Consider the following 72,089-nt stretch of genomic DNA (forward strand, 5'->3'; position numbering starts at 1 on the left):
GGTTTGTAAAACATTTGTAGTAAAGCATCATCCGATCATACCATTTCATAAAACATATCACGTGTCTGAAAACCCAAAACATGAAAGTAATAATAATTTCAGAGTACAATCCCAGAACATCTCATAATGAGGAAAACCAATGTGTGTGTATGATGTGCCGCTACCACGCCAGCTCCTTCCCCTTCGCTGAAGAGGTACCTGAAACCAAAACTGAAAACTGTAAGCACGAAGCTTAGTGAGTTCCCCCATCGTACCACATACCATACAATCATATCACATACATACTGCCAGGCATTTCTGGGGTGTCGACCTACCCGTACGACCATTCTGGGGTGCCGACCTACCCGTACGGCCATTCTGGGGTGCCGACCTTCCTGTGTCAAGCCATTCTGGGGCGCTAACCTACCCATATCGAGCCATTCTGGGGTGCTAACTACCCTTCGATCCTAACAATCAAACCTCGGGGACTATGTCACACCCTACTACTACTATCACATATAACCTAACACAAACATATTATCAGACATATCTGGGGTGCCTGAACTACCCTTCAATCCTAACAACCGAACTCAGGGACTGGTCCCCTCCTACTACCTCTATTGCATATAACATAACAGCCAGCATGCAAACATATCATCACATACTGTCAGACATATCTGCGGTGTCTGACTACCCTTCGGTCCTAACAACCGAACTCTACTACTATCACATACAACATATCATGCTAGCATATAACATATCAGGTAGTAGCAAGCCTAGATGATATCACAAATACAATCATCTATCATACGTCTCCTACTGGTAGGCCGGCATTGTGGCCTTAGACCCACCGCTACTGGAAGGTAACTCACCTCGTAGTAGCTGTTGAACTGTGCAGGAATCCTCTAGCTGCTGCCGCTGCTACTGCTCCGGAAATCCTCCGGCTATAATTCCCACAAAACACTTAGTCAGAAACTGACATCTACTCTTAGGGTAAAATGACCATTTTACCCCTGAGCAAGTCAAAGTCAAATTCAACTTCTAGTTGACCTGACTCGCCGAGTTGGCTCGCCAACTCGCCGATTCCCTATCCTTCCATTAGACCTCAAACCCGTCTCTACTCTGCGAGTTAGGCGATGACTCGACGAGTTTTCCTTCTAAATGAACATCGACTGAATCCTCAACCGACTCGCTGAGTTGTATGAACAACTCGTCGAGTTCATCATCAACTGATGCTCAGGTCCTGCCCTTGACCCGCCGAGTTGTATGAACAACTCGTCGAGTCCATCTTCATCCCCAAGAAGATTGCCTTGGACTTGCCGAGTCTGTTCATGCACTCGCCGAGTACCATGAATTTCCAGAACAATGGCTTAGTCCAGAACGTTGGGTCACCCCTTGGGACCCCTTAAAACCTTTCCACACTTAACTAGGTCCTTATGACCCTCAACTGATATGGGACAGAACCTTGGACTCGCTGAGTCTAAGAACAGACTCGTCGAGTTGGTCACAACCACTCATTGAATCTTAGTTTTCTGATGTACAACACTTGATCAAAATGTAGATCTATGCTTCAACAATCGATCTAGCACGTAAAGTTACAACCTTTACGTGCTTGCATGGGACTTTAAGTTCAAAAGGTCCAAAAACAAGCTCTCACAATGCATGGGGCCTTCCTTGAGTGCAAAAGCCACTCCTTTCTGCCTTATAACCCCTCAAAGGACCTAGATCTGAAACATCGCCCTCAAACCATGCTTGCAATCATGGTTGGTGACTAAAATGGCTTAGAAAAGCCCTAAAACTCCCCAAAATGGGGTCTATCAAAAGAGCAAGCAAGGTATAGACTTTATACCTTCTGAAGTCAGAAAATGATGCTCAAAACCGAATCCTTCTAGCCTCCTCTTAATCCTTCATGCTTTTCCTTCCTTCCTTGGATCACAAAAACACCAAAATCACTCCAAAGGCCTTGGATTGCTTCAAAAACGGCTAGGGTTTGCTATGGGGGTCTTCTGGGAGCAAATGGGACTAAGGAGGCCGAGTTAAGGTGTTTAAATAGGGTGAACACCCTCGGATTAGGGTTTTTGCCCAAACAGGGTCTACTCGCTGAGTCCGGGACTCGACTCGCCGAGTCCACAACTTAAACTCCATGCCTCATCCCGCTTCTACTCGGCGAGTTGGTCCTTCAACTCACCGAGTCCAAGGCTAAAAATGTAACATAAATGAAAATTTAATAGCAGAATACGTACCAAGAACCAGGTGCTACAAGAAAGCTGACTATACTCCCACTAGCCTTGACATAGACACAAGATTCATCTTCACTTCTTGAAAAGCCAAATTCTTTGACTTTCTCATCAAAGCAAAGATTTCATCTGTGAGGTGCCTGTTTCAATCCATAAATGGATTATCGAGCTTACACGCTCTATTGGGTTATTCTGTATTGACAAAACCCTCTGGTTGAACCATGTAAACATCTTTAGCCAACTTTCCATTAAGGAAAGCGGTTTTGACATCCATTTGCCATATTTCATAGTCATGAAATGCAGCAATGGCTAACAAGACCCTAATAGACTTAATCTTGGCCACTAGTGAAAAGGTCTCATCATAATCAACTCCTGGAGTTTGAGAGTAACCCTTTGCAACCAGTCGTGCCTTATAAGTGTGTACATTACCATCCATGTCGGTCTTCTTCTTGAAGATCCATTTGCACCCAACTATCTTACGATCAGGTACATTGTCAACCAAGTTTCAAAATTGATTGTCATACATGGACTGTATCTCGCTATCCATAGCCTCTTTCCATTTAGCAGCCTCAGGGCCTATCATGGGTTCTGTGTAGCTGTTAGGCTCATCCAGATTTACCACTGTGTTATCACTGATAAGTGTCTCACCTTCTGCAGTAATATGGAAACCATAGTAATGCTCAAGTGCATTCCTAACTCTGGTGGAACGCCTCAGAGGTATAGATTCTTCAGTCGTCTCAACAGGAGTTTCCTCCTCAAGTTGAGGGCTAGGGTTTGAGGTTCCTTCACCACTTGACTCTTGAATTTCCTCAAGGTCAATTTGCCTCCCACTGCCGCCTTGCCTCATGAATTCTCTCTCTCTCTCGAAAGTATCCTATTCTTGCTACAAATACCACATTATCATTGGGTCTGTAGAAGATGTAGCCAAAGGATTTTTGTGGGTAGCCGATGAAAATACACCTTTCGCTTCGGGGTTTGAGCTTATCATGAGTCTCACGTCTCACGAAAGCCTCACAACCCCAAATCTTGATGTGGTCTAGATTGGGAACTTTTCCAGTCCACATCTCGTGAGGTGTTTTGGCAACCTTCTTTATAGGGACTAGATTAAGGATATGGGTGGCAGTCTCTAAGGAATACCTCCAAAATGATATTGGTAGCGAAGCTCGACTCATCATGGAACGAACCATGTCCAACAAGGTATGATTGCGCCTCTAAGCTACACCATTCAACTGTGGTGTCCTAGGAGGTGTCAATTGTGAGACAATCCCACATTCCTTAAGATAGTCAAGGAACTTAGTACTAAGATACTCACCACCATGATCGGATCAAAGCATCTTAATGTTCCTGCCCAACTGATTCTCCACTTCTTGCTTGAACTCTTTGAATTTCTCAAAGGTTTCTGACTTATGCTTGATTAAGTAGACATATCCATATCTACTAAAATCATCAGTAAAAGTCACATAGAAGCGATTAGAATCTCTTGTGGCGGTTCTGAAGGGTCCACACACATCCATGTGTATGAGGTCTAACAAACCTTCACTCCTACACAAGTGCCAGTAAAAGGTGACTTTGTCATTTTACCAAGCAAACAAGATTCACAACTATCATCTGACTTTAGGTCAAATGACTCCAACACTCCATCTTTTTGGAGTTGGCCTATGCGTTTCTTGCTTACATGTCCAAGACGATAATGCCATAAAGATGCTTTATCTAAGCTAGTGGAAGAGTCAATACACAATACATTATTTCCAAGATTATCTACAACATACACAGTTTGATACATGCCATCACAAGGTAATGCTTTAAAATAAAGAACATTATTAAAGAAAGCATCAATACTACCATTATTATTATCAAAATAAAAGGTAAAACCTTGTTTATACAATGCATGAAAGGAAATAACATTTCTTGCCATTTCTGGAAAATAACAACACTTATTCAAATCTAATGTAAACCTACTATTTAGCACTAAGGAATAAACTCCTATCTTGGTGACAGGTAAAGCTTTCCTGTTTCCCATGATCAAGTTTGTTTTTCCCTACTCCACATTCCCACTTCTTCTTAGTCCCTACAAATCACAACATATATGAATACCACAACCTATGTCAAGGACCCAAGACTTAGAATGAGGTGAGTTATTAGACAATATAGTGTATATAGCTGCATGGTTGGGTTTTACTTTCCCATCCTTCAAATTGTGTTGGTACTTTGGGCAGTTTCGCTTCCACTGCGACTTTTCATGGCAATAGAAGCATTCAGCCTCATTAGGGTTAGCAGAAGGAGTGACAAAACCTTTCTTGGTTTTTCTTGAAGAGGAGCCTTCAAGGGTCTTACCCTTGGTACCCTTAGAAGGGTTCTTTCTCTTCTTCCCTTTGCCATGCCCGATTGCCAAAACAATTGGCTGTGATTGGAGTAGGAGTAGGAGTAGTAACAGCTGACTTACCCTTTAGACCACTTTCAGCGGTCTTCAAGAGTCCTTGAAGTTTGTTGAGGGTGACTTCTTCCTTGTTCATGTGATATGTCATGCGGAATTGATCATAACATGATGGTAAGGAGTGCAAAATGATGTCTATTTCTAACTCCTCGGGGAAGTTCACATTCAGCTTCAGTAAACGGTCCACATACCTTTGCATTTTCTGCATGTGGCCCGTGATGGGTTCACCATCTTTCATTCGGGTTGTTATCATGGAGGAGATTATTTCATATCGCTCTTGACGAGCACTTTGATGGTAGCGGTCCATCCAGTCCTGGTGCATCTCAAAAGGATAATAGTCCTCATAGTACTTTTGGAACTCGGCTGTCATGGTGGCCATCATGATGCATGCCACTTTTGTAGCATCTCTTTCATGTACCTCATATTCAGCAAGCTCTTCAGGAGTAGCAGTCGGCTCGGGTACCTTCAGCTCCTTGTCGAGAACATATTCTTTGTTCTCATACCGAGTGACCATCCTGATGTTTCTGATCCAATCTGTAAAGTTGGACCCATCAAAGATGACTCTCCCACAAAGATTCATGAAAGAGAAGGAGCTAGTAGGGTTTGAGCCAGAAGCATTGTTATTGGAAGACATCTGAAAAGAAGAGGGAATAGATTAGATTAGATTTAGATATAGTCCTTAATAAAACACCCAAATGTAGTATTAAGGCTAGGACCCAACACAATATTTTATAACTTAGAAGAGGGATGTCGTAATCTAAGTTATAAGATATCTGAAGGTAGGTGAATGACGATTCACCAATTTCCACCATGAAAACGAAATATTTAATTAGGTTTTAATTGGTTTAGAAACTCCTAGATTCTTTGAGATTCATTGAACTTTCTTCAATGGCATGTTTCAATCTCGAGTGTGTCCTTCAAGTTTTGTGACTGGGATGTCGAGGATCACAAAACAAGGTGTGACGTAACCATGCAAATTACTTGGTACCCTTAATATATTACTCCTCAATCGATGTGCCGGTTAACCACACACGCTCCATCGATACTATGATAAACATTAAGTCACCCTTTACCTACCTTGTTAAGTTCAAGTTAGTGTGTCGGTTAACCACACACGCTCCACTAACGACTTAAACAAAGTGTAAAGTGTAATTTCATGGATTAGCACCTTATTCACATTTTCCTAAAATAACTAAGATTGGGAATTCAATAAAGTTTAGTTACTTTAGTATTATCATTATACTTTTAAAGAGAATTTGTAAGTCCTTGTCCTACCCGTTCGGCTAACGACCCTCCACCGATCAAGGAAGCGGTGGGTGAGAGTGGACACCCATTAAGTTGCCATTTTATAGGCAACAACCTTATACCCCCGTTATAGACCAGCTTCGTGAATGAGGCGTACTAGCGGAACTTTTAAAATTCTAAGGGTTGGAACTAAAGTTTTAATCATGACTTTACTTGTTCCAAAACTTGAGGGAAAGTTTTGTAAACTTTCAAAACTTTTCATTTCTTATAACTTATGAATTTAATTGAGTATTAAAATGAAGAATTTTCATTTTTCTAACTCTTGTGTTCTTTTAATGGATTTTATTAAAGTGTGACCTTTGGTTTTCCATAACATGAGGAAAAGTTGTGGACTCCATTAAAACACATAATGACCATGAATTAAACTACCAAGTAGGTTACAAACAATTCCTATGATCATCTAATCTTCATAAGTTCAAGAACAAGAATATAAACATTTCAAGAATCATAAATTACTCATAAAACTTGTAATTTTTTATTATAGCCATTGTAAATGGATTAGCATAAACATTACACCATCTAAAAAAAGTTTTATAACACCAAAACAGTTTAGGGTAATGTTTCTAGTCTATTTCCAGCAGCAAAAGTCGAAAATCTGCATTCTGAGGCTTCTACTCGTCGAGTGCACGAACCTACTCGACGAGTAGGATGAATTTAGTCATGAACTCGGCGAGTCCCCTCATGGACTTGGCGAGTTCATCATGCAGACAGCAAGAAAATCGACTTTTTTTTCACAATTTTGCATCAAGTATCAAACAAACAAGCCTAGGCTCTGATACCACTGATGGGTTTTGAGCATTCTAACACTCCTATGGTGTACATGCAACCCTAGAAACCTTGGATCTATGTTTGACTAAGATACATGAAAATAATTCTTTTTCCAAGGTTCTTATCCTATCTAGCATGGCATGGGGAACTTGAATCAAATAAAGCTAGTAGAATTACTTACCTTGTAGTTGTATTTGATTGCTTGGAGTTTTAGAGCCTAACACCAATAGTGTGGATGCCTCAAATGGAAATCACAAATCACCACAAACTTTGGAACCTTGAGAGAATAGTCACAACTATCTTGAAATCGGCCCTCTTACTTTACTCACCCCAACTAGTGTGATTTCAAGAACCAAAGCCTCCTTTATATAGTGTGGTGGATTAGGGTTACATCCATGTAAACCCTAATACCCATGTCTTTTCATTTCCATGAGATCCATGGGTTAAAGCTCCATGGAGTATCCATGGACTTTCCAAGCAAGCCTAGCTCATTCCAAATAAGCAGTAGCCCACACTATATAAATATAAGAGCCCATATTTAATTAGTAATACTTTTGATCTTTAAATTAATCCTAGATTAATTATAGATCAATACTAATTAAATAATATGATTTTATATTAATATCTTAGAACTTATAATATATTAATAAATTATAACCTATACTATTCTCAAAAAATTATCCATAAATTGTTCGGGTGAAGTGCAACCCAAATGGACCATGCCGGGTCGGGTCAAGTACATACCAAATATAGTAATGGACTTAGACACTATATCCATTAAGTTTGTCGTACTAGGCTGGGAGCAGGCTGCTACAAGTGTGGCAAGACGGGGCACTTTGGCAGAGATTGTACTACCCCCACCCCCACAGTTCAGACATCAGACCTGATTTGCTTTCATTGCAATAAGAGGGGCCATAAAAAGGCTAACTGCCCTAGATTGACAGTAGCAGCAGCAGCAGCACCAGTGGCGGTGCTGACTCCAGCGAAAGCTTGGGTTACGGATGGCTAGAAGGTCAGGTCAGAGGCTCCAGTTGTAAGGAGTTGAGCTTATTAGCTGACAGCCGAGGAGGCATGAGCCGTACCCGATGTGATAACGGGTATGATTTCTTCTCTCTAACTTTTATTATATGTCGCTTGTGATATTGATGTGTTATGTCCTATGTTTGTTTAGGATCGTTTCATGTGAACGGTAACCCAGTTCAGGTGTTGTTTGATTCGGGTGCTACCCGATCATTTGTCTCTCTTGCGCTTATCAAGAGGTTCCCTGAGTCTTCGAGCATGTTAGATTGCCCTCTAGAGTTCGAGATTACGGACGACCGGTCAGTGCGAGTATCAGAGGTTTTCAAGGATTTTGTTTTGAGGTTGTTCAAAGAACGCTACTAGGTAGACTTGGTTCCCATACGATTGCGGGGGAACAAGGTTATTATAGGCATGGATTGGTTGAGCCCCAATGGGGCAGTGATCGACTACGCACAACAGTTGGTTCGGATAAGGACCCCCAAGTGGGGGAGAGCTGGTGATTCAGGGCGAGAGGCCACAACGCAGTCCAGCTTTATGTTCAGCAGTGAGGGCTAGGCACTACCTCCAGTAGTGGTGTGTAGGGTATGTCGCCTATGTCTTGGATACCTGAGAGGCGGGTAAGGCGATGGTGAGTGATGTACCGGTGGTACGAGAGTACGTGGACGTATTTCCAGAGGAGCTGCTTGGGATACCTCTGGAGAGGCAGGTAGAGTTCATGATCGACCTAGTCCCTGGTGTGGCTCCGATAGCCAAGTCACAATATCGACTAGCTCCTCTTGAGATGCAGGAGTTGTCTACACAGCTGCAGGAGCTGTTAGACAAGGGATTCATTAGACCAAGCAGTTCACCCTGGGGAGCCCCGATACTATTTGTGAAAAAGAAGGACGGGTCGCATCGGATGTGTATAGATTACCAGGAGCTCAATAAGGTAACGGTTAGGAACCGTTACCCACTCCCGAGGATTGATGATCTCTTTGACCAACTTCAGGGAGCATCTTGGTTCTCCAATATCAATCTACGTTCGGGTTATCATCAGACGAGGGTCAGAGAGGAGGATGTGCAGAAGACTTCTTTTCAAACGCGGTATGGTCACTATAAGTTCATGGTGATGCCTTTTAGGCTCACGAATGCCACAGCGGTGTTCATGGATCTCATGAACCGCGTGTGTAAACTAATTTTGGATCGGTCTGTGTTAGTTTTCATTGATGACATCTTGGTTTATTCCAAGACTCGGGAGCAGCATGAGGAGCACTTGCGAGAGGTGTTGGATACTCTTAGGATGGAGAGGTGTTGGATACTCTTAGGATGGAGGTGCAGTTTCTTGGGCACCTTGTCAACTAAAATGGGATTTCAGTCGACCCGGCCAAGGTGGAGGCCATGATGAGGTGGGAGGTTCCGAGGTCTCCATCAGAGATTCGGAGCTTCCTTGGACTGGCAGGATACTATCGGAGATTCATTCAAGGCTTCTCCAAGATAGTCGTGCCCTTGAACCAGTTAACAAGGAAAATTGTGGTCTTTCGCTAGGGGCCTGAGCAGCAGGCCGCATTTGAGACATTGAGACAGAGATTGTGCGAGGCACCAATCTTAGCCCTGTAGAGGGTGTGGAGGATTTTGTAGTGTGTTGTGATGCGTTCATCTCGGGACTGGGCGCGATATTGATGCAGAGGGGGCATGTTATCGCCTACGCATTGAGACAGCTGAAGCCTCATGAGGCAAAATATCTGACGCATGATTTAGAGCTGGGGGCAGTTGTCTTTGCCTTCAAGATTTGGCGTCATTACCTTTATGGGTCCTTTGTACCATTTACACGGACCATAAGAGTTTGAGGTACCTTGTGGATCAGCCGAATCTGAACATGAGGCAGCGTCGATGGCTTGATGTGGTACAGGATTACGATTGTGAGATCGTCTACCACCTGGGGAAGGCCAATGCCGTGGCCGATGCGCTTAGCCGCAAGGTAGCGCCTATCAAAGATATTTGCATGAGGATGATTGTGGTGACTCCGTTATTGGAGCGGATTTGAGAGGCCCAGCAAGAGGCCATGAAGGAGGAATATCGTAAGAGTGCGTATTGTGGGTCAGGTTTCCTCCTTAGATTATGACAACCATGGATTTTTGACTCTACGCTATAGGGAGTGGGTTCCATATCATGGAGGTGTGCGCTGGGTATTGATGGAAGAGGCGCACAAGTCCAGGTTTTCCATTCATCCTGGGGTGACGAAGATGTATAGAGATCTTCGTCCTGATTATTGGTGGCCCTGCATTAAGCGTGATGTAGCTTGACTGTGACATCCCCATTTTCACGGCCAGAAAAGACCGATTTTTTTTATGCTTTATAAAAATCAGAGTACCACTTTTAATAAAAATGTTGCAGAATTTGTACCCAGTAAAACATCATAAATACGTTATCAAAGCATTTCCGAAGAGAAGTATTTTTATTCATTTAAAAAATTTGGGATGTCAGCGTCAATACAGAAACATAAGCATAAACAGAACTTACATTCATTATCACTATTGATTTATATCTCCTTAATCTCTCAGTGTAATGTGACTTCATATCAACACCTGTGATATAAATAAGCTGAGTGGGTCAGGTTGGGAAACCTGGTGAGTACATAGGGTTTTCAACCCACAATAATATAATTATTATGTTTAATCATCAAACAGTTAACCCAATTACCCATCCCATTATCTTCTTTACTCTTAAGTGTCTACCCTAAGAATCAACTATTTCTCATTCATTCATTCCTAAGGATTATCCTAAGGAATAGGTATGAAGTCCGTCGTTGTCAATGATACAGTTGTCAAGCACAACTGCTAGTTATATCACTTAGGCGCAGCTTCCAGAATCGTGACATTCTATATGAGGCGCAGCTGCCAGTATCATCCTTGGAACACAGCTGCTAGGGTTATCTCATTTATTGACAATATCGTTTGCGAGAGCCCACTGGCAATACATGTCAATGAGTTTTTAGAGTACACCAGTGAACACATCGTTCACAACACCTATAGGTTGCAAGCCGGCTAGTGTTCCACTAGACTGTCTAGAATAGTCTGTGGTTGTCATCCATACTCTACTAGATGACGGGGCCAACTTTTGGGGACAAGGCTTCTCACATCATCCAACTCTCACCCTTACCTCATGGTCTATATCACCTCTCAACTCATCATCCAACTCATATTTCATCTACCCATGTTTTACCCAACATATTATGTAGATATAAATACATATACAATTTAAATCATATAAAACTTGTATAAAATTGTTCATCCAACATAGATAGCAAGTATACATATAATATGCACACATAGCACGTAGTTTATATAAAATACTTCATATCTATGTGTAAGATGAAAGGGACCATGCTCTCACAACACGTAATTTATATTAAATACTTCATATCTATTTGTAAGATGAAAGTAACTATGCACTCACTTGAAGAGGTGGTGATTCCAAACTCAGACAGCGCTTCGCTTCTTAAAAATAATTTCCTTCGACGAAACCTAGTATTATTACCACTAGAGTTTAGTCTATTATTTGCCGAGACTAATTAATAGTCTAGCTATTATTACTATTATATAAGCGTTAAAAAATACTTATATAACTCGTAATAATAGCCCAAGTACTTATTATAAGTTCCTAATAACATTACTAAAATTAAATAAAAGCTATATTAAAAAATAGCGTAGGCGTAGCTCACTTACAACGGGTTTTATTGAAAACCGGTCTTTGCTTGGAGCAGCGTTCCCAAGCCGAAAAGCTCTTCTTCTCGGAGCCGTCGAGCACTATAGGGCTTCTGCATCGTGCTAGGGAGGTTCCCTAGGCTTTTCGGGGGGTTTCGGGGCTAGAGAGAGGATCTAGAGAGAGAATAAAGAGAAGAAAGAACAGGAAAAATGTGAAGAAAATGAGGGTGGAAGGGGTTGTATTTATAGGGTGAAATATGGCTAAAATTGGTGCCACATGTCACCATCTATTGGCAAGCCTCGGGGAGAAAGCAATGGCCAAGATTGTGTCGCGTCACCTATTTTGCATCAGCACACTGCCGACTTCTAAACCCTGTAACTTTCGCATACAAGCTCCGTTTTCGATGTTCTTTATATCCACTCGCAGGTAAAAATAAGATCTACAACTTTCATTTTGACTCCGTCGGCTAATTCTCGACCAATCTTAAATTTAACAATATGATGAGATTATACTGTTAAATGTCCACGTAAAATTCATAACTTCTACATACGAACTCCGTTTTCGTATGTCTTTTTACCGTTGAGTTCCTATTAATGAGATATTAACTTCTCATTTAGGCCGCGTAGGCCAGAAACTGCTTGATCTAAAATTCGCGTTTCAGGTTGTGCATTGTTATGCCAAATCTTAGAAAATTCATAACTTCCTCATATGGAGTCACATTTAGGCGTTATTTTTTTGTATGTTCTCGGTTTAACTTACACTACAACTTTTGTTTATATTTATAAGGATAAAATGTCCTCCATCGTAAATTCATTATTTACGTCTCCTGGTGCAGTGTCGGTTTTACCGAAAAACTTCGACGGGTCATAACTTCTTCGTTATAACTCGGATTTCGGCGTGCTTTATATGTACGAAAACCTTGTAACATATAATACCACTTGGAAAAGATTAATCCTTATAAATAATCATCCATCAAAAACTCATTTTTGATGCTTATTGTCTCTAAATTGACTAGCCCGAATCTGCAGGTGTTACAGGTATGTTAAGAGATGTCTGACCTACAGGAAGGTCAAGGCCGAGCACCAGAGGCCTCATGGAAAGACCTAGCCGTTGAATATCTCGATGTGTAAATGGGAAGATATCCCAATGGATTTCATCATGAAGCTTCCCAAGACCGTGCGGGGAGTGGATTCGATTTGGGTCATAGTTGATCGATTGACCAAGAGTGCCCATTTCATTCCGATTCAGGAGAGCATTTCGGCTGAAAAGTTGGCCGACATCTACATTAGAGAGGTAGTGGCTCGACACGGGGTGTCAGTTTCGGTGATTTCCGAAAGAGATGTGTGGTTCACTTCCAGATTTTGGAAGAAGTTTCACGAAGACCTGGGTACTCATCTGCACTTTAGCACTGCTTTTCACCTGCAGACGGATGGTCAAAGTGAGCGAACTATCCACACTCTGGAGGATATGCTGCGGGTATTTGTTTTAGAATTTGGAGGTAGTTGGGATACTTGTCTTCCTTTAGTAGAGTGTTTCTATAATAACAGCTATCATGCGAGTATCGACCGTCCTCCTTTTGAGATGTTGTACGGAAGGAAGTGCAGGACCGCGATATGTTGGGTTGAGGTTAGACAGAGGGTCATGGGGAGTACCGAAGTGGTACTCAAGACTACATAGAGGATCCAAGAGGTGCGGAGCAGGCTTCAGATTGCTTAGAGTCGACAAAAAAGTTATGTCGAAAAGCGTCGTTCGGACCTGAAATTCCAGGTCGGGGATATGGTGCTCCAGAAGGTGTCCCCTTGGAAAGGTGTCATTCATTTCATGAAGCGGGGCAAGTTGGGACCCAGGTACATTGGACCTTTCAGGGTTGCGGCCCAAGTGGGCAAGGTGACATATAGGCTGGATCTGCCAGCCGAACTCAGTCAGATTCACATTACCTTTGAGTGTATTTTTATTTTTATTTCTATTTCTTAGTTATTTCTATTGTGTGCTAAGTTTATTTTTATTTTTATATTTTTATCTCAAAGTTTCGTTTGTCTTAAAAAGCGAATTCAAAAAGTAGATGAGACTCATGGAGACTGTATCGGAATTTTCTGAGTAAAAAGAAGAAACCTGGAAAGGAGTTGATGGTTATTATTCTTCACTCCATTTTAACAAGGAATTAAAGGATTGAAACTGTACAAATTGTCAATTAGGCGGTATCTTTCTAAGAACTGTCGTATTTAAGGAATTAAAGGTCTGAAACTGTACAGATGTCAGGGCACCAGGGCGATGCACCTCGCAAGGCACGGTTATCGCTGAACGTCTCGCCAAGGGCCAAGTTAACTTGTTTAACTTGAAAAACTGTATTGAGATCATTGATCTAGAATATACAAGGTCTAACATCAAAAAGGTAATGAGTAGTTATCCGATACTCAACAAATCGCAGTGCGTTCCTCCGTGTTCACACATATACTGCGAGTAGTCTCCTTCTGAGCCAAGGTTGGGTCCTTGAACAACTGTGGTGAGAAGGGTCTTTATGATTCTGTGATCCACAAGGACTTTTTAGTCATGATTACTTTTCTAGGTGAAACGGTGATCGTTAAATAATACTTATTCAAAGGAACAAGAAGTGTAGATTATTTTTCAATACTCAAATTTTCAACCCCAGAAGCAAGGTGAAGTTGTACTTGAAGTTATATGATAGATTGCATTGAAGCCTCCTCAATCAATTTGCTGCAATCTATGAACTTGCTGAAGTGATCCAAAAGAATCGGTATCTCTGTTACTATCTTTGATGTATTTCAAAGCTGAAAGTGATGATTTTTAAGAACCTTTACAAGAAGCCTCTACACCCAATGTGCGTTCAAAGTCAAATTCTTAGAAGGAATTCCAACTACTCAAGGTGAAGTCATTCATGCATAAATTCATATGTTCATCTTAAATTTGTGAAGATGTAACACCCGGTTCCTGGTACGTATTTTAATTAAAGTAAACTTAAGTTTTGCTTTGGGACTTGGTGAGTTGGAGGCCTAACTCGTCGAGTAGATTCAACTTTGGATCAGCAAGATAAGTGACCTATTCGACGAGTCGGGAGACCGACTCGACGAGTAGGACTGTCTAGATGAAACCCTAATAATTGGGATTGCACCCTATTTAAACAACTTATAATGCCCCAAACCTACCTCCATTGTTCCTCCCAACCCAAAGAAAGCCCTAACTCGAATCCTAAGCTTTCTTTTAGTGTTCTTGAGCTTGTTGGTGACTTTTGTGTGCATGTGAAGTTGGAAGAGAAGAAGGAAGCTTGGGAGTTCAAGTGGAAGCTAGTGGATCCAGAGGTTTTGCTTCATTCTTAGTTCATTCAAGGTAAAAACCTTGAACCTTGACCATCTATCTCTTAGATATTGTTTTGGGGCTATTTTCTACCCCTTTTATGAGTATGTGAAGTTATAATCGGATTTTGTGAGGGAGTTACACTTCAGATTTGGAACCATTGAGGGTTCCCAAGGCATAAAGGTGCCATCTTTATAGCCATGGGAGACCCATGCATCATATAAACCTCTTTTTATGGATTTTTTAGCCAAAAACCCCATGTATGGACGTTAAGATTGGAACTTTACATATAAAATGGACCTTAGGAGGTTAGATCTATGATTTTTATGCATAAAGACCCATTATAATTGACTATATAGTTTTGGACAAAGATGGACTTGGCGATTCGTTCATGGGACTCGGCGAGTCGGGACGTATTTTCCATCAAATCGTTTCCGTTGATGGACCAGACGCTAAGATTGAAGGTCCCTCGGTTGTTTGGACTCATTAGGGACCTGGAAGTCATAGAACTCGGCGAGTGTATAAGTCGACTCGACGACTTCAATGCAATGTCCCAAACACATGAAGATGGACTCGACGAGTTCTGGGAGAACTCAACAAGTGATAGACCAAATACCTTCAACGGATGAAGATGGGCTCGATGAGTTCAAGGAGGAAATCAGTGAGTCGATTGAAGAAGGACCAATGTGTTGTTGAAGGAGAACTCTTCGAGCTCTTGCTAGACTCGACGAGTAGGGACGAGGTTATAGCTTTTCATGGATGAGGGGACTTGACGACTTGGTGAACCAACTCGGCGAGTCTGGTCAACCAGATGTTGTCTTTGACCAAGGTTTTGACCTTGACTTTGACTTGGACTTGAGTTGGCCCTTGTAAGGGTTATGAGCTTGAAATGGTAATTTAGAAAGGATGTTGTGTAAGGATTGAGGAGTCGGGAAGAGTCGATTTTCACACCGAGGATAGTGCAGACACTAGACGACATCGAGGTGAGTTACCTTCCAATAGAAATGGGTCTAAGGCGCCAAGGTCGGCCCATTAGCAGTGGTACATACTAAAGATGATTGTCTTTGTGATAATCATATGGCATGTTGAGTCTGTTATTATGTGCTAGGATGCTATGATATATGTGTAGTGTTGATAGGGATGGGATAGTCCCCGGTTACCGGTTGAAAGATATCGAAGGGGTGGAAAGTACCCATGCATGCATAGTCGTATTGTCATGTTACATTATTATGCGATAGCGGTAGAGGATGAAATAGTCCCCGGTTACCATTTGAAAGATACCGAGGGGGAGGTTAGTTCCCGGTTATCGGTTGAAAGATACCGAATGAGAGGTTAGCTCTCGGTTACCGATTGAAAGATACCGAAGGGGAGGTTAGTTCCCGGGTATCGGTTAAAAGATACCGAGGAATAGGCACTATTATGTGGTATGTGGTATGATGGGGGAACTCACTAAGCTTTGTGCTTACGGTTTTCAGTTTTGGTTTCAGGTACCTCTTCGTCTAAGGGGAAGGAGCCGACGAGGTAGCACCGCATCACACACACATGATTCCGCATTTGGGATTTCTGGGATTATACTCTGACATTATTAGTATTGGATTATATGGTTTTGAGACATGTAACTATGGTTTTTGAATTCATATGATACCAGTAACGTTTTTCTTAAACAATTTTACATGTAATATAATTAAAAACGAAAAAAAATTGGACTCGATTTTTGGGATGTTACATCAGAAATCGAAGATTGGAGCTGAAAGTCAAAGATCAAGGAAGACTGAAGAGAAAGAAAGCAAGATACCAAGGGGGAGATTGTTAGGACTAAATTATGGTTTATTCTAAGTGAAAAGAAAGCTATAAGCAAATGGGGAGATTGTTAGGTCATAAATTGTGGTTTATACTTTGCTATTCAAAAGCTTTTAGAGTTCTCGGTCTAGGACCAAAAACACCATGTTTTGGTGTTCTTTGGACCAAAATCACATGTGATTTTGGTTAGGCTTAATATTGTTTAGTTTGGGTTTTGGGCTTGGGCTTGGTTATTAGTTCTATGTATAAATAGTGTCATTTGAGCATTGTAAAGGGTGTTGGACGTTCTTGGGGGCTACCATATGCTAAGGATATGATCTAGAGAGAAACAGAGAAAAAACAGTTTTTAATCAGAATCTTATGTACCGAACGATTAATCAATATTGAAGATTCATGTTGTGTTCATATTCATCTTATATCTTGCATTATAAACTTTGATTGGGATTCCACACCATCAAAGTGAATCTGATTGATAAGTAGGAGAGTTCAGGACTTACAGGTTTGGTCATAGATCCTAATTGGGTTAATTGTGGGTTTTGGCTCAATGTTAGTGGTCGGTATGCAGCAACAACATTTATAGGAGTTGTTCATCATCTGAGGTGATTCTTCTCACTATACTTACCTTGAGTGGTAATTTTGTGTGACCGGAGGGTCTTGTGTGCTTATATTGAGTATTTTGATATCCTGCATTATGTCTTTGTGATTTATGTTGTGTATTATTCTGAGCTTACTGAGTTAGGACCAAAGGGTCCACCCGAGCTGTGGGACCGGAGGGTTCCATTAAGACTCATTGACCAGAGGGTCTTATTCGAGATATAGTCGTGAGAGGCTAATGAGTTATATGTGGTATTTTGGGGAACTCACTAAGCTTCGTGCTTACCGTGTTATGTGATATGTGTTTCAGGTACTTCTCAGGATCACGGGAAGACGCCAGCTTGATTGTACACACGAGATGGAGTTATGTTTTTGAGGATCCTGGATATTTATTCAACAATCATGGATATGTGTTTTGATAAATTGACAGTTTAGGTTTTTGTTATATGTCTTTATGAGAATTATATAATTTTTAAAATGTAAAATTTGTTTGAAAGTTTACAGTGTTACATCGCTGCTGCGTAGAAGAAAAAAAATCATTTGTGTAGAGCCCAGATTCGCCAAAATCGCAGAGAGAATAAAGCAATATTTGATGAGAGAGATTGAAGATGGAGAGCAAGGATCAAACCAGGACTTTTGTGAAAGGAGAGTGATGCAGCAGTTGTAAGAAATCTGGAAGATTGGAAAAAAAAATATCGAATTAGGAGGGAAACACAACTAAAATGATTAGCATGGATGGAACAAACTTTGGTTTACCTGAAGTTGTCGGAGAAGATGACCATAAATTTCTGATTCCCAATTCTTCCATAGCGAGAATTGACCTTTGCAGAGAAAGAGAGAATCGATTCGGATAATATATGGAGACGACTGAAGTTTAGTAAATAACTAGGTGTGAGACCCGTATATTATACGGGTTAATTTAAAAAAAATTAAACATTAAAATACAAGCAGTAAGTATTTTTAATGTAAAACTTTAAAATAAGAAACAAAGAAAAATATTCAGTGCAATTTAAAAATTGAAACAAATCAGAAATTAACAAGTGGATAATATTATTTTTCAAAAATACCACAAAATGACAAGTGTCAAAACTCATGATGATTGACAAGTGACAAAAAAAACCTTTATTTATTAGAGAGGATGTTCAAATTTTAAAATGATTTTGCTTCTTGTTTTCTTGCTATTTGATAGTTGTTTAATTGATTTATCTACTATAATAAATGAATGTTTTTTTGTCACATGTCCTCTTCTTATTCATTTGGACACATGACATTTTGTAGAATTTTTAAATTTTCTATTTTCCACTTGTCATTTTATTGTATTTTTCATTTTATTAAATTAAAATTTCACATTTAACATGTAAGGTAATATATATATATATATATATATATATATATATATATATATATATATATATATATATATATATATATATATATATATGTAAGGTATTTATTAAAAATGATGTATATATGTAATGTATTCAATACATTAAAGCCTCATTAATTTTAATAATTCAAAATTTTTCTCATTTTTCTTACAAATTCAAACTTATAAAATTGTTAAAATTTCATATATTTTTTTTAAATAACCCATGTAATACATGGGTCTCACACCTAGTTGATAATAAAACGGAGATTATTCAAAATTTAATTTATATATTTAACCAATATAATAGAAGAAACTGTTATTAAAAAGTAGATAAATTGCGTTAATCACTTGGAATATTCAATTAAGTATAAATGAATATTGGTTATTGACTTTCCATTTTATAAAACCTTGCAGGAAATAAGAGCACAATAGCATAACGAAATTAAGTAACAAACTTGCAACATTTTCAAGTAATTAAGTAACAAACTTGCAACATTTTCAAATTCAACCGAAATTGATGAAAAAATGGAATGCAATAACAATTTGGGGAATTCAGATTCATCATATGAGCGGGAAATTTCGATTGGGGGTAGGGGGTCTTAGAGAATGTCACGTGGCAATATATGTACTTATTTATTAGGATGAAAAATTAGGTGTATGTATGTGGCGGTTTGGTTCGGTTATTGGACAAACCGATCCATAACCATTATTAATGGTTAATGCATTTTGTATCCATTAGGTATGGTTAATATTAGTTATGGTTATTGTTTTTGTTGGTTATGGTTATGGTTTTGGTTTTGGTTAATGGTTAGTAATGGTTAACCGAGATGTTCAAAAATTATATAAAGAGTGAAGATTGAATTGATTCATAATAACATTTAGGAACCGTAGAATTAGCCTATTTGAAATTAGCCTATTTGGAATTACCGAATTAATCAATTGTTTAAGTCCAATGCATGATTGGATGAATGGTTGTATCTGTGTGATTAAGCTCTAGTGGTTGATAAGAGGATTTATGGATTATTTTTTAAAGTTTTATGTTTTTTAATTTTGAAAAATCAAAAATTGGTCTTTGATAAGTTGTATTATATTATTTTATATACAACATATATTTTTTATATAGGTAAATATAAAGTTAGCGATTCGGTTAATAATGGTTGTGTTAACCTGTAAAACCATAACCAAACAATTAGTTACTGATTATTAAAAAATAGAAAACGAACCACCGGTTTTTAAAATGGTTTGGTTATTCTGGATCGGTTATATTGGTTAATTCGGTTTTGGTTCGGTTTTTTGTTTATTATGTTCACCCCTAAGCAATATCAGGTACTGGATCATCTTAAATTAGTTTTGGTGATATAATACATATGGTCTAAATTTGTTTTGAATCGAGTCATTCCACATTGACATTGCTTAATTTCTCCTATGAAGTTGAACCATGTGCCAGCGACAAGACGACATTGTTGTCATTTCACGATATCGTCACTTTATTTCCTTAAATGAATGATTGAAGGAATCCCGTCTTAATCCGTCAATAGCATGATGGATCTATGATGATTCAATGGTTGATTGAACCCATTGAATTTTAATTGTTTGTTGTGCTTCTTTATTTAGGTTCATATTTAAGCACATATGATCTAATGTTCATACATTATTCATATGTGCAATTATGAATATGTGTATACTATCATGTTCAAAATGAAAATATTCATATGATTATCAACGTGTTTACATTTATCTTATATATGATTAGGACCGCACATTTGTATATGTTACATTCTGAACACAAATATATATATATATATATATATATATATATATATATATATATATATATATATATATATATATATATATATTCAACACTATACAAACATATATATTCATTCATTTATGAACATTCATTTATGTTCAAGACTAACCATATAAAATAACTTATTTTCAAAATTGCATATAATTGAACATACACATGTTTATATATAAACACGAGTTTGGTTTTGAAAATGTGTTTGACCATTTCTATCTACACATAAACGTTTTTTGAATTTTTGATATATATTTTAGGGTTTGATTTGATTTATATTTTAGGATTTTATTTGTATTAATTGGCTATCATTTTGATAATTTTAGATTAATATTAACTAAGTGTGAAACTCATGTATTACACGGATTTTAAAAAAAATCTAACCTGATAAATCAAAATGATTCTGGCCACATGTCATGTTCTCCCTGCATTTATCACATGTAATTTTTTAGATATTATGGATTTCTTATTTTCCAAATGTCATTTTCTGATATATTTTTTTCACTTTTCGTAAATTAAAATTTTTTGAATTGAATACATAGTTTATATATGTAAGGTATTTAATTATATTAAACTTTCAAAATAATTGCTAAAAAAACCTTAATTTCCTTCCTTTTTATATGAATATAATATTCATATGTTAGCCAATTTCAATGTTAAATTCTATTAACAATTCCAAAATTATATAATATTGAAGGAAATGATTCCATAGGATCCTTATACAAATTTCAATATTTCTGATATGCTAAAAAAATACATATTTTTATTATTTTTTGGAATTGTTAATAGAGCTTAGTTGTGAAATTGACTAACATGTGCATATTATGAGGGAATTAAAAAAATGAAGGAAATTGAGGTTTGTATAGCAATTATTATGAGAGTTTAATATAATTAAATACCTTACATATATCAACTATGTGCTCAATTCCAAAAAATTTAATTTAAGAAAAGTGAAAAAAGTAAAAAAATGATATTTGGAAAATAAGAAATCTATAATATCTAACAAAATTACATGTGCAAATGCATGGAGAACATAACATGTGGCAGAAATCATTTTCATTTTATGAGGTTAGAGATTAGATGGTAAGAATTCATATTTTCATGGATCTCGACGTAATAAGTAATATTATTTCTTTTTCAGTTCAATATCAAGGTGCTCCATGGTTCGTAGCATGTTGCTCAAGTATTTTCATGGTATTGGAAAATGAATCAATCAAGAATTTTAATCTAATTCTATATGATGTTTGTTTGACAGGTAATGGAATTAGAATTAATTCTAGATTATGTTTGGTTGACATGAAATGAAATTGGAATTAATGTAAAATGATAGAATTACTTTTTTTACATATTTTGCTTAATATTATCTTGTTTTCTAATTTATATGTAAAGATACATTATATAAAAATAGTAAAATTTCGGCAATGGTGGGTGGCGACGGGGGTGGTGATGGTGGCGGTGGTGTTGATTGTGGTGGCGGTGATGAAGGCAGTGGCGACGACAACAATGATGGTGTTAGTAGTGGAAATTGTAGCTAGTTGCGGCGCTGGTGGTGACAACATTAGTGGTGGTTGTGAGTGATAGTAGTGGCAACGTCGGTAGTAGTGACAATGGCGGTGGTGGTGGTGGTAGTGGTTATGGGTGATGGTAGTGGTGGTGGTAGTAGTGTTGTTGTTGTTGTTGGTGGTGGTGGTGGTGGTGATGACGGCAGTGATGGTGGGTACGGTTGCGATGGTTGTGGCAACGTTGGTTGTGGTGATGGTGGCGATGTTGATAATGGTAATGGGCGATAACAGAGGTGGTGGTGGCAGCGTTGGTAGTGGTGGTGGTTGATGGTATTAGTAATGGTGGCGGCAACTGTGACGGTAGTGGTGGCGGTGGCGATGGTGGTGGTCGGTGGTAGTGGCAGTGGTGGTGGTCAGTGGTAGTGGTGGCGGTATTAGTAGTGGTAGTGCTGGCAGTGGCAGCGACGGTGGTTGGTGGTGGCAGCGGCAATGGCGGGTGGTGGGTTACAACAACGATGGTAGTGGTGGTAGCGGTGGCGTTAGTTGTGGGTGATGGTAGAGGTGGTGGTGGTAGTGGTGGTGGGTTTTCTAATAAGTACAATGGGTTTTTTTTGTAATCTGCTACTTTTCTTGATGAGAAATAATATTTTCTATCCAACTTTATAAGGAATCCACTTTTCTCCATATTGTGAAAAGTTTATTTCATTATGAATCATTTCCCCCCTCTAAGTCCAACTAAATGCTTGAATTTGAGGGAACTCGAATTCTTTCCCCTCAAATTCCGTTCATTTACTACCAACCAAACACACACTAACTATTTTTTACCAACATACCCTTAGTAAAGATAATCGAATCTACCTGTTAAGATGATGCTTTTATGGTATTATACAGTGTCATGTTAACCCCATTATATATATATATATATATATATATATATATATATATAGGAAAAATGAATATCGCAAAAGATGTATATTTAGGTATTCAAACTCACCATATTACGTCGTTTTGTATCATATATGCATTATAGTCTTCCAAAGTTCTTAAAATTCAACTCCTAACTTGATTTACTTCCAAAAATTTTATAAATTTCACCATTATCTTCATTTTCCATATTTTCATTTTCACCTATAATATATATAGCCTACAAGGTATTCGACATAAAGATGTGATGCACGAGGAAGATAATAATGAAATATTGAAAGTAAATCAAGTTAGGGTTGAAGTTTAAGATGTTATAACGCATATATGATACAAAAAAACGTATTATTGTGGGTTTGGGTACCTAAGCTTATATACATTTTAAGATATATTCACTATTCGCTCTCTCTCTCTCTCTCTCGCTCTCTCTCTCTCTCTCTCTCTCTATATATATATATATATATATATATATATATATATATATATATATATATATATATATGCACCTAGGTTCAAATGTTTCTAGCAACTATTGTGTGCATGTATGCACTAATAAGAATTTAAGAAAATTTTAAATCATTAATTAAATAAATAAGGGTAATATAGTAAATTGGTAAATCACATTAGGAAACTAGTAATTGTTCTTTATTCACATCCATTATTTAAAACAGAAAGAATTATTTAAGGCAAACCCTAAATCACATCTACCAATCCTCCTGCAAAAGAACATAACTGATTATTCTTCACATTCATAGGTTACAGCTCGCCGTCTTCGAAGCACGCACAACCAATATTCTATCCTTCTCTGTATGTGATCCTTTTCAGACATCTATAAATTGTTATTCAAGCTTGCGATTTGTTGATTTTATTGTTATTGTTTGTAGAGGGATATTTAGAAAAAGAAGCGAAGATGAGTCAAGAAGGGAGGTACTGGAGCGAAGGGGGGAAAGAAGAAGTCAGCAACTTTTGTGAATGATTGTGGGAAGCCTGTCGAGGATAAGATCATGGAGATAGCCTCACTCGAGAAGTTCCTTCAAGAGAGAATCAAAGTCGGTGGTAAAGCTGGTAATCTCGGTGATTCGGTTACGATTTCTCGTAAGAAGAACAAGATCTTCGTCACATCAGACAGCAACTTCTCCAAAAGGTACTCAACATTCCTTAAACTGGTTCAGTTAATTTTCTCCACTTTCATGTTATTTTCCTTAAAATGACTCGGGGAGGCAACAGAGCAGGACATCAAGACTTTGTACTGGTTGTTTTCAATTTAATTGACTTTGTTTTTTAGATTTTTGGGTTGTAATCAAGATTTGGTTTCATTTGATAGGAACTGGTGGCTTATTCAGGTGCAAGACAATTGAGGAGTACAATATTGCTGCTTCTGAAAGAATTAGCCCTTTTCCCTTTTTTCCCTTTTCCCCTTTCTGTAAATCTAATTGTTTATTTCATGATTATTTTTGTATGTGATTAATTTAGATGAATTTGATTAGTATGTTAGTATGTTTGGTTGTACTTTATCTTATTGCATGTAAGGTATTTGTGAAAATGTCTAAAAGAGAACTTGATATAATATATACAATTTGTTTGATCAATGGGTTTGGATGTGCATTATCTCATGATTGATTTTGTATATGTTTGATTTTAGGTGAATCTGATTAGTGTGTTAGTGTGTTTAGTTTGTTAGTGTGTTCGGTTGTACTTTATCTTATTACATGTTAGGTTTATTCTAGCATAATGTATTCTGCTACTTGTATTTCACTAGACAAGATCTGATGTGTATATACATGCTTGTATGTGTTCAATAGGTCTTTGATGGATATAACCAAAGAACAAAACATAAACAATAGAATGAGAAAACACAATATTCTTTTAGAATAAGGTTAGTAACACTCATCAAGTTGATGTTTATTATTCTGACAAAATTAGATTTCAATCTCCTTATTTGTCAAGATAGCAAACGTAAAAAAAAAAAAAAATTGTGATGTATTTTTTGTCATATAGAAGAAAATAATATGATTTAAATGTATTCTGTGATGTATTCTGTGATGTATTCTGTCAGAATTTATTCGTTCAGACAAAATTTATTTGTATAAATGCATGTGATATGAAGCTATGTCCCCCAACAATCATTCCATCACACATGGGGGATCATGCGAGTCGCAAATTTTTATATTTAATGAAAACCTTATTAATATTCACAAAATCTTTAAAATATTTGTAACCTTATTTATGGCTTATCAATTAACAGGGAACGTAAATTTTGATTCAAAATTTTATAATTTAACATCATTTCTCTGTTTAGTTCCAAACAAATGAAAATATAACTTCAGATTGATGTGTCATCCAACTTATATAAAATTGTTTTATGTGTCGTCCAATTTGTATAAATCTACTTGCATTGCATAGGTTATTTCGTTACTTTACTCCTATTAGTTGAAGGTTATCAATTTATCATGCATTTTATATAATTTTATACATGTCATGTTTACCGTACTTCAAATAGTTCATATTGCGTTGGTGGGGATATTTTATTTGTTTTTTGTGAGAATTGTGCTTATTTTATTTATAGCATTTGTGATTGAAGAATGGAAAAAAAGGACCACGATTTACACGATTTAATGGAGGGAACCAAAACCCAAAATATTTGTTTAGTTGAAGAATAAAAGAAGCCCATATTAAAGGAAAACGATTCTCCAAGCCATACAATAAATATAATAAAACCATTTGATTGCTCCTAATTGAGTTAGAATTTTTGACTCAAATCATATTATTTTGTTATATATTAGGTGTGAGACTCGTGTACTATACAGGTTTATTAAAAATAAAAATTTTATATAAAAGTGTAAACATTAAATATTTTTGCAAGGTAACAATTGTTTTTGGCGTGTCACGGTTAACTGATAAGCCAATTTATTTTTAGAGTTTTTTAAGTTGTAATGTTTTGTAAGTCAAAAAATAATTTACAAGCTAACATTTTAAAAAAATATTTAATGGGCACCTTCTTTTTTCAGTAACTCATCATTAAGCTGTTTGAAGAAGCTCTGAAACGTTTCCAATTTCCGTTGTGGCTTTTCCTATTTCCATTGTTTGTGTATGTTGTTGTAAGCAAGTGTGTATTGAAGCACCTTCCATGCAATAGTACCCCCTTGACCAATACTAGTATCAGAACATAAAGCATCTTTCTGTACAAAAAACAATAGTCAGTCAACAAAGAGTCAACATTCTTTAAAATACTATACGAACCTTCTCAAGTGATGCACATGGACCAAGAATACCCTGAATTACAATTTAAAATTTACAACAAAAGCAAGAACTGATTGACTCAACATTAACATATGACATATCAATGTGTTAAGGATTGAAGAGATTAAATCAAACCTTATTTTGATGATAAGATTTTTCTTCTGAAGAATTCTATCAAATTAAGGTATACATACATTTGGAAATGATACTTGTATGGGTTTCTAATATGGCAGCTTATCCCTCTGGATTTCTGACTTCAAAATATATCAAAGTTGGGAACAATATAAGCATCAAAGAATTAAAAGCCGATCAGATCTATCTTTTAAATTCTAGAGTAGTATACTAATTTCCATCACTTACAGTTCGTACTTAATCTAGATAGCATTAGGAATTAATTTGTTTTTATCATGTAATATTTAAAAAATATTTCAGAAAAAGACTACATACTAGGAAAAACTTAAGGAAAAGATACACAAGGACAAATTTTTCAAAAGTTAGGACTTAATAAGGAAAGCCTCATAACCTTGATTTCTTTTTTCTCCACTAAGTCTTGTATGTGTAAAATGACCATTTTACCCTTACATTGAGAAATTCTCTTACCTGATTTCATGGCAATTTGTGTGCCCTTAATTTTTGGAACATTTAAGAAGCCAGCTCCACATCTAACAACTGCTCCCCCAGGGAACACTGGATATGGAATAGACTGAAAATTAACTAGAATTATCAATTATATATTATTCACTTTATCATATAATAATTAACAATATAACAAAAGAAAAAATATAAGTTTTAAAGTAAAATCATGATATGCACTTGAAAACCACCTTCATTCAAAGTCCAGGCCCCATATTGAACAACTGTCCCATTTTCAGGAAGAGGTCTGATTGCAGGATGATTTTTAAGTTTCTATAACAAGAAAAAGTGTTACAAAAAATTATAATAATAAAAAATAAAAGTATAAGAATAAGTTGTGACTTTTAATTTTTAAAGTTACATGGAATTCATCATAAGGACTGGAATACAGGTTGTGGTAATTTAAAGCACACACTAATCCAATGGAAACCTGCATACAGATGGAAAGGAATGGAATTAACAATTCCATTCCTTTTGTCAATTCCATCATAATACCAAATGGTGGAAAGAGATTTTATTATTATAATTATTTACTTGATTATCATGCATATGATATAAAAAAAGATCCTCCATAGGTTTTGTGATCCAAAGGCCAACCTAAACTATGAACAATAGCACCAGGTTAATTTGGTTTTATAATGTAATGGTAAAATGAACATTTATTTTCATTTAGACAGTTTATTCAATCTAGAAAACAAGACCTTATGTATACAAGACTTACCACTTTCAACTTTTTGTGTATATCTAAACCAACACCTGTTTTGCATTCAGGTTAGAGGCAGAAAAAATAAAAAAATAAAAAAAAACTTCATTTGTACTTCCTGTTAACCTATTATTGTTGTTATTGTTGTTGTTGCTCTCTTTTGGTATTCCTAAACCCGTGTATCCAAGTGCATTTCTCACTTCATTTTCCAATTCTATCACCATGTCATCTTCATGACCTAAGTATATACAAACCATATATTAGATATGCTTCAAGGAGATAAGCAAGAATCTAATGGGGCAAAAACAAAAGCTGACACAGGGCAATTAAGTAATTTAGATATACAAAAGCAAGAATATACAAACCATAATTTAGATATGCTTCAAGGTGAAGAGTAGTTTGAATCACGGACCTCTCAGAAGTCCGCTGCTGCTTCTGTTCTCTGTTCTGATAAGTTGGCATGGGGATGGGGGGAGGTCTACCTATGGAACCACCAAATCAAAGCTAGGCAATACCATTTCTTGGTCCCCCTGATTTACAGATTTATTGGATGAAGTTGAAGCAGCAATACAGTGACGAAGTAGGGTAGAAGAGGTAGAAGAACGATTGTAAAACCACAAGGATCAAGATTAAAGACCTAAAACAATCTAAAATTGAGTTTTAAAATAGATATGATTTCAAAAGACAGAAGAGAAGGGATGGACTGAGGGTCGTAGGCATCGAGAAGCACTTCGAAACAAAAAAAAAACAAAAATACCTTAAATCTATAATTGTCTTACCCAGGTGTAAGAAGTCGGAGGGGTGACTCAGCGGACCGGTGTCACCCTTCTTTGCATCATCATCACACCATGAGCAGCCTTAGAAAACCAAAATAATACTAAATTAGCAAACTAAGAAAAAATAACCTCAGCAATTGTTGTACCTGGGCTTCAAAAATACAAACCCAATGTTTCGTTCTTTAATATTGTGGCATGTTGTGCTGGTGGTATAATGGGGCTTTATTGGTGGCGGTGGTGAACCGGAGAGAAGACGCTGGGTGGTGAGTGACTGGGTAGTTTTCGAACAGTATTACCTGCATCAAATCGAAATTAAGGGAATGTTGATTTCATACGATGACTTTGAAATCACAATATGTATATGGATGTCCACATATTTGTTGCTAAAACCCGGAAAATCGACCTAGGTTTTCCCTGACTTTTGTTCGAAAAACCATTTGTGGTGGGTAATGGAAGAGAGAGAGAGAGAGAGAGAGAGAGAGAGAGAGGTTTGTTATACATAGGGCGGGGGGGGGGGGGCAGCGAACGAGATGTTTGATGATACTGATAAGAAGGAGATCGAGCAGTGATTAGATGAAAAGATTAACAAGTAGCAGAGAAGCGGATCGGAGACGAGAGAGGACGGAGAGGGGAGAAAAGAACAGGCGGGTTTTCAAAAATTTGGGGATTTCATTTTCCCCTGTCTACTAAACGAGCGTTCATTAAAATTACAAAGCGACAATTACAGAGGACGCACATATAAGATAAAGTGCCTTTCGTGTTTTTAATATTTTTTTAATTACAACACCAATTTAAGGGCACGCAATAATGCGTGACCTAAATCGTTAAATTTTTTGAAGAGATGACACTTTTTTAAGGTTACTCTCTTTTGCGTAACATAAATCAACGAGTGTCGTGGTTCGTGCGTCGTAAAATGTTGTTTTTCTAGTAGTGTATTGATATGTGTATTTATATATATATTTTTATGCACTTTATCTTAATATTTTGGCCTTATTTATTCTCTTTTAGAACTAAAAAGTACTTATAATGCTTTGAATTATGTTTTGCAGCTATTCGTTGGCGATAAAGCACAAAAGAAAAGACTGAAGCGGAAACTGGACTTAGAAGCTAAAAGAAATTAAAATGCTGGATTAGACGGTTACGCCCCGCATAGCACACCTGTACGCGCCGCGTAACGAACAATTTGACTTACGCCCCGCGTAACTTAAGGGTACGCGCCGCGTACTGGTTGGCCTCGGATATGATTAATCGCGTAGTGATCCTTAGTACGCCCCGCGTAATCCGACTTATGCCCAGCGTACATAAGTCGGCTACAAAGGTTATAAAAGTCGATTTTCAGCTAACCAGGAGGGGGAATTCGACTTCCAACTTAGTTTAGTCGATATTTAACTTCTGTTAAGCTGTTTTGAGGGTTTAGAAGGCGGCCGGAAGGCCATTAAGCTAACGGGAGCGGAGAGCGGATACATGTCGGTAATCATATGGATTGTTAACGTGACCATGTTTAGCATTCTATTGTGGTACTTTTCTGTTTTTAGTTTCTGATTTAGGTGTAAAAACCTTTTACTTTGTGTTTATGATTGAATGAAGCTTTGATTATTAGACTAATTGCTATATTGAATTGTTTATTTATGTTTAATTTATCATGCCAAGCTTGTTAAAAGACCCTTATGTGTTAATGATGATTATTTTCTGTTAATTGTTAAGTGAATTAAGTTGCATGAACATCTGCTTGATTTGCTTGTCTCTTATGATTTTTGATGACCATCGAGATTATAAGTCTAGAAATAACGAATGTGAAACTAAGAATAACTTGAGAATAAGTAAGTTAATGTGTGAGCCTTGTTTGATGACCATCAACAAGAGGTTAAATTGAATTAATAATTCGATTAACTATATTTACAAGTCTTGCTTGATACGAATTGAACACTAGAAAGCATGTTAGTTTAACCAACTGATCACTGTTTGAATTGACGTGTTTGCTAAAGGATTAGTTATAGTGAACACAAATCTAATCATTTTAGGAATCGGTGAACATGAATAAATGAATTTGTGTATGCCATTGTCTATGTTTTTAAGGTGTAATTTATCTAAACCAAAGTACCTGAAGAGATGTGCTTTCCTGTTAGTTTATCGAGAGTTGTTAATTGTTAGTTTGAGATTTATTAAACCATTTTCTTTATTATTTTCGTGTGACCTGTAACCTATAATTAAATATATTAAATTAATCAACCGTTCCCTGTGATCGACACCCGACTTACCTAAGCTATACTGTAATCTGACTAGGTACACTGCCTATAAGTGCATAGTTAGTCTAAGTTTGTTAGGTTATAAATATTAAAATTAGTGGGTACTTTCATGCACATCAAGTTTTTGGCGCCGTTGCCGGGGAATGGTTTTCAATTAATTTAGTTTATTTGATTATTCGTTATTTGTTTTTAGTTAGTTTTTATTTTTAGTTTGATTTTCGTTGATATCATTTCACTTGTCGGGATGGTCCTTGTTTTTATTTGCAGGAATTTGGGATTGTACACATTGCTTAACTTTACTTTTTGCATGGGTTTCGAGGATGAAAGCGATTAGGGAATTCTTGACCTGCTTAGTCTACTACTTTGTTGATTTGTCCAACTCAATCCATAAGGCGTAGTATAGCAAGGCGTATTGTGGTGGTTAAGTGGAAGACCGAGCTCTTGTTGTTCTTGACTAGTTAGGTCGCTTCTTGTTCCGCTTTTAGTTAAAGGTGCAAGGAAAACAAGGGAAATATTCTAACGGGTCCCGAAAGTGGGTGTTTTCGCAAACCAATTCTTGCATGCAAAGGTTTTTTATCAACCATTGTTGTTTGATCTTGACAAAGATAAGTGATTATGACATCTCAGTTTTTTTTTATCACTCATCGTGAAGTCATCATTAGCTAAAGAAATTAAAAAGAAAAAAAAAATTAAGTTTTAAGTTCCTTAATTAAATAATTATAAGAAAAGGAAATTAAATTAAAGGAAAAAGGAAAAGTTTCATTTAAACTTACGCCCTGTGTAAGTTTACTTACGCTAAGCATAATGAACCCCGGATCGCGTATGAATTTTCAAGGGGATGGGGTTACGCCCCGCGTAACTTCGTGTTACGCCTAGCGTAATACGACGACCAGATTATGGCCCAAAGGATGCAAAGGACCAACCCACCCGAGGATGTGACCAATCATCGTTTTTTTACAATTTCCGCAAACGTTGAATGATGCAACCCGAGCACGTTATGTTACCAACTTGAGCTTGCTTCTCACCAAGGAGATTGATATAGCACCATCATTCGACTGGGAGTTGGCCACCAGGACTGGACTTGCTGCATTGATCCAAGAATTTTTGCAATACACACACTCGGACGCGAGTGGTGTGGATTTGTTCGTGTGTCAAGGATGGGCACGTTTGTTCAGGATCCAAGAGCCTGTTTATCGGGAGTTTTTGCTGGAGTTCTACGCTACAGTTTCCTATGATCCTAGGAAGGCACTAGATGACTGTACAACCTTTTCTTTCAGACTGGGAGGAGTGAGCCGGGAATGCAGCGTGATAGAGCTTGCGATTCGGGTGGGTATTTACACAGCCGATGAGACGAGGAGTGCCCACTTCCCGGCATTCCTTGCTGATTGTCTCACGGACCGGCCAGAAGACTATAATGAGAACACTTTTTGGGCCGAGATTATGGGAGGAGTTTATACACCATCTACCACACGAGGGGGGATGATTCGGTCTACTACATACCGAATGTTGCACCGGTTGATTTCTATGTCTCTCACGCATCACAAGAATAGTAAGAGAGTGCCTTTGACGAACTTGTATTTCCTATGGGCACTGGTTACTCCAGGGAGGCACCTGAACCTTCCAGTTGTGTTAGATGCATATTTGGGACGGAGGGCCAGGGGACTTCGGGGGGATAGCCCGATATACGGAGGGCATTTTATCACGCGGTTAGCTCGATCATATCAGTTGCTGACACATGAGATCACGAGATCGATGGTGTTTCACGACATGAGGCCGATGAGTCTTCAGCTGTTAGAGTCGATGCGTGTATTAGAGCGGGGTGGAGATGGTGTCTTGAGGGTTCGAGCAGATGATGTGGCGGATGAGGAGGGTGTCGCCGAGCCACAGCCGAGACGGGTCCAGCGGCGTAGACCTGTTCCTCGGGGAGCGCAGCAGGGACCTGAGCCGGAGATTGATATGCGCTACCTAGCTCAGGGCATTGACCGTCTTAGTGAGTATGTTGCACATGTAGACAGGCAACAGCGGTGGTACGGGGATGCGTTGAACGCATTCTTTGCCCACCAGGGGTTTCAGTATTCGGTTCCCTACCCACCACCATTCCAGCCACGACATGATGGGGCCGGTACTTCTGGGACACAGCCACATGATGATGGAGATGATGAGTGATCCTTTTTATTTATTTTGTGTTATTTTTAGTTTAGTTTTTTTTAGTATTTAGTATTTGGTATGTAATTAAACTTGGATTTAGTTTGTTTTACATTTGTTTTCCATCTTGATGCTCTTTGGTTGTTTAGATTTCTGCAGAATTTTTGCCCTTAGAAAGCTGGTAGTAAGTTCAGCAGCTAGGTCCGACTGTTGCTAGAGAAAGCGGTTTGAGAGTTGAAGATTATAGTCAAGACCCACAATTTGTCATAAGTGTGGGGTGCATATTTATTTATTGAGCGATCGTTTTGAAGATTGACATTTTTACGATGTTTTGACTCTTATGATATGGATGAGCAGTTCCCACACCATAGAGTTTTATTTTGATGCGAGGAAGACGTATCATCCCGGCTGCCATGACATGGTTGACATTTTCATATGTTGTGGGGGATTTTTCATCGCAAGAAGAGGATGTCATTCTTGACAAGACGACGTGGTCGACACTTTCCCACGTCATGACTATTACACATTGCATTTGTTTGCAATCTTTTGCACCACATTTTTGAAGATGGCGGTCTTGATTTTATTTTTTGGCAAATTCAGAAGCAGCAGTTCCAGTTTTCAGTCTTTCAGTAATATTTGGAGCAACTTGTAGCAGCCTCATTCGATCTCGCCACAACTACCTAGGGGAGTCTGTTCCTTTTTCTCCCTTTTTATGTTCTTAATTTGTTTTAGCATACAATGAGGGCATTGTATGAAATAAGTGTGGGGTAGGGGGTCGGTAAAAGTAAATTAAATTTAAAAATTTAAAATTTAAAAAAAAAAACTTGAAATAATAGTTTAATTTAGAAAAATATAGTGATAATTTAAATTTTGCTAATATTGTATGAAATGATCCAATGAGAACTCAAATGTTTAGTTGAGCCAATATACGTTATAGTGCGTTTGTGGCTTCCCTTATTTTAGTGAAATCATGGAACAAAAACATAACCCCGCTTGGTTTGAGGGATGCAATATGTTTAGCAGCCTAAACCTGAAATGTATCCAGGAAAATTATTATCATTAACCAATAAAGGTTGAGGTTGAGCGCCTCTGCTTAAGCATGTAAGTTTTGAGGGAAAAAAGTGAGGTACATGTAATATAAAAAAAAGAATTACGAAAAAAGTTTGAAGAATTTTGGAGCAAATAAAGTGAAGATCAAAAGATCAAAATTCCAAGAAATCCAAAAAGTTGAAGATACCAGAAATCAAATAAATAAAGGTAGTGAATTCAAAGAGATCAAAGATCAAATGTCAAAGAATTGAAGAATTCCAAAAGAGCTCCATAGTGGTATCGAAAAGTTGTAATTCTAGATTATGTATGCTTAGGTTGCTCAACTAAAAATACCTTGAGGTTAGGAGGTTTTCTGCGGATGGATTCGGAGGGTTGCATAAAATGAGCATTGTTCGGAAAAAGTGGGCGAATGTTTATGAAGATTGTGAGTATTTAAAATATGGGGGGGGGGGGGGGGGGGTACTTTAGGAAAATTTTAGACACAAAAGCATGCGTTGAGTTCTTGGCATAATGGCTGAGTTTTAAATGGATTGTTTAATGCGATATTGGTAAAAATTAAAAGTAAATTTGCTTGAGGGCAAGCAAAGGCTAAGTGTGGGGTATTTTGATATGTGTATTTATATATATATATATATATATATATATATATATATATATATATATATATATATATATATATTTATGCACTTTATCTTAATATTTTGGCCTTATTTATTCTCTTTTAGAACTAAAAAGTACTTATAATGCTTTGAATTATGTTTTGCAGCTATTCGTTGGCGATAAAGCACAAAAGAAAAGACTGAAGCGGAAACCGGACTTAGAAGCTAAAAGAAATTAAAATGCTGGATTAGACGGTTACGCCCCGCGTAGCACACCTGTACGCGCCACGTAACGACCAATTTGACTTACGCTTCGCGTAACTTAAGGGTACGCGCCGCGTACTGGTTGGCCTCAGATATGTTCAATCGCGTAGTGATCCTTAGTACGCCCCGCGTAATCCGACTTACGCCCAGCATACGTAAGTCGGCTACAAAGGTTATAAAAGTCGATTTTCAGCTAACCAGGAGGGGGAATTCGACTTCCAACTTAGTTTAGTTGATATTTAACTTCTGTTAACCGTTTTGAGGGTTTAGAAGGCGGCCGGAAGGCCATTAAGCTAACGGGAGCGGAGAGCGGATTATTTTTGCCCTTAGATTTATATATATATATATATATATATATATATATATATATATATATATATTTATGCACTTTATCTTAATATTTTGGCCTTATTTATTCTCTTTTAGAACTAAAAAGTACTTATAATGCTTTGAATTATGTTTTGCAGCTATTCGTTGGCGATAAAGCACAAAAGAAAAGACTGAAGCGGAAACCGGACTTAGAAGCTAAAAGAAATTAAAATGCTGGATTAGACGGTTACGCCCCGCGTAGCACACCTGTACGCGCCACGTAACGACCAATTTGACTTACGCTTCGCGTAACTTAAGGGTACGCGCCGCGTACTGGTTGGCCTCAGATATGTTCAATCGCGTAGTGATCCTTAGTACGCCCCGCGTAATCCGACTTACGCCCAGCATACGTAAGTCGGCTACAAAGGTTATAAAAGTCGATTTTCAGCTAACTAGGAGGGGGAATTCGACTTCCAACTTAGTTTAGTTGATATTTAACTTCTGTTAAGCCGTTTTGAGGGTTTAGAAGGCGGCCGGAAGGCCATTAAGCTAACGGGAGCGGAGAGCGGATACATGTCGGTAATCATATGGATTGTTAACGTGACCATGTTTAGCATTCCATTGTGGTACTTTTCTGTATTTAGTTTCTGATTTAGGTGTAAAAACCTTTTACTTTGTGTTTATGATTGAATGAAGCTTTGATTATTAGACTAATTGCTATATTGAATTGTTTATTTATGTTTAATTTATCTTGCCAAGCTTGTTAAAAGAACCTTATGTGTTAATGATGATTATTTTCTGTTAATTGTTAAGTGAATTAAGTTGCATGAACATCTGCTTGATTTGCTTGTCTCTTATGATTTTTGATGACCATCGAGATTATAAGTCTAGAAATAACGAATGTGAAACTAGGATTAACTTGAGAATAAGTAAGTTAATGTGTGAGCCTTGTTTGATGACCATCAACAAGAGGTTAAATTGAATTAATAATTCGATTAACTATATTTACAAGTCTTGCTTGATACGAATTGAACACTAGAAAGCATGTTAGTTTAACCAACTGATCACTGTTTGAATTGACGTGTTTGCTAAAGGATTAGTTATAGTGAACACAAATCTAATCATTTTAGGAATCGGTGAACATGAATAAATGAATTTGTGTATGCAATTGTCTATGTTTTTAAGGTGTAATTTATCTAAACCAAAGTACCTGAAGAGATGTGCTTTCCTGTTAGTTTATCGAGAGTTGTTAATTGTTAGTTTGAGATTTATTAAACCATTTTCTTTATTATTTTCGTGTGACCTGTAACCTATAATTAAATATATTAAATTAATCAACCGTTCCCTGTGATCGACACCCGACTTACCTAAGCTATACTGTAATCTGACTAGGTACACTGCCTATAAGTGCATAGTTATTCTAAGTTTGTTAGGTTATAAATATTAAAATTAGTGGGTACTTTCGTGCACATCATGTATATAGATTGTATTTAATTTATGTGTTATAGAATAACTTTAACTTAATTTGGAAACTTCTAAAAAAATAAAAACTCACTACATTGTCATTCCTTATACCTAAGTTATTTGGTTGTTACACCCACAAGCTTAAACACGCTACATACAACAAATCAACAATGTCACATGCTACCTTCATTAATATATAAATGATATCTTAACGATTGTAGTTATATATAATTTAATTGCTACACTGGTTATAAAAAACACATGTTAAGAATGATATATATATATATATATATATATATATATATATATATATATATATATATATATATATATGTATGTATGTATAGGCTTAACTTGTGTTTTTATAACCAGCGTAGCTCTTAAATTATATATAATAGCTACAATGATTAAGATATTATTTATATCCTAATAAAGGTAGCATGTGAAATTGTTGATTTGTCGTATGTAGCATGTTTCATGTGTTGGATGTAAAAACATGTGATATAGATAGTATCTTAATAATTATAGTTATCATATATAATTTAAAATGACTTTATTGATTTTTCATATGTAGCATGTTTATAGACTATATGCTACATTTATTGTTGATTATTCAGGTCTTGGGTGTAAAATGAAGTGCCTCGGGTGTAAAGAATGGCAATTTAGTGGGTTTTTAGTTTTTTTAGAAGTGACCAAATTAAATTAAATTTCTTTTATAACACATAAATTAAATGTAATCTATATATAATATAGATATTATCTTTATGGTTGTAGTTATCACATATAATTTAAGAGGACTGTATGTAGCATTGTTCTATAACATAAAAAAATCAAATATGAATTTTCTTGAAATTAATTTAGTATATATATAAAACGAAATTTTTTCAAAAATGTCCTTAAACTTTAACCTTATTAACGAAAAAGCCCTTGAAATTTTTAGGAAAATCCCTAGAAACCGGCATTAGCCGGAAACAATGGTTTTTTTTGGGTTAAATTGCAAAAAAAATAATAAAATAATAAAATAAATAAATAAAAATCAAAGATGGTTTTTGCGTCAATAGAGCCAAACTTCACAGACTTTAATGCGGATTTCCCGTTGGAAGGTAAGAAATGCATCATTTGCATGTTCTTTGGTCAACCATCGAAGTTAATCATTAGATGACACAAAAATAATATGATTCATATATATTTTTGAAAATAGCATTAATAATTTATTTATTTACTGAATCAAGTTTTGATACATTTTTCGGACAACTTTAGCGAACAAGCGTAAAAATAAATCATCGAAGCATTCTTTGGATTTTTCTTTTGCAATTCGTAATATTTTTGTATTATGTAATGATTCATTTTGTTGAATAGCCAAAAATCATACAAACATGCACTTCTTACCCATCCTACCAATGTTTACTTATTACTGGATCTATATCCTATATATGCAAATGACACACTTTTTACCTTTCCTAAGCTAATATATTTCAATTTAAACAATATACATGTTCTATTCATCCATATTGGGAGGTTTAATAAGAGCATCTTAATGAATTAAGTGCTTGGAAAATATCAACATATAACTCAACCTTCTTCACTAAATGTTCTTTAGAAGGGATCTATAGGTTTCGTATTAATCCAAACTCATTAAGTATTTAATATCCACTAAAAAGAGCTAGAAATGGAACGACATTTAATCACCATAAAGTGGTGATGATATGTGAAATATCTATATGCCCAAAAATCTTTGTAGAATGATATTCGCTAATGACATATGATCCTATAAAGTCACACCTATAAACAAGTTATCGTTAATTGATTATTTATTTAGGGATTTGATTATCAATAATTAATTGGAAAAATATTATGTTTATGAAAACAATATTTTCTAAAGAGAATAAAAGTTAGAAACTCATATAGTATGATTTATATGTCGTGTACATCTTTTTGGACCTATTGAAATCCATTTATATAAAGCTAGTTTATATAATAAAGAGATATACATGCTAGTTAAAGAGATGGAGTAAAAGACACTCTTCTTTGCCCTTTTTGGAGTCAAAACTGTTAGTTGTCCTCCATGGAAGAGAGGTTGAGCCTCTTCCATCTTCTTAAACTCTCATTCTTGTTATATATGTCATGCTTTCATTTAATACAAGTATGGTGCATTGTATTTAAGTGTTAGTATATAAAGGAGTGAATAACTAGTCGTTTTGGTTGATTCTTATCTTCCCTTTTTTCTCTCTAAAACCCAAGAACACTAGGTGTTCTTTCCTCTCCGTCTCTTGCAAGTTACTATTTAGATTTGGTTGCCTAATGTGCTTCTCCTTTTAAGGCTTATTTGGTATAAGTTCTTTATGGCTAAGGAAGTATATTATACAAGTGAATACTAGCATATTGAAATGACTTATTCTTGCTTAGTGAATAATTGTAGAGAGCCTCTACTTTGAGTCTTTTACCTCACTTCATTAACTTCCAATCTCTTATGATAATCAAAGTCTTAAAATGTTGTAATCTTTTCTTTTTATGCTTGATTTTAATCTTTCCATGATTACAAAATGATCCTTAGTGGGTATAAAATGGTTTTATTATTATTCAAATTTTAATGTTTCCATTGCTAAACTTGTAGTTTATTATAGATTATTTTTTTAACAAAACCCAACAATTAGTATCAAATCCGTTTTTGCAAGCTTGGTTAGATTATAAGATTATTTGGTATAATCTTTGGTTTTGGAAAACATGCATTCTTTTCGTTTATAAGAAAATTTAATACATATTTTCAATGACAACTTTAAACATTTATAATTGTTATTTTTATGACTATAATGTTACATTCATATTTTTAGTCATAAAGACTATCTTATACAAACAAAGTGTCGTTTTATATATTTTATACATATATATATATATATATATATATATATATATATATATATATATATATATATATATATGTGTGTGTGTGTGTGTGTGTATGATATGCCCAAACTAGCCATGGACAATTTATGTTGTTATTTGTGTTGATTTGTTAAAATGGTTGTAATATGTATTTATTCATATGGTATGTCATAAGTGTAAAATCCCAAAAATACGGACCAAAAATTTCATTTTTGATATAGCAATTCATAAAACAATTTATAGAAAGCATCATCAAGTTAATTCATTTCATCAAAAGCCATAAATCATAAGTCTCGAAAATATGTCATAACATAGTAACAATGTTAGAGAACAATCCCAAGAATCACATATGTAGAAATCGTGTGTGTGATGTGCTGCTATTGCGTCGACTCCTTTCCCTTCCCAAGAATCCATCAAAATTTACTGCACTCTACCCCAATACGAAACTCCGCCCATGGCTGTCATAGTCAAACGATGCCACCTGACCTAAGATCCGCTCGCACTTCCGGTGCTCCTCCTTCATACCCTCAACCCGTGCTTCTCGGATCCACTCCAAAAGTGGAGTCACCTCTGTCATCCTCAAGTAAATGTCTTTAATCGGGGCTGCCTTACGGTTAAGCGCATTAGCCATAACTTTGGCCTTCCCCATGTGGTAAAGGATCTCAGAGTCGTAATCCTTCACCACATCTAGCCACCGACGCTACCTCATGTTTAGATTCGGATGATCCATGAGGTACCTCAAGCTCTGATGGTATGTGTAAATGGTATAACGAACCCTATAAAGGTAATGTCGCCAAATCTTGAGGGCAAAAACAACCATCCCCAACTCCAGATCATGCCTCGGGTAGTTCGCCTCATGAGGCTTCAATTGCCTCGAGGCGTAAGCAATGATGTGCCCCTCTGCATCAACATTGCATCCAAACCTAAGATGGACACATCACAATATACTACAAAATCCTCCATGCCCTCTGGCAAGGCTAAGATTAGCGCATCACACAATCTCAATCTCAATGTTTCGAATGTTGACTGCTGCTCAGGCCCCCAACGAAATACCACGACCTTCTTCGCCAATCGGGTCAAGGGTACGACTATCTTTGTGACAACCTGAAAAATCCAAAAGCAAACTAGATCTAAACTTCACCCATGTATCAGTAGATTCACATTGTAACCTTGTTACAATAGAACATAGAAAGCCGAGAGACCATGCTTTTACAAGTTCATATGTATATCCACTTTTGAAAGCCAAGTTGTAATGAACCTTTGGAAGACAAATGAAGTCAACAAGCCATCAAGGACTCAAAGGAGTCAACACAAGTTCAAGTAATATGTCTATGAGCATGCTATAGTATAATACTTAAGGATTTCAAGTTTTAGAACCTTGGAACACCCTTGGACCGAAATCGATTACTTTAAAGATGTTAGGACCGAAAACTACTTCATGGGCTCACATAGGACTGAAAACACAATGCATGTAGTCCATTAAGGCCAAAAACCTAAACATATGGGACCGAAATCTCTTCTTTTAGGTCCATAAGGACCGAAATAACTCTTTTGTGAGTGATTTAGGATGATTTCGGCCATGGTGGACAACAAACATTTCCTTTTGGCCGCAAACACCCTTAAAAATCATGGTATCTTATCCTATTTAGCTTCCCAATGTGATATGATACAGTTACCAACGTATACTTCACATCAACCTCTTTTTCCTTTCTTCATACTTAAGATACTAAAAGCGATCACAATTCCAAATTCATTCACAGTGAAACAAAATACTCACAAACTCTCTCAAAACCATTTCTTGTTTTCTCTCTGAAGTTCAAGTCCTTCACAAACATCTTCAAAGGAAGATTATTAATTCATATTACTCCTAAGTATTTTAGTAAGTCTCTTATAGAATTCTAGTGTTTTCACAACCATCTTATCACTATTGTCATATTAATCACATATTATTATGTGTTTAAAACCATTAGGATTACGATATCCTTCCTGTATTCTAGCTCGAAATCAGTGTTTATATCTCGTTATCAAACCACAACTACACATAAGGTGAGTTCATACCCCTACGCTTTTCTATAATTTTTATATGTTTTAGAGGGGGGGGGGGGGGCGAGGAATACAAGTATAACACAAGGAAACTTGTGTAAATTTACAAACTATTAATTACATTTTCATACCTCTTATATGCATTTTACGTAAAAATTTCTAATATGCAAAAAAAATATAACCTCCAAACAGTGCAAATATTTACATGTAAATTACGTTAATACGCAACGGTTTTTAATTCAGCAAAACATACACTTTAAATTATAATAGGTATAGTTTGGGAAACATTGACATTATCTTACCCTTTTCGGAACAAAAAAATGATTATATAAAAATAAGTTTATTTTTATCTTTTTATAACCATAATGAAAGGATAATACTCACTTTTACAACAAAAAGGATTTTACAGTTAAGATGTAACTCGTTGGAAATTTGTGAGACCTTGTCTTCGTCGTGCCTACCAAGGTACCCATGGAAGTCCTGTTTTATAACCCTAGTCTCCTAACGGAGAGCGTGATACTTGTGTATAGATCTATACGAGACTAAGGATCCCACACCCTGGCTAATAGCAACAGCCCGACCGCCAAGTTATGGGTGACAAATGTCATATCTTTCGACGCTTGAAGAACGTCGAGGAAGGCAATTCATTAACAGCACGATTATGAAAACTCGCATGATAAACGACTATATGTGGATTTTTACGTAAAAACACGTCTCTTCAAATGGCTTTATATACAAATAAAACTAGTTATAACTATTTTAAGTATTGATAATAGTTGTACTTTTAGGTCTTGGATCATATTAGACTACAACTCAACTTATGGAAAATATAGGATTTTCCAGGATAAACACAATTACTTTACAAGCAAACAGCTCACAGTTCAATTTTATGGATTTTCCGGGATAAACACAATTACTTTACAAGCAAAACAACTCACAATTCAGTTTTATGGAAAAATATAGGATTTTCTGGATAAACTCACTTGAGTTTTTAAGGAACAAAGATCATACTTTTACATACCAAATGCTTATGAACTCACCAACTTAAATGTTGACACTTTTTCAAAACCACTTGTATTCTCAGGAAAATAGTAGACAGGTACACGCACAGTGTCCGAGAAGATGGAGCACAGTAGCTTCAAGTCTTTTTTTTTGCTATTTAATTTTGGAGTCAATCAAGTTGTGATTCGAATATAATGTAAACACTATTTTATTAATATAATGGTTGTTATTACTTTGATTAATATTAGACATTCGTTGTGATACTGTACATGATGTCCTCTGCCCCCAAACGTTTCAGTTGTTCCGGTTTAGGGGTGTGATAGATTGGTATCATAACGCCTGATATGCTAGGCAAGGTTACCGGTCGACAGGACCGAAGGGGTAGGCCAGCTGTAACGCCTCGAACCTAGCAGGTATATTTCGAAGCCCGCCTTATTTTGATTATTGTCTTTAATAGCCCTCGGAGAAGTTATGTTGAGTCCCGGGGAGTTTAAGGGCTAAAGTTGAAACTTTGGGCCAAAAACGGAGTACGCTAAGCGTACATAAGAGTACGTTGGGCGTACTAGGCGCGCCCTAGTACGCTGGGCGTAAGCTTATGTACGTTGGGCGTAATCGCGTCAGCTAAAAACCCTAATGTTCGAGGTTGGGACTATATAAACACCCTTATGACTCATCCTTTACCCTTACCTCAGCCTCCATACCTCAGAGAACGCCCTAAAACCCTAGTTTGTGTGTGAAGAGTGAGTTAGTATGCATCTTGAGCTTTGGAGAGTAGGGTTATTGCACCAAGAAGCTAGAGGAGGAAAGCAAGGCCTTAGATCTGAAGTTGGGTTATACCATTAGAGCTCCAGCAGATAAAAATATTGAACCTTTATGCTTATTTACTTTAGATCTAGACATTTTAGCTTTATGAAGGTCTTTTGGTCCCTAGATTTCCCAAGTTGATGCACGTGAAGTTCTAGACGAAATAAGTTGTCCTTTCAGAAGTTTTGAGAGGCCTTAAGTGATAAAGATCGGTTCTTTTAGCTAAACTTGATCCATGCATGTGATAAGAAGGTCTTAATGGATTAAGACTATGAGTTAAGGACTTTTTGGACATCCAAAGTGATAAAGTCCGAAACTTTATGATTCTATGGCATATTTGGTCGATGGATCTGGATTATGGGTTCAAGAGCTCAACCCATTAAGCACTTATCAAGATCATGGTAAAGCCTGCGTATGCCCTGCGTAAGATCTTAAGCCCAACGTACGTGGTCAGCGGTCTTGATGATGGTAAACAAAGAACTACCCTACACCCAGCGTAACTGGGAGGTACGCCCCGCCTACGCTCCCTGTTGGACTTTTAGCTTGTGGGCTTTATGCCTTGGGCCAGTTATGGGTCAATTGGGTTTAATCCCTTAATGGGCTATGGATATAGAATTTTTTGGGCCAGGTTGGACTTGTAGGTTTCGTGTAGGCCCAATAGAGTGATGGGCCCAATTTATAAATTGGGCCAAGAATAGAATTGGACACTTTGGGTCTTGTTGATTAATTCGTATTCTTTATCTCTCAGTCGAGGGTGTCGGGCATAGCAGTTGAGGACTCTCAGTTCAGTTCTGCACTATTGCTAGATGAGTTCTCCTCACAATACCAACAGGGTCTACGACACTAGGTCGGTCCATTGGGATTTTATCCCATAGTTACCATGTGTTTCATATTCATGATCAGTTGGATTGGTACCTTGATAGATAGAATGGAGCTATGTTTAGCAGTTAGTATGATCTGTGCTTATTGTGTGACTTTGTGCTATTTACTATGTCGACATACATGGATGGGTTGGGTTGAGGCGGTGTCTTGCTTTGTGCGGTTGAGGCCAACATACCCAGGGCGGTCCAGATAAACTGTAGCCCCGTAGGAGGTGGTTCGGCCATGCCGAAGGCCCGGTGAGCGGTTCGGATAGGCTGTAGGCCCGTAGGAGGCGGTCCAGTCATGCCAAAGGCTCGGGAGCGGTCCAGATAGGCTATAGGCCCGTAGGAGGCGGTCTAGTCATGCTGAAGGCTCATTATGCATGTTGTTTGTTATTATTTTCATTACCTTTATTATTGGTTGCTAGAGGTTGGTATTTTCGGGGTAACTCACTAAGCCTTCGAGCTTACATTTTATTGATTATTGTTTCAGGTACCTCAACTGACCAGGGCAAGGCGAAGGCGTGACGTACACATCCCCGTATTTATGATTTTGGACTTCTGGGAACTCTGATATAAAAACATTTTGAAAGTGATTAGAACTTATTGATGTTTGAATAACTTTTATTTGTGTAAAAATGGTTTTTGGAAAGTTTAAATTTCTTTGAAAATATTTGGGTTGTTACAATTTGGTATCAGAGCCTTGGTTTGAGTGAATTGGAGGAACATTTGTGTGAATCCAATCTCAAATCAAGGAAATATTTTTTCAAAATAAAAAAAAATAATTTAAATGAAGGGGATGAGATGTGTACCGTCAGTCGGAGCCAGTAAGTAGACCCCAAAATACCATATTGTTATTTGATGTTATGATGTGTTAGAACCGCATGCTAAAAATAGGCTAGGGATCTTCAGGAATTGGATGATAGAATTGCTTGATTATATGATGCCTGCTAGCCTAGGGTTTTTCTAATAAGAAATTGACATCATTCCTGCAGTCAATTGGTGTATGCATCACGGTTATGCACAATTAAGATCTTATAGCCTGAGAATACTTGATTTGGCCCTATGTTCTATTCTTGTCTGATTGTGGGCTTGGGGTTGAGTCGAATATTCGAAAGTCTATAGGGTCCAGCCTTATGCATGGCTAGCATACACTAGTGTTGCAGGGGTTGGTGGAAGTTTCATGAGTAGTTTGCATGAGGTCGGTTATGGGGTGATGGTTCTTCTCAAGGGTCGAGAGTGGAAAGATTATCATATATGTGTATACTAGGGTATTATGATGATACTTGAGACGAATATGGGTTGGTGTGGAAGGTAGTATGGGCCCGTACTACTGAAAGCACAGGACCCATGCGCATGTCAAGGAATTCGTAATGCTTAAGGTTAGTTGAGGGTTGATTCCCATTTCTTGGGATTAACTGATGTATTTATTGGTATGTTTTCAGTATAGTTATGACGAGGTGCTTTGGAGCCACATCCGGATCGGGATCAGGGATAGGAGTTGACGGGCAGGGGGAACCAATACAACCCGAGGATATTGTTTAGATGGGGATAGATGAGTTGGATGCCAGGATTCGGGAGATCCTGCATAATGAGGTTGCCATTCTTTCTTGGGCACAGTTACCAGAGATGTTCAGGTCTATTAAGACCGCCATGGTGGATTACTTTGACAAGCATTATGCGACTTTGGCTTAGACGGCCGTTGTTGCATCTACATCGGCTGTAACAGCAGCGAGAGGAGGAGTTGTTCGAGCCTTTCAGTATCGGGACATCAACAACACGAAGCCCCCTACTTTTGACGGGATTGAAGATCCGATTATTGCTATGAGATGGTTGTCTGATGTGGAGGGATGTTTCTTCACGTGTTCGTGCCCTGATGATCAGAGGGTGAGGTGTGCTCTGAACCTATTGCGGTCCGGGGCAAAAGATTGGTGGAGATTGGTTACTAGATCATACAATGAGGAGCAGCGAGCTGCGATTTCTTGGGATCAGTTTAGAGACATGTTCAGTGCCCGTTATGTTCCGCGGGTGGAGAGGGAGAGACTGGCATAGGAGTTCTTAGACCTGCGACAGGACAAGGAGTCGGTGTCAGAGATTACGAGACTGTTTACTGAGAGGGCGATGTTTTGCCCGGAGTTCGCGTCAGAGCAGGCGTAGATGACTCGTTATCTGGGTATGCTCAAGAAGAATATCAGAGAGTTTGTCGCGATGCAGACGTGTAGTACATTGTTGGAGCTCCAGAAGGCCGCAAGGAGGAGCGAGTTGGAGATTGAGTTGCAGATACGTGAGGCGAGGCAGGCCCCAGGTAAGGCGCAGCCGGCGTCGAAGCGGTTCAAGGCCGCAGATTCTAGGTCGGGAGGGCAGCAAGCCTGTACTTGTGGGAAGTGCTGGAAGGTTCATTTGGGAGTATGTCGACTGAGTACTGGATGCCACAAATGTGGCAAGGAGGAACATTACGCACGGGAGTACCGCCAGCATGCCCCTACTTCTGATATGAGGATTTGCTATCATTGTCACCAGGTGAGTCATGTGAAGACCCACTGTCTGCAGTTAGCTGCTAGACGGGTGCAGGCTCCAGCGCCGGCTACTTTGAGGATCACGGATGGGAAACAGGGTGGTGAAGAGCCTCCGAAGGCTCAGGGACGCACTTTTCAGCTCACCGCCGAGGAGGCCAGAGCAGCACCGGATGTGGTGACTGCTATGTTTCTATGCTCTTTCTAGCTATATATATGACTGTTTATTGTAAATTATTGTGGGTACCTGTATTAGGTACGTTTTTAGTGAATTCCTTGCCTGCCTTGGTATTGTTCGACTCGGGTGCGAGTCGGACGTTCGTTTCCCCGACTCTCGGTAGCAGACTCGGTCTACCTTTAGGAGAGCTCGAGTGTTCGTTATTAGTCTCTATTGCCAGTAAGCTTGGGGTTTCTGCTTCTTCAGTTTATCGGGACTGGACATTGGAGATATTTGGGATACCTTTTTCGATTGACCTGATTCCTATCCCCATGAGGGATGTCGGCATGATTGTGGGGATGGATTGGTTGAGTCGGTTCAGTGCTATGATCGACTGCGAAGGTCATCGGCTTACAGTTCGAACCCTAAGTGGGGGAGAACTGGTGGTTTATGGTGAGGATACCAGATCGGGTTTCCGATTTTGTTTAGCTGCTAGGGCTCGACAGTATATTCAGCACGGGTGTGCGGGTTATCTTGCATACATAGAGGATACGTGGGTTAGCCGCCCCTCTCCAGTTTCAGATGTCCCAGTAGTCAGGGAGTTTGCCGACGTGTTTCTGGAGGAGTTACCCGGAATACCTCCGGAGAGGCAGGTCGAGTTTAGGATCGACCGAGTGCCAGGTGTGGCCTCTGTGGCTAAGGCCCCGTACCGACTGGCACCACCAGAGATGCAAGAGCTGTCGTCACAGCTGCAAAAGCTGCTAGGGAAGCAGTTCATTTGTCCGAGCAGTTCTCCATGGGGAGCCCCGATACTCTTCGTAAAGAAGAAGGATGGATCTCATCAGATGTGCATAGACTATAAGGAGTTGAACAAGTTAACGGTGAAGAACCGTTACAATTTTCATGGACCTGATGAATCGGGTCTATAGACCGATGCTTGATCGCTCAGTCATAGTGTTCATTGATGATATCTTGGTATATTCCAAGACCCGAGAGCAACACGAGGAGCGTCTATGAGAATTATTGGGGATTCTGAGGAGGGAACGACTTTATGCTAAGTTCTCGAAGTGCGAGTTTTGGTTACGAGAGGTTCAGTTCCTAGGGCATCTCGTTAACCAGGATGGGATTTTGGTCGATCCGGCCAAGATCGAGGCCGTTATGCGAAGGGAGATCCTGAGGTCCCCCTCCGACATCAGGAGCTTTTTGGGTTTGGCAGGGTATTACCGGAGATTCATTCAGGACTTCTCCAATATTGCAGTACCTCTCACTTGTCTGACGAGGAAGGGGGTGGATTTCCAGTGGGGCACTAACCAGCAAAAGCCGTTTGAGACTCTCAGGCAACGGTTGTGTGAAGATCCAATCTTGACCCTCCTTAAAGGGGTGGATGATTTTGTGGTGTATTGTGATGCATCCATCACAGGTTTGGGAGCAGTTCTCATGCAGAGGGGTAGCGTTATCGCTTACGCATCACGGCAGCTGAAGTCGCATGAGTTGAGATACCCCACACATGAACTGGAATTGGGAGCGGTGGTATACGCTCTCAAGATTTGGAGACACTACCTCTATGGGGTCCACTGTACCATCTACATAGACCACAAGAGCTTGAGGTATATTATGGATCAGCCGAACCTGAATATGCAGCAGCGCAGGTGGTTGGACGTAGTCAAGGATTACGACTGTTAGATCCTTTACCACCCTGGTAAAGAGAATATGGTTGCAGACGCCTTAAGCTGCAAGGCGGCCGGACCATCTGTCCCAGTATCATGCATGAGGATATCAGTGGATTCCACACTCGTGAGCTTACTCAAGGGAGCTTAGTCGGAGGGTATGCGTAGAGATAACTGGAAACTAGAGAAGATAAAGGGTGAAAACACCCGGTTCGAGCAGGATAGCCGAGGATTGATGACCCATTATGGTCGGGTCTGTGCTCGAATGATTGGTGGAGTCAGGCAGATTATATTGGAGGAAACCCATAAGTCTCATTTCTCCATTCACCCGGGGGCAACCAAGATGTACCGGGACTTATGTTTGAGCTATTGGTGGTCGTGCATGAAGCGAGAAATCGCAGAGTACGTGCATAGATGTCTGACCTGTAGAATGGTCAAGGCTGAGCATCAGGGACCACACGGGATGTTGCAGCCTCTTGAGGTTCCTATGTGGAAATGGGAGCAGATCGCGATGGATTTCATCACTAAGCTGTCGAGGATGGCAAGGGGTTTCGACACTATATGGGTCATCGTAGACCGATTAACCAAGAGTGCTCACTTTCTCGCCATTCGGGAGGGATTCTCAGCCGAGAAGTTAGCTGAGATATACGTCCACAAGATTGTCGTGTGACATGGAGTTCCGGTCTCTATTGTCTCGGATCGTGATGTTCGCTTCACCTCTCGATTTTGGCATAAGTTCCATGAGGAACTGGGCACACAACTGCATCTCAGCACATCTTATCATCCGCAGACAGATGGCCAGAGTGAGCGGACCATACAGACACTTGAGGACATGCTGAGGTCCTGTGTTATTGATTTTGGTGGGAGTTGAGACTCCTACCTACCTCTCGCGGAATTCTCATACAATAATAGCTTTCATTCCAATATAGGTGCCCCACCTTATGAGCTCTTGTATGAAAGGAGATGTCGCACCCCGGTCTGTTGGGGTGAAGTGGGTCATAAGGTTATGGGTCGTACCGAGGTAGTTCTGAAAACTACCAAGAGGATTCAACAGATCAGACAGAGAGTTCAGATAGCTTAGAGTCGGCAAAAGAGTTACGCTGACCGACGCCGATCGGAGCTGGAGTTCCAGTTCGGAGACATGGTGCTCCTGAAGGTCTCACCCTGGAAGGGTGTGATCCATTTCAGGAAGAGGGGAAAATTGGGTCCCCAGTTTATTGGACCCTTTTGAGTGATAGCCAGAGTTGGCAAAGTAGCCTATAGATTGGATCTTCCGGAAGAGCTCAGTCAGATACACAACACTTTTCACGTTTCCCAGTTGCGGAAGTGCATTTTGGATGAGGATGCAGTGGTATCTCTGGATGATGTTCAGGTTGACGAGCTCCTGAACTACGTGGAGCAGCCAGTGGCTATTTTGGAAAGGAAAATGAAAAGTTTTTGTAGCAAGGAAATACCGCTGGTCAAGGTGCAGTGGCGGTACCGTAAGGGATCCGAGTGAACTTGGGAGCCAGAGTCCGAAACGAGGGAGCACTACCCAGATCTTTTCTCAACATCCGACTTCGGGGAAGAAGTCTAGATCAAGTGGGGGAGACTTGTAACGCCCCGAACCTAGCAGGTATATTTTGAAACCCACCTTATTTTGATTATTGTCTTTAATAGCCCTCGGAGAAGTTATGTTGAGTCTCGGGGAGTTTAGGGACTAAAGTTGAAACTTTGGGCAAAAAAGGGAGTATGCTAAGCGTACATAAGACTAAGTTGGGCAAACTAGGTGCGCCCTAGTACGTTGGGCGTAAGTTTATGTACGTTGGGTGTACTCGCGTCAGCTAAAAACTCTAATATTCGAGGTTGGGACTATATAAACACCCTTATGGCTCATCCTTTACCCTTACCTCAACCTCCATACCTCAGAGAATTCCCCAAAACCCTGGTTTGTGTCTGAAGAGTGAATTAGTGTGCATCTTGATCTTTGGAGAGTGGAGTTATTGCACCAAGAAGCTAGAGGAGGAAAGCAAGGCCTTTGATCTGAAGTTGAGTTATAACATTAGAGCTCCAACAGGTAAAAAGATTGAACCTTTATGCTTATTTACCTTAGATCTAGATATTTTAGCTTTATGAAGGTCTTATGGTCCCTAGATTTCCCAAGTTCATGCATGTGAAGTTCTAGACGAAATAAGTTGTCCTTTCAGACATTTTGAGAGGCCTGAAGTGATAAAAATCGGTTCTTTTTAGCTAAACTTGATCCATGCATGTGATAAGAAGGTCTTAATGGATTAAGACTATAAGTTAAGGACTTTTTGGACGTCCAAAGTGATAAAGTCCGAAACTTTATGATTCTATGGCATATTTGGTTGATAGATCTGTAATATGGGTTCAAGAGCTCAACCCATTAAACACTTATCAAGATCTTTGAAAAGCCCGCGTATGCCCCACGTAAGATCTTACGCCCAGCGTACGTTGTCAGTGGTCCCGATGATGGTCGACGAAGAACTACGCTACGCACAGCGTAACTGGGAGGTACACACCACGTACGCTCCCTGTTGGACTTTTAGCTTGTGGGCTTTATGCATTGGGCCGGTTATGGGTCAATTGGGTTTAATCTCTTAATGGGCTATGGATATAGAATTGTTTGGGCCAGGTTGGACTTGTAGGTTTTGTGTAGGCCCAATAGAGTGATGGGCCTAATCTATAAATTGGGCCAATAATAGAATTGGACAATTTGGATCTTGTTGATTAATTTGTATTCTTTATCTCTCAGTCGAGGGTGTCGGGCGTAGCAGTTGAGGAATCTGAGTTCAGTTATGCACTATTGCTAGGTGAATTCTCCTCACAATACCAATAGGTTTTACGACACTAGGTCAGTCCCTTTGGATTTTATCCCAGAGTTAGCATGTGTTTCATATTCATGATCAGTTGGATTGGTACCTTGATAGATAGAATGGAGCTATTTTTAGCAGTTAGTATGATCTGTGCTTATTGTGTGACTTTGTGCATTTTACTATGTTGACATACATGGATGGGTTGGGTTGAGGCGGTGTCCTGCTTTATGCGGTTGATTCCAACATACCTGGGGCGGTCCGGATAGGCTGTAGGCCCATAGGAGGCGGTCCAGTCATGCCAAAGGCCTGGTGAGCAGTCCGGATAGGCTGTAGGCCCATAGGAGGTGGTCCAGTCATGCTGAAGGCTCGGGAGCGGTCCATATAGGCTGTAGGCCCGTAGGAGGCGGTCCAGTCATGCTGATGGCTCATTATGCATGATGCTTGTTATTATTGTCATTACCTTTATTATTGGTTTCTAGAGGTTGGTATTTTGGGGGTAACTCACTAAGCTTTCGAGCTTACATTTTATTGATTATTGTTTCAGGTACATCAGCTGCCAGGGCAAGGCGAAGGCGTGACGTACACATCCCCGTATTTATGATTTTGTACTTCTGGGAACTCTGATATGAAAACATTTTGAATGTGATTAGAACTTGTTGATGTTTTAATAAATTTTGTTTGTGTAAAAATGGTTTTTGTAAAGTTTAAATTTCTTTGAAAATTTTTGGGTTGTTACACCAGCCCACTATACAAGTATGGATGATTTACACAATCAACCCATATATTTAATTCGTCTTCTTTTGATCACATAATTAATTCTAAATTAATTCTCGATCAATACTAATTAAATATTATTATTCTTATTATTAATATACTAGAACTTATAATATATTAATAACCATAAGTGTCATATTTCTCTCATTTAGTCTATCCAAGTGCATGATGCCATGCAACCCAAATGGATCATGTCGGGTCAGGTCAAGTCTTACCAATTATAGTTATGGACTTAGACATTAATCCAACAACAACATCATAGGGGTGTTGGTCGAAACATTGAGAATTGTACATCAAAACGGGAAATTTATATGTATATATAAATAGATGGAGTACAACTAGCAACGACCATAATTATTTACAAACTCGTTTCTCACCATGTAACAGAATCATGCCTTCACAAGGAAGTAATCATCCTACCAACGCAAAATCATTCCTACAAATGGACACCGTCACTTTTCGAGTTTTGGTCACAACCATCATGGCACAACTCAACGTTAACAACACTTACGGACATGGAAACAGCGTTGACAATTTCAATCACAGTGATAACCTAGGACACCAAAGAGTGTCTGCCTGCAAGAACAGCCCAACCCACAAACCTAAGAACATGAAACGAAGACCCTGGAACAAGAGAAGGGACAACTCGACTCAAGGACCCGCCAAAAGAAGAATGACAATGGCAGTCCATACCCCCACTAACCCTTCTACCTCAGCACCAACAAAACAATATGTTGGAAACCTCCCAAACTGCAACAAGTGCAACTACCATCATAAGGGAGTCTTCCGAGTGTTGCATTGCAAAAAGTGCAACAATAAGGGGCACACCGTCTACTTTTGTAGGACTCTGGCTCAACACATCACTTCAACCACCAATTCTGGTATAAGTCAAGTATGCCATACTTGTGGTGAAATAGGACATTTCAAGAGAGATTGTTTAACAGAGAGAAATGATGGAGGAGAGGGAGGAGGTTAACAAAAAGACATGAAGAAGCAACAAGGAGCCCTACTAGGATTTTTGGTACATTTCCAAACAATAATATTTAAATACCGAACTTTCACTAGAACTAGTGCCAATTAAATCATAATCATAAACTACTCCCTTATCTGAACAAATCACATTATTCATATAAAAACTAAGGATCCTAGCAGGTGAGCTATGATGGCTTAGTGTATACATTAGGGTCATTTATAATTAAAAAGATTTTAAGGCTTAGAGTGCATGATTCCACCTTATTTCCTGCTCCTTTTCTGGTTGTGGATTTAGGTCAAAGTCACTCAGTCGACTGTCTTCTCAGTCTTGATTATACATGACTTGTATACACCAAGCGATTATAGAGGGGCCTAGTAGGGATTATATTATGAAATTTCATCATTGTTAATTAGTGGAGCGCTCGTACTGCTAGTACTCACTTAACGCAGTATGAAATTTTAACAGTAGTAGTAACAAAGATAAAACTGAAAGCACTGAAAATATACACATGGAATGCACTATCGCTCTAACAAACACTTTTTCCAAGTCGACTTAAAAAATGTTTCAATAAGAAGTTCCAACGTCGTCAATCGACATGGATTGGCTTGGTCTACACCATACTAATTTCATGTGCTACAAAAAGACCCTTCGCCATTAACCGATCGACTAACGAAACTCTTTCAACCTATCACGACAAACCCAAAACAAACATCTGAATCGTCTCTCGCTTCAAAACTCAGTAGTACCCAAGCGAGGGGTACCACACCTTCCTAGCTCACTCCGTAGACAAGAAACAGGAAACAAAAAACACCAAGGATGTTCCGGAAGTCTGTAACCTTCCCGAAGTATCCCCAGCAGACCTCCCAGGAATACTACTCATACAACAATGTCAGTTCAAGAATAGAGACTAAGGACTCATACAACTAGCATATCACTACTAAGTGTATATGTGAGGGTGGTATATACTTAGGATTTTACGGACTTAGGATGTGTGTTTCCGCCCTATATCATGTTCCTTGTCTGGTTGTGGACTTAGGGCAGAGTCACGTACCCATCCGACCGTCATATCAATATTAATTATATACGACTTGTATACACAAGGAATTGACATATGAACCCGGTATAAGTCGTACCACAAATCCCAAGACTACTCGGGGTTGCGGGTGGACACACTACCATTTGAGTGATGAACCAAACCCACACACTTCCTACCGATCAAAATAACAGATAAAGTAGAAAAACTGACAGGAACATACCACAAGGAAGCAGTAAGACTGCACAGTATACCGCTAACAATTATTACGGATAAGGGACAATCGATTCGCCTCACACTTTTAACAATAATTATAGAAGTCTTTGAAAACCCAACTCTTCTTGAATATAGCTTACCATCCCTAAAAAAATAGTCAGAGTGAGTGAAACATTCAAACATTAAAAGTTATGGTTCACGTCTGTGTGGTAGACTTTGGCAAAACATGGGACGCTCACCTATCACTGGTTGAGTCCTCTTACAAATAGTACCTACCCCCGACACCAATATGACCCCGAATGAAGAACTATACGGACACAAGCGTAAATCACCATTAGGTTGTAATGAAGTTAGGAACTCCCAATAGGCAAAGGGGCCAAGTGACCAAAAACACCCACACCGACCCAGAAATCATAAAAGAAGTAACAACAAAGACCATTCGAATCTGTGAGCAACTGGAGACATTGCGGGATTGGCCCGTTAATATATAAACCCCAACTACCATAGGAACTCAGCAACATACACCCCATTTCCCACGCCCAATCTGAAACAATATCCAGCCAATGAAACTCTAGTAATCCCACTCGATAAATTCGAGGTAAATAAGAGTCCACACTTCATAAAAGAACCAGTAAGAGAACATAGACAGGGAGAATCAAGAGAGCGAAACAAAGCCGCACACCAATAGTGAAAGTCCATTGGAATCCCAAGCGAGGACATGAAAGAGAAGATCAAATGACACAAAAGTACCCACATGTTTTCCCCAACACTCGAAGTCCCACTTAAAGTTCAAATTTTGGGATGAAATTTCCTCTAAGGGGGGGGGGGGATGATTTGACAACCTGAAAAATCCTAAAGCAAACTAGATCTAAACTTCATCCATGTATTAGTAGATTCATATTATAACCTTGTTACAATAACACAAAAAGCCAAAAGAGCGTGATTTTAGATGTTCATATGTATATACACTGTTAAAAGCCAAGTTGTAATGAACCTTTGGAAGAAAAATGAAGTCAACAAGCCATCAAGGACTCAAAGGAGTCAACACAAGTTCAAGTAATATGTCTATGCACATGCTATAGTATAATACTTAAGGATTTCAAGTTTTAGAACCTTGGAACACCCTTGGACCAAAATCATTTACTTTAAAGATGTTAGGACTGAAAACTACTTCATGGAATCACATAGGAATGAAAACACAATGCCTATAGTCCATTAAGGTCGAAAACCTAAACATTTGGGACTGTAATCTCATCTTTTCAGTTCATTAGGACCGAAATCACTCTTTTGTGAGTAATTTAGGACGATTGCGGTCATGGTAGACAGTAAACATTTCCTTTTAGCCGCAAACACCCTTAAAAATCTTGATATGTTATCCTATTTAGCTTCCCAATGTGATATGATACAGTAACCAACGTAAACTTCAAATCAACCTCTTATCCTTTTTTCATACTTAAGATACTGAAAGGGATCACAATTCCAAATTCATTCATAGTGTAACAAAATACTCACAAACTCTCTCAAAACTATTTCTTGTTTTCTCTTTGAAGTTCAAGTCCTTTACAAACATCTTCACAGGAAGATTATTAATTTGTATTACTCCTAAGTATTTTGGTAAGTCTCTTATAGAATTCTAGTGTTTTCACAACCATCTTATGATTATTGTCATTTTAATCACATATTATTATGTGTTTAAAACCATTAGGATTACGATATCCTTCCTGTATTGTAGCTCGAAGTCACCATTTATATTTCGTTATCAAACCACAACTACACATAAGGTAAGTTCATACCCCTGTGCTTTTCAACATGTAAATTACGTTAAAATGCAACGGTTTTTATTTCGGCAAAATATACACTTTAAACTATAATAGGTATAGTTTGTGAAACATTTACATTATCTTACCATTTTCGACACAAAGAAAGATTATATAAAAATAAGTTTATATTTATATTTTATAAACATAATGGAAGGATAATACTCACTTTTACAACAAAAAGGATTTTACAATTCGTTACAAAAACTCGTAACTCATTGGAAATTTGTGAGACCTTGTTTTCGTCGTGCCAACCAAGGTACCCATGGAAGTCCTGTTTTATAACCCAAGTCTCCTAACGGAAAGCGTGATACTTGTGTATAGATCTATACGGGACTGATGATCCTGCACCCTGGCTAATAGCTACAACCCAGCCGACAGGTTATGGGTGACAAATGTCATATCTTTCAACGCTTGAAGAACGTCAAGGCAAACAATTCATTAATAGCACGGTTATGAAAAACTCACATGATAAACGACTATACGTGGATTTTTACGTAAAAACACATCCCTTCAAATGGTTTTATATACAAATAAAACTAGTTATAATTATTTAAGTATTGATAATACTTGTACTTTTCGGTCTTGGATCATATTAGACTACAACACAAATTATAGAAAATATAGGATTTTCCGGGATAAACACAATTACTTTACAAGCACACAACTCACAGTTTAATTTTATGGATTTTCCGGGATAAACACAAATACTTTACACGCGAAACAGCTCACAATTCAGTTTTATGGAAAAGTATAGGATTTTATGGATAAAATCACTTACATTTTTAAGGAACAAAGAACATACTTTTACATACCAAATGCTAATGAACTCACCAACTTAAATGTTGAAACTTTTTCAAAACCCCTTGTATTCTCAGAAAAATAGTAGACATGTACATGCACAGGGTCCGAGAAGATGGAGCATAGTAGCTTCAAGTCTTTGTTTTTCTATTTACTTTTGGAGTCAATCAAGATGTGATTCGAATATAATGTAAACAATATTTTATTAATACAATGGTTGTTCTTACTTTGATTACTATTATATAATTGTAGAGATACTGTACATAACGTCCTCCGCCCCCGAACGTTTTCGCCATTCCGGTTTGGGGGTGTGAAAATCTTGGACATGTCCTGTATGAACCTCTAGTAATAACCTGCTAATCCAAGGAAACCTCGAATCTAAGATGGAGAGTTCGAAACCTCCCATCTCATCACGACCTCTACTTTGTCCGGGTCAACCAAAATACCGTTCTGGTTGACAAGGCGCCCAAGAAACTGCACCTCGCGCAACCAGAACTCACACCTGGAGAACTTGGCGTATACGCTCTCCCTCCCCAGGGTATCCAACACCTCCCGAAAGTGATCCTCCTGCTACTCCTACATCTTGGAGTAAACCAAAAGTACATCTATAAAAACTATCACAGACCAATCCAGAATCGGTTTCATACACGGTTCATGAGGTCCATGAACGTGGCAGGAGCATTCATGAGCCCGAAAGGCATCACTACGAACTCGTAATGATCGTAGCGAGTCCGTAAAGCAGTCTTCTGTACATCCTCGTCTCTGACTCGCATCTTGTGGTAGCCTGAACGTAGATGTATCTTGGAAAACCAAGATGCCCCCTGCAGCAGGTCGAAGAGATCATCAATCCTCAGGAGTGGGTAACGGTTCTTCACCATTACGTTGTTCAGCTACTGGTAGTCTATACACATCCGATGCGACCCATCCTTTTTCTTCACAAATAGGATCGGGGCTCCCCATGGTGAACTGCTCGGTCTAATGAAACCTTTTTCTAACAGCTCCTGCAACTGTGTAGATAAATCCTACATCTCAGGAGGAGCCAACCAATATGGTGACTTGGCTATCAGAGCTGCACGTGAGACTAGGTCGATTCGGAACTCCACCTGTCTCTCCTGAGGTATCCCAGGCAATTCCTCTAGAAATACATGCGAGTACTCTCACACCACTGGTACATCACTCACAACCACCTTACCCGCCTCCCGGGTATCCATAACATAGGTGACATATCATGCGCAACCCTGCTGAAGATAACGCCTAGCCCTCGCTGCCGAACACATAGCTAATCCACGCTATGGCCTCTCACCCTGAATCACCAGCTCTTCCCCACTTGGGGTCCTGACATGTACCAACTGTTGCGCACAGTCGATCATCGCCCCATTAAGGCTCAACCAATCCATGCTGTGACAACCCGAAATTTTCAATTGTATAATTCCTTCCGTCAAACACTTCAAATAATAGTTAAAAACATTTTCGTACATTTTTGGCCACATTTAAGCCCGCTTGGTAATTTATTTTATTTTTCGTCAAACGATTTAATAAAATAAAGTGTCGTTATTAGTAAGGTGTAACAAACAGAACGACCAAAACATTATCTAGGAGTTTACGGCCAAACAATTGGTGTTTGGGCTATAAACACCCCTTTCCAAGGGACTCATGCATATAGCATAAGTTTACACCTTTTTGCTCACTTTCCATTTTCCACCTCACGAACACAAGACTTTTCTCTCAAGTATCATAAGTCCATTCTTCCAAATCCGCCAAAAACGTAAGTTTTCTTGCCTAGATTCTTTCCTACAACACTTAATCTAGTGTTTATACATCTTTTCATCCATGAATTCTTGATTTTTACATAGATCTTCAAGCATTATTCAAAACACCAAGAACACACACTAGTGTTTTTGGGCCCTAAACACTCCTATAAGCTTCCTAGAAGTAAGTATACTCTTCCTATCTAGTTGTTTACTTAGTGTTCTTAGAAAACCATGGATTAAACACCAAAATCATCCAAGAACAAGTGTTTACGGTTTGGGGAACTCCCAAAACCATAAACACCCCTAAAGGGTGTTTTGATGCCTCAAATTCCCTTTCTAGCATGACTTATGGACTAGGGTCTTGCATGAACGAACTAGGAACCATAAAACATGCAAAGGGTGAAGCATACTTGGTTTTATGGCCATAAACCCCTAGTGTTTATGACCATAAACTACTCAAGGTTGGTCCATAAACCGTAAACACCGAAAAGTATGCCATTTCGAGCCCTAACCACTTCCTAAGCCCTTGAATCAACCCTAGGACACTTCTTTGTGAAACATGAGACTTTAAAACACACAAACACACCATTCCCATGAGTTTAAGGGCGTAAACTAATGGGGGAAATGGTCCTCCAACCGTAAACACCCTTAGGGGTGACCATTTGAAGTATAAACTCCATAGTGAGACCATACACTCTTAGATACAACCATTAGCACTTCTAGCACATGAATCAAGGTGTTTTCATGCATTAGAGGGTCTTTACTTACTTAATTGGTGATTAAATGACTAATTAGACACCATTATGTGTCACTACATGTTTCATAGGATCTGTGTTTGTGTTCAAGTCCTCACTTGACACCTAGCGTCCTACCCGGCATTTCCATCCAATCCACTCGCTACAGGTGAGTTCATACCCCTTAATTAACCTTTTAAATGCTTTTAAATTCTTTTATGGGGGAAATACAAGTTGAATCGTGCTAGTTATCATATCAATCACATGTGATTAATAACCCGCATGCAAAAGGATTTATTACACTTTCATCTGTTTTACCAAATATATTACTTCATATGGTTTTCCAAAACGTTTTTACTTGTTTAGATCTTTTTCTCAAATTGTCTTTCGTGCTGTATGTTTTCTTTCAGAACCGGTTACAGCAGTGTTTCAAACAAAGGTTTTCTTCACTTAAATTGTCTTGTCAAACCGTTATCAAATCATTTTAATAACTGACATCAAGTCATCTTTTCTTAGTTCTTAAACATTTCAAAGGTTTTACATTAACTTCTTTTTTAATTTTATATTGTTATATGCATGACTGTATATGTTTAGTTATATAAGTAATGTTTAAAGGACTTAGGAAGGCTAACCCGTTGAAATTCCTTTTCCTCGTTGGGATGTGGTTTAAGGTTTCGGTTATCCGTACGAAGGTCATTTAACTATTAGTTATATATATCATGTATACATATATAGTCATAAAATTCCCCTTAGTCAGTTTAGTACCTTTAGGTAGCAAAGGTATACTTCCGATTATACTCGTACATTACTAGTAACTATAATAGGTATAATTAGGAGATACTACTTACCATTCCTAGTACAAGGGATCACACTAGAGTCAATTCATTCATCAGTTTGTACGAATACATGTTGTTTGTAGAGATACTATTACATGGATACCTTTACCTAGGTACGATTACCTATATGCTGTATATATAAATACTATTATGATGTATGTAGAGATACTATTACATGGATACTTATACATAGATACGATTACATAGATTCTATATGCTTAGATACTACTATATATTGTATGGGTAGTCACTATTATATACACTACGGGACTTACCATTCCGCCCCAAAGTTGTTAACTACAGTAGGGAAAAGGCACATCGGCAGATGGCTACGGTTGTACTGTTCGGCGAGTTCCACACAGTGAATATCCTAGTACCCAAGGATACCATCACCCTTACTATGTGTCACATTCACTTAGTTACAGGTGTACTGTTCGGCGAGTTTCCACGCCGTGAATATCCTGATGCAAAAGGATACACTATCTGTTACTATATTATTTTTCTTTATTACCTTTACTGTGTGTCACTTTCACATAATCAATGAGGTAGATTAGATTTGAATAATAATAGTTGTACTATGTAAACTTTCACTTAAGTAGAGGTTCATGTTTTCAAAACACTCGAGTTTTGGTAGAAGACTACTTTTTACACTAGTATGACATATGGGATTTTCTAGGGTTTTTCACACTTATACAAAACGGCTTTCTCAAACTTTACGAATCTTTCATAACAACTTTTCACAAGAAATGACACTAAAATACTTATGAATTCACCAGCTTTATTGCTGATACTCGCTTTCAAAATAACTTGTATTCTCAGGTCACAAATAGACAGGTACCGATGCAAGGTTTAGAGAAGACGAAGCAGTCAAGACTCGTCTTCTATTTTAAGTATTCATTATGTTGTTTATGCTATGAAAGAACACACTTGTAATAAAAATTATACTATTAATGCAATGGATGATGTTGTTGCTTGTTTACTACTTTACATTGTTGTGATACTTCACATGACGTCCTCCACCTCAGAACATATACCGCCGTTCTCGGTTTTGGGGTGTGACAGATTGGTATCAGAGAATTGTTTATAGTGAATTAAGTATATCAACCCATAAAAGATATACTAACTACAATTACAATGGGATTAAAATACTTTGACCAAGAGTTAATACTTTTAAATAATAAAATATTTAATAAAGTATATGTTCCTGCATTCATACTAAAATCACTGTCACAACGACAAGAACAAAAGTATTACGATTGTTGAATATCACAAGTAAGCTTGGGGATGTATGGTCATTCCTGGGAGTGGCATAGCCTGATCAACTATGCTGGTCCAGCGAGTGATTAGCATATGCCCATGAATGGTTGTGATGTGGCAACAAGTTTAAAAACTTACTAACACTACCACAATGAAATACCATAAGGGTATTTGGTGCTACTGTAATTACTTATCTGAGAACTAAATCGATCTTTATCAATAAGTCAATAGTTGCTTAGTGGATACATTAAAATTATCTTTATCTAAGACGTCATAGACTCAAAATCTGTGGATCTTTGCTTTACTTCCTGTTCCTCGTTGGGTTGTGGACTTAGAGTTAGGGTCGCTTATTCAAAGGCCTATCCTGTCCCAAATACATATGACTAGTATGCACTAAACAAGTAGTGAAGTTTCTGATAAAGATCATCTTATATTCATTTAATTAGTAAGTCTATTAGTTATTCTCTTATATCCACCCGTCTCACATAGATATTCATAATTGGATCCCATCCCCACGACGACCCGTACTACCCTAACCACGGCAATGTTGGATGGCTCGGAGAGGAGCCAGAGAATGATCACCCAATCCCTATGGATGGTCACCAAGCTGAAGGCTTTGTTGATGGCTCTGACTCCGAACCTGAAGTGCAGAACCTACCCCCAATGGCCCTTGTTCCAAATCCTAACCCTCGCCCGGCTTTTCAAGGCCTGACGCCTCTGTAGGTGGAAAGCTTGGATACATGGAGCCAAGTGCCGGATCAGCCCATGCCATTTAATGGAGACCGAAGCTTTTATGACCTAAGCAAAGGGGGCTCAGCAGACAGAGTCTTGCCAATCCTGGTCCGCAGAGTGGCTTGAAATGAGATTTAAGGCAGGACAACCCTCCATCAAGACACAGAAGTTGTCGCCAATGCGAGAGTCCATACGATCTCCACGCCATTCGCCTAGAAGATGCTCGTGAGAAATCTAAGAGAGACCATGAAACCCTGCTGCAAGCGCTGGCTGAATCACGGGCCGAAGTCATAGAACTCCAAGTACGCTAGAGAGTGTACGAAAGACACCTGCTTAATATGGAACGTCAACCAGCTAGACTAAGGATTCACATTAGAGGTGACCATCACCAGTAGGAGATGCCTTACTTTCCTTCCTTGTCTCAAAGAATCGTTTTTCCTGCCTATGTCCTGTGTGGCATTTTCTATGTAACTATGTTGTACTGTAGGTACTTTTAGTTAGGCTTTATACGGCCAAAACCCTTCTACTCCGAATATGATGTAAGACCTTCTACAAGGTCAATTTTCCCAATCATATTACACTATAAATATCAGTGATGTTGATAGTCGGCTAATTTATGTGTCGCACTTTGTTCAAATACTTTCATCATACTATCGTAGGAATCTATCTGAAAACCACTCTAGTCAAGTTATTGGACTAGAGTAATTTAGCTCTGGGATCATTTCTAATTCCCTTTCAAAGGTTGGATCATGTTATTCACCAACCGATGGTACCCCGTTTCGAACAAAAAATGTAATGAGACCATTCTACGAACTTACTTCTACTCCGTACTAGGACTGCATCATAGGGATGTAGGTCAAACCTTCGAGAACATACTTCTACTCTATAGGTGAACGACCGAAATACATCTAGGTCCAATGATAGCCTTTACTAGAAATCCTAGTTCAAATAAGAAGGATTAGTAAGAAGGTTATTAGTATGATTTCCTCTCTCATACATTCCCAAGTTATATATAACGAATACCTGGTGGACAGTAGAATGTGAGATTTCTGACTTAGTTTCATTTCCTCTTTGGGATGTGAAACTAAAGTAGAATCACACATTTTACTATCCGCCCAGTCTTGATTATATCATAACGTGTATAAGCTGAATTTTCATGTATAATAACTCATCTCTTAGTCAGAATCAAAATAATTTAGGGTCAGCCTTAGTCACTCACGAACTCCTTGTCTTTAGTGTTGCAGAATCATGTCGTCATCAGGAAATAGTCAGCCGAACAATGAAGCCCCTATCCTTCATATCTACGCCGCCATATTCCAAGCCGCGGCAACAACTGCAGTGGCAGCTGCCCTTGCAAACCTCAACACTAGCAATGCAATCACGACTGGCAAAGGGATTGAAAATTTCGATCGTTGTATCGATCCAGGAAGCCAACGAATGGCAACAGTCACGAACGTGCAAATTTGTAAAGCCGAGAGGAGGAAACGAAATCGCCGAGCTCGAAAGGAGCGCCAACGACTCCAAAGACTTGCCGTGCAACAGCAGCAAGTGGCAACTCATGCCCCTTCAGCACCGGCACGACCCATTTCTCAAGTCCCTGGCATCAAGACCAACCCTGCACACAAAGGTGGTAGTAAAACCGGACCCTATAAAAGGAAATTTTCAAAGTGGATGAATGAGGAGGGCACCCGTGTCCACGTAACTCTTACTAAACATCTCACTCCCACCACCAATACTAGTACAAACCAGACATGTCACCAATGCGGCGAGATGGGACACCTCAAAAAGGACTGTCTAATAATAAAGAACTCCGGCGCAGACGGGAAGATACTAAGGATCACTGCCGCGGGAGAAACTACGATGGACCCTCGTTAAAGTATCTAAGGCATTCGTTGTAATAGACTCGTAAACTGTTTAAAACTAGTGCAACTAGAGTCTCATCTTTTTCAAGGTCCCATCAGTAAAGGGACCCTCATGCTGCGTATACTTGCCTTTTGTAGTATACCTAGTTCACAGCATTAATCTTGTAGTAAAAGTAGTATTGTAGCTCTGTTAAAAGTTGCACTGTTGTGTTTTGTATGTAACGCCTTTATGATCAAATCTAGTGCCTTTATTTCCAAGTGATTCTGATCTCATCATACGACTAGAGTCCATTCGATCCTCACAATACCAGTTTCGTGCGTAGATCTTTTCCCCCGAAATCATCTTTCTAGCGAAGCAATCACTTCAGAACTCCGTAGTACTCATGCGTAGCATACCTCATGTTTCTTATCCTTCTGAAGAAACCTCAACAAACCTCCCGGAAGTACCACTCGTACAGTACGTCAAAGTTCAATCCAAAGGCCCATATGGTTGATCTTTCGCTGGAGAATGTATACACAATGTGGTATATAATCAAGGTTCTACTGGTTTAAAATTTATGATTCCCCATTAACTTCTTTTCCTCATTGAGATGTGAGCTTAAAGAAGAATCATTTATTCAACTACCTTTCTAATCTTAATTATATACGACACATATACACGAGACTGGGATTGATGAATCAAATATGATTTTTAATATGAACTTTAGGAAGGAGACTGGCCAAGACTACGAGTAATAGCATCGTCATGCGAACGAACTTAGAACCCAGTACGACTCCCGTAACTAGATCGCTCTACAGTCTAAACCCCCGAGCTACAAGAACTGTCAAGTTGAACCTAACGAACTACTCAGCGATAGAATTGAAGGACCAAGCTCCTCACCATGGAGAGCTCCAGTCTTTTTCTTCAAGGAGAAAGACAAACTATTCGTAGGTCCATCAACTTCAGAGGCCCCGACAATATCTCTAGTAGAAATCATTACTGTATGCCTCACATAGATGAATAGGCCGACCAACCGCAAGGAACGATATACCCTCTAGAAATGGACCTGAGATCTGAATATCACCAGTTACGAGTATTAGAGAAGGATGTCCCGATGACAGTCTTCCAAACTCGATGTGGATGCCGCGAGACCGTAGTGATACCCCTCGGATAGGACCAATACGCCCGCTGTATTCATGAACTTAATGGATAGGGTACATCATTCTTACTTGGATCAGTTCGTTATTGTCCCTGCAAATGACTTACCTATCTACCCTCATAGTAAGAAGGAAACCATAAAGAGCAGCTGCAGTAAACCATGGAAACAATACGATAAGAGAAGCCTTACCCGAAGTTCTCTGGATACGAGTTGAAATTGAAGAGATTGTAGACTAGACACCAGTCAAGGTGTTAGTCGATGGGTTATACAAGAACGCGCGCTTCCCATGAACTGGAAAGAGCCGACACCTTAGAGAATGAGGCATGTCTTAGAGATTCGTTGGACTACTAGGTGTCCAAGAATACTATATCAACAGAAATAGTAGAGCCACCTCCCGAGATAGTCCAACACTTCAGAAAATCTCTAAGGGCTAAGTTAGCCTTGAACAGAGACTGCTATATATGAAACAGCAAAGCAAGTAAGAGCATGATTCTTTCCAGTTAGGAATCATATTGTGGAATCGTCAATTAGACGATGATGAAAAATTTAAAACTTTCTAAGCAATCGTCTGGTAAAACCCTACATCACCGACTTTGAGAGTTTCTGTTAGGAATACCTCAAAGGTTAGAAGTGCAGGTCCATTTTTGCACTAGATCGAGATAGATGCCACGTAACCAATAAATGCCAGGGTATAGCCAATACATCTAATGATCCAGAAAACCTCCGAGAGCCAATCAGTAGGAAATACGAATCCGAGGATAACCAGGGCCTTCTAAGAACCAACCCGGAGAGCTACACCCCCGGTATGAGAAAACTTTTGGAACTTCAAAATGGCGATCACGCCAGTGATGATCCCACCATAGAAGTACGTTATGTTCAAAGTACTGAAAAGCTCTACCTTTCCAAAGAGCTTAGGACCATCCGAGATTCCTTGCAAGAATCGATCCAGTTTCCGTCAAACCTCGACTACTTTTGGAATTCCATAAATTCCACCCAAATAGATCCACGTCTTAGACTTGAAAAAGTGCTTACCCGACGTAACTCTCGAAATCCCACTTATCAAGATCGAAAACAATGGGAACCTGACTTTGCGTAGAAGAACCAGTAGGAAATCGCAAACCGAGAGATCAAGCGAGCGTAACGAATCCGCAACCCGTTAAGTGAAGGTTCGCTGGAACGCCAAGTGAAGACCAGAGTTCACTTGGGAGCGCGAGGACCAACCAAATAGGAAGTACCCTCATCTCTTTAATCGATTGTTCATGCCTACTCCTTTGCCTAAATTCTAATTTCGGGACAAAATTCCCTCTAACGGGGGAATGATGTGACAACCCGAAATTTTTAATTGTATAATTCCTTCCATCAAACACTTCAAATAATAGTCAAAAACATTTTCGTACATTTTTGGCCGGATTTAAGCCCGCTTGGTAATTTATTTTATTTTTCGTCAAACGATTTAATAAAATAAAGTGTCGTTATTAGTAAGGCGTAACAACCCGAGCGACCAAAACATTATCTAGCATGACTTATGGACTAGGATCTTGCATGAACGAACTAGGAACCACAAAACACGAAAAGGGTGAAGCATACTTGGGTTTATGGCCATAAACCCTAGTGTTTACGACCGTAAACTACTCAAGGTTGGTCCATAAACCGTAAACACCAAAAAGTATGCCATTTCGAGCCCTAACCACTTCCTAAGCCCTTGAATCAACCCTAGGACACTTCTTTGTGAAACATGAGACTTTAAAACACACAAACACACCATGCCCATGAGTTTACGGCCGTAAACTCATGGGGGAAATGGTCCTCCAACCGTAAACACCCTTAGGGGTCACCATTTTAAGTATAAACTCCATAGTGAAACCATACCCTCCTTAGATACAACCGCTAGCACTTCTAGCACTTGAATCAAGGTGTTTTCATGCATTAGAGGGTCTTTACTTACTTAATTGGCGATTAAATGACTAATTAGACACCATTATGTGTCACTACATGTTTCATAGGATTCGTGTGTGTGTTCAACTCCCCACTTGACACCTAGCGTCCTACCCGACATTTCCATCCAATCCACTCGCTACAGGTGAGCTCATACCCTTTAATTAACGTTTTAAATGTTTTAAAATGCTTTTATGGGCGGGGGCGGGGGGGGGGGGGGGGGGGGGAGGGGGAATACAAGTTGAATGTGATTAATAACCCGCATGCAAAAGGAATTATTACACTTTCATCTGTTTTACCAAATATATTACTTCATATGGTTTTCCAAAACATTTTTACTTGTTTAGATCTTTTTTCTCAAACTATCTTTCGTGTTGTATGTTTTCCTTCAGAACCGGTTACAACAGTGTTTCAAACAGAGGTTTTCTTCACTTAAACTGTCTTGTCAAACCAATTTCAAATCATTTTATAAATTGACATCAAGTCATATTTTCTTAGTTCTTAAACTTTTCAAAGGTTTTACAAAAACTTCTTTTTTTACTTTTATATTGTTATATGCATGACTGTATATGTTTAGTTATATAAGTAATGTTTAAAGGACCTAGAAAGGCTAACCCACTAAAATTCCTTTTCCTCGTTGGGATGTGGTTTAAGGTTTCGGTTATCCGTCTGAAGGTCGTTTAACTATTAGTTATATATCATGTATACATATATAGTCATAAAAGTCCCCTCGGTCAGTTCAGTACCTTTGGGTAGCAAAGGTATACTTCCGATTATACTCGTACATTACTAGTAACTATAATAGGTATAGTTAGGAGATACTACTTGCCATTCCTAGTACAAGGGATCACACTAGATTCAGTTCATTCATCAGTCTATACGAATACATGTTGTTTGTAGAGATACTATTACATAGATACCTTTACCTAGATACGATTACCTATATGTTGTATATAGAAATACTATTATGTTGTATGTAGAGATACTATTACATGGATACTTGTACATAGATACGATTACATAGATTCTATATGCTTGGATACTACTATATATTGTATGGGTAGTCACTATTATATACACTACGGGACTTACCATTCCGCCCCGAAGTTGTTAACTACAGTAGGGAAAAGGCACATCGGCAGATGGCTATGGTTGTACTGTTCGGCGAGTTCCATGTCGTGAATATTATAGTACCCAAGGATACCATTACCCTTACTGTGTGTCACAATCACATAGTTACAGGTGTACTATTCGGCGAGTTTCCACGCCATGAATATCCTGATGCAAAAGGATACACTATCTGTTATTATATTATTTTTCTTTATTACCTTTACTGTGTGTCACTTTCACATAATCAATGAGGTGGATTAGATTTGAATAATAATAGTTGTACAATGTAAACTTTCATGTAAGTAGAGGTTCATGTTTTCAAAACACTCGAGTCTTGGTAGAAGACTACTTTTTACACTAGTAGGACATATGGGATTTTCTAGGGTTTTCCACACTTATACAAAATGGCTTTCTCAAACTTTACGAATCTTTCATAACAACTTTTCACAAGAAATGACACTAAAATACTTATGAATTCACCAGCTTTATTATTGATACTCGCTTTCAAAATAACTTGTATTCTCAAGTCACAAATAGACATGTACTGATGCAAGGTTTAGAGAAGACGAAGCAGTCAAGTCTCGTCTTTTATTTTAAGTATTCATTATGTTGTTTATGCTATGAAAGAACACACTTGTAATAAAAATTATACTATTAATGCAATGGATGATGTTGTTGCTTGTTTACTACTTTACATTGTTGTGATACTTGACATGACGTCCTCCACCTCAGAACGTATTCCGTCGTTCTCGGTTTTGGGGTGTGACACATGCTGATGATAACCTTGTTCCTACACAATGGAATGGGAACCAAATCCATGAGGTAACACTCCTTATACAACCTCAAAATGCAATCTCTGAAAACCTCTGATGTCCGGACAGATCGGTCATCAGCAATCTCATCCTCTAAAGTGCAATCCAACTTGCCTGAAGTCTTAGAAAACCTCTTACTAAGAGTAAGAGAAACAAATGGTTGGGTATCCCCCGAGTCAAATAACACCTGTACTTGGATGTCATTCACAAGTAATGATCCTAAACAAAACACATAAAACATAAACATAACTAACATAACCAAAATGTAATGTTTCAAATAAAATCAAAACATTTATTTTTTATTTTTTATTAAACGTCGTATAGAAAACCAAAACCACGTCAATCCATGTTATTGACCAAACCAACCAAACATACGAAGGTAGAATCCTGACAGTGATTTTATCAATAAATACCTCATTAAAACCAGTTCTGGGTTTTTTCTTAATATCATCGGTGTTAGTTTCATCATCATCTCATCGATGACTTTTATCATCCAAATCTGACATTGTTGTTGCTCCTCGTTCTTCCTAGCATATAATCTTCCGATCGAGCAAAAGGAGTGACATAGTATATTGAACCATTTCTTTTTTATCTAGGTTATCTATCGAAGATTCAGAAGGACCTTATTCGGGTGTTAGAGTTTGTTTTTTCCCATTTTGTTCTATTGATGCATCACGACATACGAGGCTATCATGTTATTACCATACTTGTATAATATGCATAAATAATTGTACCTCTTAACTTTAAGATATAGTGTTTTATTTGTTGTACCTTGTGCTTCATGTATTGTATTTAAGACATTTAGTATGTTTGCTTTATAATATAGTAAGATAATATATATATATATATATATATATATATATATATATATATTGTTGGATTAATGTCTAAGTCCATAACTATAATTGGTAAGACTTGACCCGACCCGACCCGACATGGTCCATTTGGGTTGCATGACATCATGCATTTGGATAGACTAAAATGAGAGAAATAACACTTAAGGTTTATTAATATATTATAAGTTATAATATATTAATAAGATTATTTAATTAGTATTGATCAAGAATTAATCTAGAATTAATTAAGTGATCAAAAGAAGACTAATTAAATATATGGGTTGATTTTCTAAATCATCCATACTTGTATAGTGGGCTAAGACTCCATGGATTATCAAGTTGGGCTAAAACCCATAGGATGCTCCATGGTGTATTTGAACCTATGGATCCAAGGAAATGGAAAACCATGACAATTAGGGTTTACCCTAATTGTGTCACACTATATAAACATATCATTCTTGTCAAAATCAGCCACTAAGTCTATGTGTAGAGGGCAAGCCGATTTTTGAACTGTTTTATTTTCTCTCTAAGTTATTCCAAATGCATTTGATGTTGTGTGAACCATTTTAGGTGTCACACTTGGGGCACTAGGCTCTCAAGCTAAATGGAATCAAGCACCAACAAAGAGGTATGTCATTCTACTAGATTTTATATTATTTGTACTTCATAATATGCTAGTTAGGATAAGTACCTTGGAATATTCATATTTGCATGTATAATAGAGAAAACATAGATCCAAGGTATTTAGGGTTGCATGTACACTTAGGAGTGTTAGAATGCTCAAAACCCAACAGTGTTATCAGAGCCTAGGCTTGTTTTCTTGTTATACTTGCTTATACTGCTTGAAAATCAAAGTTTTGTGCTGCCTGGACAGGGGACTCGACGAGTCCATGAAGGGACTTGATGAGTCCAAGGTAAAATGCATCCAACTCGCCGAGTAGGTTCATGCACTCGACGAGTTGGACCCCTAAACAGCATATCTTCGAGTTTTGGTGTTGGAATTGGTCTAGAATACTTACCTTTGACTGTTTTGGACTTATAAAACCTATTTTTTTTAATGTGGTAATGATTATGCAAAACCAATTTCAATGCTATAATCAAAGTTTCAAGTTTTATATGTGTTTATGTAATTCTTGAAAAATTGTTGGTTATGAATGTTCATGCTTATGAGTTTTCTTAGATCATAGAAATTATGTGCAAATTGTTTGTTACTATAATTCATGATCTTGATGAAATTGTATGGACTCCATAACTTGTCCTCAAGTTATGGATTACCAAAAGTTTTTTTTGTGTTGCATTATTTTATGAGTAATTTAGATTGATGAAAAATATTACTTGTTAGTTGTTTTCAATCCATATTAATCTAAAAGAAGTTCATAAAAGGTGTTTTGTAACTTGTCATCAAAGTTACATAAAAGGTCACATTTATGAATCTTAAAGCTCATAAAAGTTCCATATGTTACACAAAAAATGAAGAGTCTTGTCATTAAATTGTTTTGATGACTCCATAACTTGTCCTCAAGTTATGGATGTTTAAGAGTCACTTCTTTAAAAGTGTTATTAAAGAATAAGAGGTTACATAAAAATGAAGAGTTTTCATTTTAATGAACCATTAAACTCATAAGTTATGAAATGAAAGGTTTTGAATAGTTTCAAAACTTGCCCTCAAGTTTTGGAATTTGTAAAGTCTCACACACATTAATGCTTTAATTCCAAAATCTACAATCTTAAGAGTTAAAATTCAAACTTTATGGACTTCATTAAATTAATTAAAGTGTTTAATTAAAAGAGTTAATAATTCCATAAAGACATGGTTTAAGTTTAATTAAATTAAGAGTATAGTTTAATTAATAGATTAAACCACCAAGTATTTTAAATGTTTACAATACAACCTTATATTATTATTATAATTTTAATTATATAGATATGTATAAGATAAAGTCAATCTTACCATTAGTAGGCCTCATTCACGAAGTTGGTCTATAAGGGGGGGGGGGGGTATAAGGTTACTGCCTATAAATTGGTAGTTTAATGGGTGTCCACTCTCACCCACCGCTTCCTTGACTGGTGGAGGGTCATTAGCCGAACGGGTAGGAAAGAACTATAATTCTCCCTTCATTAAAAGTATAATGATAAATACTAAGTAACTAAACACTTATAAATTCCCAATCTTAGTTACTTAGGAAAATGTGAAATAGGTGTGATGAGTTATAAAATAACTCTTTGATCGATTAGATCTTTGTAACAGGTAAGTAATGAACGTAAAGATAGTAAAAACGAAACACAAGTATGAATCAGAATGTGTCGAATGATTAGGTTACTCGATCCTCAGCAGAGCTCGACTAAGAACTTCCACTGTAGAGGATTCTAGGGTTACAAAATAAGAACGATGAATATGCTGAACAATACTTCTCTTAATCATTTCTAATCCTCTTGTTCTAGGATGCATGCAAGCATCTATTTATACTAAACCCTACAAAACTCACGGATGGACAGGCCCATACCAGAGATAAACATGGACTGGCTAACGAGCCCAATAGACGCAACACAATACTGAACCTAACAATC

At 38.1% G+C, this 72,089-nt stretch overlaps 1 long non-coding RNA gene across 1 annotated transcript; it reads left to right on the forward strand.

The window, feature by feature from the left end:
- The first annotated feature begins 23,426 nt into the window (after window positions 1-23,426).
- LOC111904253 (uncharacterized) lies at window positions 23,427-24,266 on the forward strand. The gene is made up of 3 exons (XR_002854468.3): window positions 23,427-23,536; window positions 23,614-23,873; window positions 24,054-24,266. It is a non-coding gene; the product is annotated as an uncharacterized LOC111904253 (long non-coding RNA).
- The last annotated feature ends 47,823 nt before the right edge of the window (window positions 24,267-72,089 follow it).

The sequence above is a fragment of the Lactuca sativa genome, chromosome 7, assembly GCF_002870075.4.
Source record: "Lactuca sativa cultivar Salinas chromosome 7, Lsat_Salinas_v11, whole genome shotgun sequence".
Lineage (NCBI taxonomy): Eukaryota > Viridiplantae > Streptophyta > Magnoliopsida > Asterales > Asteraceae > Lactuca > Lactuca sativa.